Source organism: Dipodomys spectabilis, unplaced genomic scaffold (assembly GCF_019054845.1).
Source record: "Dipodomys spectabilis isolate Male_0828 unplaced genomic scaffold, ASM1905484v1 ptg000063l, whole genome shotgun sequence".
NCBI classification, from domain to species: domain Eukaryota; kingdom Metazoa; phylum Chordata; class Mammalia; order Rodentia; family Heteromyidae; genus Dipodomys; species Dipodomys spectabilis.
Window position 1 is genome coordinate 900699 of NW_024870740.1, and position 72089 is coordinate 972787.

Here is a 72089-nt window from a genome sequence, read left to right on the forward strand (position 1 = left end):
ATAAAGCAATAAAACCCCTTAGAGTGGTTTGACTGAGCTACCATATCATAGAATTCATTAATAGACAACCTAAAAACAAAAAAGATAAACTTCGAGGAATTCAAAGGTTGTTCTTAAACAGATTCTGTCAAACTTGTCAACTACAGTACCCCAACAATGACAATAACTATTGTTTTCCATATTTAATCTATCTATGTCTTGACTAGAGGAGAATCCTCATTCATGTTCCTAGTCTTTGTTCATGATTTATGAACAAATCCTGAAATATGCAGCTAGAATTATTATGTTTCTTCAATATTTGTTCAGGTCAGTTCTAGAAAAGGAGAGAATTAGGGTCTATTTAGATTTTTTTGTTTTGATTTGATCTCAGAAGATAGACAACTATGATACATGAAAACATTGTATTTCTCATACAGTTTTATAGAAAAGTTACCCCATAATTGTATTCCATGAAAATAACTGAAATATATCTGAAAACCTTCTCCCTAGATAGAGTAATTGAGTGGAATTCATGGATTCATGTTATAATCACACAGTTCACACATTCATCTGACCAAAAGCTATGTTTTCCTCATGGTGATTCTCTTGCTTCTCATGTTTTGCTATGAACAACAGCTTCGGTGGCGGTCACTTTGTCATCATTCTGTCCAAATAGGCTTGAGATCCTCATCAGACATAGTCTCAAGAACTAATCTCTGATTTGATGTGAAAGGTGGAAAACAGTTTCTCAAAAAGCCCAATCAAATAAATGAGAGTCTTTGATTAGAATTGTCAACATGTCAACATATAGTGTCTACTTTTAGACCCAAACAATATGAATAGCTTCTATTTTGTTTGTAAACTCTTTAAAAGTAGGAGGAATGTCTACAGAAATGTAAGAAAGGGCACAGAACTGTCCATGTGCACTGAGTGACCCATTCTTTTGAAATCAAGTTGAACTATAATTGTATCAACCTTGAGTCTAAAAGTTATTTCTTGCATTAGAAATCTAGAAATAGAAATGAACTGAAAAGAAAATAGTAGAGTTGGCAAAATAGGTGGAAACATTTTCTCAGAATATGGAACCAAATGCTGTTAGTTGTCCTTAGCATGAACGATGGCCTTTGAGTGTACCATACATAATTAAATGAATATAGCAATGAAATTTATATCTTAAACACATTTTGATTGTTAAGATACTATCTACACTGGTTAAACCTCAAGTCCCAACTGACATTTGGCTTTCACTCTCCTCTCGGAGTCATGAAAATCATGATTTTACGTTTGACAACATACCAAGTCAAACCAAGTCATGACATTTTCCTGGCCACAAGAAAAACCTCTTAACATTAGTGCAGTTTTGACCTAAAAAATGAAAAATATTTGCAATAATTTAGCCTAAGATGCATATACATAGACACAGTAGCTCATGGTCATTTCTTTTACCTGAATTTTTAAATAAACATATATAGAAAGAGAAGTTTTCCTTTTAATATGTCTTTTCGATTTAGGATTATGTCAATAGTAATTTGGAGGTGCTCATTTTTATAATCACTCAAAGATATTTACCATGTTATTATAAAATGGACGAGTAAGTGAAAACTAAATGATGAATAAAATACATTTCCAGAGGTTTGCTGAAACTTTCCCCAGGTATTTTTCATGAGTTTGATTACCAATGGAAGTCAACCAAAGTCCTGAGGACTTATGAATCAGGAAGTCATAATTACTGAGTAGTCATGAAATGCCAACACAGTGCTACTTCTGTCTAAGGTTATTATATTCTCTTTTAGGTGGCCAAAAGTAGTACAGTGATGCCAGGGTTATGCCACCACAAACTGAAGATCAATTGCAAGGCCTATTTTACCAGATTAAATAACTTTTTTAAAAAGCTCAGAAAACAATCCTTAGTTAAATGAATGTTTAAGATATAATCTTGCTAATATTAAAACTCACATGGGCATCAAAACAAGAAGTTGTGTTTTGAGAGATAGGAGAAAACAGGAATCATGAATAGAATACTAAAATGAAAATGAATAGGAAGGGGACATTGTCTAACTTTAAACTATTTGTCCTTATGATTTTATTCCTTGAACACTCTTCTTATCTCTTGGTTTAACAAACTCAGCCAAGGCTTTAAACAAGTTGGGAGAAGCCAGAATAGGAAGTGGAATAGGAAACTTAGGCTGATAAAGTAAAGGCAATTTGCTCAATATGTAAGACCAGTGCTTCATCTTTTTAATAGATGGTCTGGGACCTGAATTGTTACTAACAGATAAGCTATTAATTTAAAATAGAAATTGAATCCGTCTCATGGGATTTGTACAGATAATGATTTTTCTCATATGCTCTTCTCCACATGTTCTTTTGCGTAACTGCAGGCCATCTTAATTGTCACATATTCCAAATGCGTAATTAAAAGAACAGTTTTCCCTTCTTTTACAACATTTAATCTTGAGTAAACTTGGAGAGACCATTGCTTTGGCAAATGGAGAAACGTGTCTTGAATTCTTCTGATTCCTCATTCGGCTGTTCGGTCTGCCATCTGGAGATCAGCCGTTCTTCACTGCTCAAAACACACACCTACTTCTTCCTTCCTGGCACAAGTTTGACCTCACTTTTCAGAACATTACTTCCTTTATGTAATATTGTTGAGGGCAGAAAGCCCTTTGTACTTTATTTTTTTTTCCACACCAAGAAACAGGTCTCACTTTGACATTTCCTGTTGTTCATTTCTTCAGTCAGGTGCTTTCACACAATTAGCTCCTTCTAAAGTGAAGAATCCCACTCAGTTTAAACGATTTGTTCAAGATTATATTCTCATGTACTGCATAGAAATAGCTTCATAGTGACTAAACCATTCTAATATTGAATTCAAGAAATTCTTAGAAAAGTAATATAATTCTTCAAAGGAGAAGCATATACAGAAAAGAAATAAAAGAAAAGAAGCCTAGAAGGAAAGAAAAGAGAAGGAAAAGCTTTTCTGTTCAAATAGTATGCCCTTATTATCACAGCTATTATAGGAAGCCCAAAACATGCCAGGCAGAATGCGAGACCTTATCTCAGTAATAGCCATTCACAAAATGACTAGAGGTATGGATCACTAGTAGACACATGCTTAGTAAGTATGAGAACCTGAGTTCAAACCCTACCACCATCTTTTCTTTTTACTTGTATCTTTAAAAAACAAAATAATAGAATCATTGAGGATTCTGATAAGTACGTTAGTGCTAAGAAAAAGGTATACCATTAAATTTTGTTCAGTTAACATCTTTGCTGTTAGTACTTATTCCATAGTGTTGGTATAGGAAATATAATATTTATCAGTTAGCCTTTTGCTATCATAGCTTTGTACAGTACATAACATTAAAGTCCTAGATGCCCAGAGAAACATTTACTGGGTAGTTTGGAACTTAATTAACTAGATTGGCTGTGGTCTTGATGGGCCTGAATTAGAATAGGCTAGTCTCTAACATTTAGGCTAATCCATAGAAATCCAAAGTAAAACAGCTACCTGGACATGCTCTTTTTGTGACAAAAGGAAGAAATTCCCCGAAGATGGGCAAAAAGTACTGCGTCCCTAAAGGTGTAAATTCTATATAAATAGTCTATCATTTCCATCTACATTCTGTTGAGCAAAACAAGTCACATAATCAAGCCCAAAGTCAATAATGAGGCAAAGAAGACTTGTAAACAAATAACTTCATCTTTATCAACACCTGGGATAGGTTGAGTTGGTAATGAATGATTTAAAATAAAAAAGGAAGAGGCAACAATGCTTGATAAGAAATGTGCTCATTATCTTGCCCATGTAATTGTAACCCCTCTATATGGTGTTTTCACAATTAAATAAAAGGAAAAGAAAAGTTAATTCCTTAAAATGTCACATTTTCACACCTTTAAATTCTAGCAAATACGTATTAATCTGTGTGTATTATGAGTTTAATCTTTTCTGTTATTTTTCTGTGTAGACTTTTTTGTACAAAATTGTTTCCTGTTGTATTTCTATATATTCATATAGTGCACTGCCCTTTCATTAACTCTCTTCCATTTCTCCTTTTCTAACAGATTTTCGTAGGCTTTACTAAATATTTTTAAATGATTGTCTATATTTTAAATTTTCTGATATCTGTATCACTAGTGCAATTAAACTTTCCACTTAAGTCTTCTTAAATCTAAAGAACTTCTTTTTACTGTTAACCTTCATTTTTATTCAGTGTCTTAAGGTACATGTGAAGTTTTGAACATTGGTAGGAACTACTTCTATATTTAGACAATTAGGAAGTATTCTTTGGAAGAATTTAGATTTAAGATGAAAAGAAAGCAGAGGGCACAGGACCCTATGCCCAACTGGCAGGGATGTTCAATTTGAGCAAGAATTTGGGCAAATGGAAAAATGAGAAGATTATTAGAAGGCAGTGAAATGAAAGAATGGGTACCAGAATTAAGACTATAGCACAAAGCAAGATAGACACAGACAAGGCATCTAGAACCAATGCTAGTACATAATATTTCAGATGCATTTGGGTATATGAGTTATTTAAGCACATTTTCTATTTGTTCATGTGCTTTTGTTTATAATGTCACAAGTTACCAAATCTTCTATTTTCTATTAATTACATTTTTTTAAATCAAAAGTGTTTCTAAAATCTGTGTTCATTCTTGGGCTTGATCTTAGGAGGATAGTTAGAAGTAATATTGCAAATGAAATGTTCCCTATTTACTTCCATTTTTCCGTTGCTTGCCCCTCAATTTTTCTGATTAAATTTTCTTAATTTCTCTTCCTGATATTTATTGCAATAGTGTGCTCCATTCAAACCCTACATGCACATCAACTTGTGAATAATTTCTTCATTTTAGAAGATATATAGGTATTTACCAGATGCTAGGTGTTTTATTTCACTTTTTCTGAATATGATTCTTTGGAATTACCATTTAAAGTTGACTTCAACTTTTTTTTTTGCAACCTTGTTTTCATGAGCTAACTAATGATAGCTAGAAAAGCTTTCATCTCCCTTCTGTTGGAATGAAAAGTCTGTCTCTGACATTAATTCTGCAGATGAAAGAGTGGATACTTTTCCTGTTACAATGCACTTCTTTCAACATTCCTTCCAGGCAAACCTGAAAGGCAACCTCTTTAACCTAAGTACATTGTGAAGCACTTCGGCAGATCTAGAAGCAAAATGATCAGCAAAACATAAAGCAGTAGCTAGATTTCTTATACTACCCTAAATGTATTTTGGGATTATGTCCCTAATATTAGAAATTTCTAGCATCATCACTTTGCTGGATTGGTTTCAGCCCAGATGGGTAGGATTCTATCAATGAAAAACTTCAACCTCCTATGATTCTTGCTGTCATTTAAAATCTGCAAAGGTAAACACTATGTATATAAGAGTTTGTAGTATAGGCTGAAAAGAGATGTAAGAAATATAAGTCATAGATGAATAAAAATACATAGCATGCATAGTAAAACATTATTGAAATAGAGTATCATTGTGAAATAAGCTTTTTCTCTTCCTTCATTAGAAAACATTTTCCTATATATGTTTAGGCAGGATATATTTAAAAAGATGAATAGTTAGAAATACATTGCATTCTGGTTTTTTTTTGATTGACTGTTTGTTTGTTTTCTGGTGCCAGAACTCATGCTTGAACTCAAGATGTCATGCTCTTGTTTGGCTTTTTGCTCAAGATGGAGCCATAGCTCCACTTCCAGGTATTTTGCTAGTTAGTTAGAAATAAGTATCTCATGGACATTCCTGTCCAGTTTGGCTTTGAAGCACGATCCTCAGATCTCAGACTCTTGAGCAGTAGCTAGGATTACATGTGCAAGCCAGAAGCTTCTGAATGTACTGTTTTTTGTTTTTTTTTTTTTAAAGAAAAGTTTATATACACCAATTTTAGTCTCGGTGAGTGGCCTGGGACAGTACTTCTTAAACTAATAAGTATTAAAAACCTGCTACAGGCAACGGGTACAGAACTACTGTGGAGGTGATTAATACTATACCCAGTTTTTACTTCTAAAGTATTCTGAATTATCTATTTACTCCAGATCACATTTATGTCATAAATGTTTACTTCAGTATAAGGTGCTTTCTTCAGAGGAAGTATCTCTAGGTAATGATCATTTCTAGCATGGCATGTTTTCTTTCTTTTGTATAATTGTATTTATATGTCCTTTTTTGAGAAATGTACAATAATCTCCATCTCAAAGTCATTTTTTCATTTAACATGCATTGTAACTAATACAGAGGTCACATAAACATGATTATTTCCCTCAAGGAGCATGTAGCATTGCTGAAGAAATATGACAAATATGTGAATAGCTATCATTTGTAAAAGAAGATTTTGAGGAAAATGAATTAGCAGTGAAAAGCTGTTTAGAGCAGGAAAAGTCTTTATGGAGAGAGATGATTTGGATCAAGACACCCAGAAAGGAATGAATGTAATAGATCTCAAGCAGTGTAAATAATACCAAGAAATTCAAAGAAGCACATTTAGAAATGATTGAACTTTTTACCTCCCTCAATGGGAGTCATATGGCTGGTGCAATGAGATAGCAAAATGAATAATTGAATTTGATGAGCTTAGTGAGTGACGAACAAACATTAAAAGTATGAGGAAGCAAATCTGTGACAAATCTAAACATAAGCTTAAAAGTAATTGCCTTATGTCCCATCAAGAAGTAGCATAATGAGTTTCTGCATTATAATATCAATATTATATTTTAAAAAATAATCTGAATCATCACAGTCATATTAAATTCAAAGAATTGTGATAGTTTTCTAACACTTAATGCAGAAATTTGAAATTTACATAGAAAAAATTCATGAAGAATTCCACAGTGATGCCTATCAGAACTGCAGACTTTTTATATAGTCATTGTAATTGTAAGGCTTGTTTTTCTTTTTTATGCTCTTACACCAAATTCATTCCAGATGGATAAAAGAAACCTGATTGGAAAATGCATAATAAAAAATCTAGAAGATAGCACAACAGACTTTTCCTTCATGATCTTGGGATAGGCATACACTTTTCTGATAGGTTCCACACATCAGTAACCAAAAAGATGATAAAATGCACTTCATTTTTTAATGAAAACAAATGAATCTTGGATATAAGAATCTTGGCCAGATGAATCTTGGATGTATGCAACAAAATAATTCCAAAGCCAAGGACAGACAATGGAATAACTACTCTATTCTTCCATTTGTGTAAAGATAAAAAACAAGGAAAATTAATATTAAAAATTAACTATCTTTGGAAATAAAGGAGCCATATCTTAATTTATCTGAATGGTCTTAGGTATAGGCAAGTTGGTAAATTTCACTGAGCTATCTATTCAAAAATTTAAATTTAATAAATTTAAATAAAATAAATTTAAATTTATGTTATATTTCAATAATAAAGCCTTAAAATTAGTTACACACTTGCATTAGAATAGAAAGACCATATTTGCTACTCACTAAAGTTGTATCACATAGCATAGACTTATATTACCAACAGTACAATATTTAGACATACTATGTATTACATAAATTCATATATTTATAAATGTCTTTTAGTTAAGAATGAAAACTATGTCCTGTGATAAGCAGAGATGAATACTATTTCAGTTATGAGGAGAAATTCAGTTCTCATTCCCAGAAATACTAGAGATTGTTACTTTAAAAAAAAAATTGTGTTGGCTATAGGGCTTGAACTCTGGGTCTGGACTCTGTTCTTGAGATTCTTTTGCTCAAGGCTAGCATTTGGTCTCTTAAGCCACAGTTCCACTTCTGGCTTTTTATTTTTTGGTAGTTTATTGATTGGAGATAAGAGTCTCACAGGCTTTCCTGCTCCAGCTGGCTTCGAACCATAACCCTCAGATCTCAGCCTCCTGAGTAGCTAGAATGACAGGCATGAGCCAGCAGCACCAGACAAGAAATTATTTTTATAGCCAGTTACTTATAGCCAGTTACTTCTATGTAGAAGTTTAATAATGAAACTATATTATCCTTTGATTAAAGCCCTATAACTTTATAAAATAGCAAATATAAAGCCTCTGAGTAGTGCTTGTAGAATTGTATCTAAAAATTATTGAGTACTTTTACGCACATGTACATGTGATTATAAATGCATTCATATATTAACTTACTCTAACATACAAATGACCAAATGAAAAGACTAGTTACAGCTAATTTTTTTTAATTTAAATTTTATTATAAGGGTGATTACAGAGGGCTTACAGTTACATAAGTAAAGTGATGAGTACAGTTCTTTTGAACAGTGTTACCCCCCTCCTAGCTCATTCTTAAAAGCAAGAGTTTCAGGCTCTTAGATACCAAGTTGTAGCTCAATATCTAATTTTAAAAATCTGACTTAAGCATCTAAAATTTCTATGTTTTAAAAGTCTGCCCTACACTGATTTCACCTTCTAAAATGCCAACCACAGAAATTTTGTTCTCATATGTTCTCATATGGAGGATAGACTTACCAACAACATGGCCATAGCTAAGACATGAGATCAGAAGGCTAACATATTTAGTGGGTGAATTTGTAGTGATGCATGTATACTTCCTTCTGCAAGTTTAGGAGTAGAAAAACACATGCAAGTACATTTAAAGATAATTCCTAACGATGCACACAAATAGAATATATTCGATTAGCAGAAAAATGCATCTTTGTAGAAATAGTTGTAGAAATAGTTGTTAAAATGCTATGTGCTGCAAGTAGCTAAATATTCAAGTCAATGTGACTTACATGGACATTGATTATCTCTCCTAGAAAGAAAAATAGATGTAGTTTCTCCAACAACTAGTCAACAGCAGGGAGTCTGGGACACTGTGCTTTTTGTTCTACCAAGGAACTTATTCAAATGTGTTCAGATTTGCTTCACTTTGCCCCATGACACATGGATGTTTAAACTTTCACAAATAATCATTTTAGGACATATTCTTTCTTTTGTTAATTTTTTTGCATCTCTTTTCTCACAAGAGAAAATTATGGGACCCCTTGTCCTCTTCCCCAAGAAGGTATCTTCCTTTCAGTAGCAAGGCTTGTCTGGCATGTTTACGCCCAGTCACTCACTGGTAGGGTTAGTTTGTGATGCCTGGATTGCACGAATCAGCATCCACTCCTGGAGGGGGCCAGCTCCTCAGGAGTAAATTGGAGGCTATAGGCTTGGAAGGAATAGGGATGGAAGGCTGGTTGTTGGTCAGGACAACCAACAGCGTTTGCCACAAGAAAGTAGTAATGCTAAAAACAACCATGGCTTTACAAGTAACAGCCTCCACCACAAACCAGAGGGCCACTCTGACACGAAGTTTGTGTGGAGAAGATGCTGCATTCTGTCTGAACACAGATTTCTTAACAACAAATTAAAATTCTGAACAGTATCTTCTTTGAGTATTCAAGAACATTGTATTTGAGTTTACTCTTCAAAATGATATGTATAGCAATCTGCAAAAGACACATGCATTATTGAAATATTAATGATCATCATGTGACTATGTCATTCAATGATCAGAAGCCAATAAAAACATTAAGTCAAAAGAGATAGACATTTCTTTCTTGCTGGGAGAAAGGTTTAGGATTAAAACTTTATTTTCTTTAATGTTGGGTTTAATATGTTAGATTTGTATGTTGTCTAGAAAGGTTTGGAATTAAGTTAACAAAATTTCCTTATTATCTTAATTCACTTCTTTCTGGTTTCAGTTCCCCTTGAAAATGCTTCAAAATAATGTGATCACTGTTGACATTTTTAATTCAATACTTGGAATACTTTTTAATGCCACATAACAGTTAACAGTATAGAAGCATGCATTTCATTCATACTAGCACATGATTATTGTTTTAATATGAATTTTGGTGGTGGTGGGGACTTCTATCAATTTCAAAATGTGTACTTTGGAAAATACAGATTTACTTGTCTTGTTCTAAAAGTACAAAGAAATTGTGAAATGACATGTAAGAAAGTTTCATGTGCACCAAAACTACACGTGGTCCTATGTATCAGGAAAAGTGAGTGCAAATCAATGCCGAAAAGGATGGTAGCTGAAATAGTTAGTTGTGAGGATTTGAGAATGCTACCAGAATTTGGCACCTGCTACATTATTCCAGCGGTCAGACTTAAAGAAAACTTCGATTATGATTTACGACAGAAGGGAAGCAAAGGTAAATTCTTGTCTTCTTTAACAACAACAACAACAACAAACATAATAACGTGCCTGTGAAAGCAACATTACACTCAGTAGAATCCAAATTTAAAATTAATCGTTTTTCTAGTCTAGATTACAGCATGGACAACAGAACAAAGTACCTTCTGTATGCAAGATTTATGTCCATGGGGTTGAGGTTTGGATTCTTATCACTCTGGCTCTGCTAAGTTGAGGGTAGTTTTTAGATTAATTCGGTACATACATACATCAATGGACAAAAGAGTACTGAAGTGGTTTTGAAAAGACAGTGCTCCATGTGGGTTTTTTGTGGGTTTTGTGAGCTTTTTTTTTTCGGTCCTGGGGCTTGAACTCATAGCCTGGGCACCATTCTTGAGCCTTTCTGTGCTTTCAAGGTTAGCTCTCAACCACTTGGGCCACAGCTCCACTGAATAATTTATTGGAGTAATTCTGAGTAATGTCTGAGTAATTTATTGGAAATAGGAATCTCACAGAACTTTCTGCCCAGGCTGGCTTCGAACCTTGATCCTCAGATCTCAGCCTCTTGAGTAGGATTACAGGCTTGAAGTGGGGTCCTCATCTATCAGGCAATCTCAAATCCAATCTTGTCATTCTAGGAAACCCCTTTCTTGGTTGTCATCAAAGTTTAATGAGCCAAAGGAGCAACTTCTAGATACTACATCCTGGAAACCAATGGAGACTTCTGGAGAAAATAAAAAGAAAGGTCTTTCTTCATCCAGGCCCCAGTCGCCTTTTGTCTTTCCAAGACTAGGAATGAGGTGGTGCGCACCCCCCCCCCCCCCCCCCCCCCCGCCCCATTCCTCACCCCGAGCTCCCTAGCCGGCTCCTTTTCTGCAATAGTTTAACCCATTTAGCCCCATCCAATCGGGCTAGAAGGAACTTTGAAAACTCGAGGCCGAACGGGGAGAGAGGAGTTTGAGGGAACTCTCTCCGCACACCTCTCCCAGGTCTGCGAAGCTCCAAAGCCCGCCCACAAAGCCCAGCGCCCAGCCTAGGAGAAGCCGGGAAGGGGGAAGCGGGGAAGCGGGGCGGGCTGCTCCAGGACTCGGGCTGGCTTCGGGCCAGTACTGGGTGGAGGTGGAGGTGGGGTGGGCGAGGAGGGGCGCTCGGGTCACGTGCGCCCAGGGACCGCAATAAATGGCAGCGCGCGCCGGGGAGCCGGGGAGGAAGCGCCCGGCGCCTGGCTCTGCGCGCGGAGACGGTACCCAGCAGGAGCGCGAGGTCGCCGCCGTGTCCAGCACGCGTCTCCGCCCCTCGCTCCAGCTCGTTCGGCTTGGAGACGTCCCGGCGCCCACCCCGGCAAACTAGCGAGGCAGGCCCCCTTTCCGCGCCTCCTCCACGATCGAAGTTGCCTGCCACTTCTGGCCGGTTTGAAAGGAGCCGAGGAGGCAGAGGATCGCCATCCTCTGCGATCTGCGTCCTCTTCGCTCAGGGACCACCGCGTGCCGAAAGCCTTCCGGATCCCGGCTGTGTGCGAGGGGTGTGTGTGTGTGTGTGGAGGCTGCGGGAGGCCGCAGGCGAGGCCGGCGGTCCCGCTGCGCAGCGCTCTCCGGGCGGAGCCCACGCTGGAGGAGGTAAGAGCATGCCTGGAACGCAGCGCCCGGTCAGGCTGCCACCCTCCCACGAGCTGGCTCACTTCTTTTCACAATTCTACTTAAAGGGGAGGTGTGGGGGGGAATGCCGAGAATGGCTGGGATCTGGAGAGTGGGTGGGCTCCTAAAAGCTGCAGCCAGAGTTCGTGGCTTTGGTCTCCGCCCTAGGGCGCGAGCTCCTTCTCGTTTAGGGTAGCTGGAAGGCGGTGCGCTGCGTCCGTCTGCGCGCAGGCAGGATGGGGGGGGGGAGAGGGGGACCTCTGCTGTGACCTGGGGCCGAGGGTTGCCGGGGGGCGGGGGGAGCGGGGGAGGAGAGCTACTGGCCTTCTTGCGTGCTGGCCACAGGTTAGACACAAACTCTCAGAAAACCGTTAGTTTTTGACCCAGACCTGGCAAGAGGCGCTTCTACTAGGGATCCAAAGGTTGACCTTTGCAGGATGCCTGGGCCCTCTTCCCGGTCCCCGGGGATACCTGTGTGAAGAGAGTTTTGTACTTGGCAACATTCAACGCTTCCCCCTCCCCCCCAAAACCACACACACACACACACACACACACACACACACACACACTTTCAGAATGTTATGGACATTTTGAGTGTCTGTGAACCAGAAGTGAGACTCGAGGAAGAAATAAATGCTTGCAACAACAACAGCAACAACAATACTTTTCAAACATTGTAGAGAACCAGAGACCTCTGGACGGAAACAAAATATCAGAGGGGGACGAGATCCCTGGAGCAAACTGTAATTTATGGGTAGCCATTTACAATTTTTGTAATTCGACAGTTCAACTCTCTGGCTACTTTCGCCATTTATTTTTGACCTCAGGGGTATCTTGGAAAGTAGAGTTGTCTGTTTTGTGGGAAATGCATTATGAATCCTCTGAAATTATTATTTTTTTAAAGTTCATGGGTTAGGGATCAGTTACTTGGAAACGTGGATTTTCATTTATTGGCGTTATGGGGAGTAATGCGGGCAAGCTTGTTTTGTAAAGCTCCCGTTTTGCTTCTGTTATTAGAGAATTCTGTCTGCTAATAGTTTCATCCTAATCACGTGACATGTCGTTGTAGCCAAAAAGAGTGGAAGAGGCTGTACTGGAGATTGTCGCAGGGAAATCCTGAGGTCATTCATTATGAAGTGTACCGCGCGGGAGTGGCTCAGAGTAACCACAGTGCTATTCATGGCTCGAGCAATTCCAGCCATGGTGCTTCCTAATGCCACTTTGTTGGAGCAACTTTTGGAAAAATACATGAATGAGGATGGTGAGTGGTGGACGGCCAAGCAAAGAGGGAAAAGGGCCATCACAGACAATGACATGCAGAGCATCTTGGATCTTCATAATAAGTTACGGAGTCAGGTGTATCCAACAGCTTCTAATATGGAGTATATGGTAAGGATGGTTATCGAGTGGTATATACAAAAACAATTGTGTATGCTTTCAGCCGCCGTGATTACATTTCTGCATGCTGTTCTTTAATCCTTTACCATTTATCCTGTATGAAATTTAAAACAAAACGAAGATTTTCTTCCAGGGTATCTTTCTCCACACCTTCTTTTGTGTTCCTTTTGTTTCTAAGAGCTCTTGTTCCTCGAAAGTATTCTACACCCTGTCTTTATTGGCCTGGATATATACTTCTGATTAGCTAGAGTGTTGGTTTTATTCTAAAAAAAAAAATTACTTAGAACACTTACATCCTAACACTTAAGTGACAAATGGTGGCTCTGGAAAATTCAGTGAATAAGAGTTTGGAGAAGCTTTTTGGATTTCTCTACTGAGCCTTTCTTACGAAGACATAAATGACATTGTGAAACATACGTTTCTGTGGTTGCTTTATATTATGTCTTGACAATGGATCCCTTTCACCCATATTTATTACTTGTGAGTTTTAAAGTATAATGCTGGTCCTAGGGAAAAGATTGTATTTACAAAGCATTTGATTTATTCTTATTAATCTTCCATTTACTCAGCATAAATTAGTAAGTCTGAGAAGCCATATTACTTCCACTAATTAGGATTGCACTAGCTGACCCTAATAATAAATAGTAGCTGATGAAAGGAAAACTTTTTTAATGAACATTACAAATAATATTTCTCCTCTGGATATGTTGCCAGGTACAATTTCTTTTAATGCATTTTACTTTTTTTTCCTTTCTGGCATTCACATTTATAAATATGTTTCTATTTGTAAATGCAAAAATATAATCATGCATTTAAGTAACTTTCAAGGAACATGGGATCATTCTAATTTTCTGTCGCTATTATAAAATACTTCATTTTGTGAATTTTACCTCTAAAAAGATAGTAGCCAAGTGAACTCTTCAGAGAATTGGGGCCCCAGATTGTCTGGATTAAGATCTAGCACTTATTCCATCTATCTGTGTGAGACTGGGCACTGATCTAGTTCTATGTATTTCACATCCTTGCATCCAGAGAGTTGTGAGGGTTAGACAAAGATGAAATAATCTGTATGAAGGTTAGCTTCTCAGCAGACAAATTCCAAGCCTCAATAAATGGTAGCAATATATATATATATATATACATATATATATATATATATATACATATACATATGTATATATGTATATATATAACATAACTATTTTGTCTCTTCATACTGTTTAATATTTAAAGAAATCACTAGTTCTTTTCAAAATCCTATGCACATATCATCGTATATTTCTCCTTATGTATCTTAAATGTTTGTCTAAAGTAAAAACAGCAATAACTTCTTCATTTATGAATACACAGAGCTATTTTTGTCAATTTTACAAGCTAGTCTCATCCTAAGCTTAATCCATGTGGATAAGGCATTCAGTTGCTTTTTATTTAAAATAGGAAGGGCTTGAGAGGTCAAACCCATGAAAGGAAATCTGAGGATATTTGTGTGTGAGTTAAGTAACATGTGATCTCTTTGCACATTTGACTTCCAAAAAATAAAATAAAATAATAACTGCCTATTGTATGATGTCTGGCCCAGGATGTTTATATGGGTTTCTTTTTAGTTTTATTGGCTTCTTTCTCTCCTTGAAATGTAGATTCAGAAACTAGCCAGAGTTTGTGTTGTGTTGCCCTTAGATACTATTAGCACTGGAACTTGGTCTTGGCTCCTAACAAGGCTTCAGATCAGCTTAGTAGCTCACTGTAATATTGGAAGACATTTTTTTAGAACACACATATGAAAAAGAAGTTTCTTTTAATGTTATTGTGTTTTATTGTGAGGGTAATGTACAGAGGGGTTACAGTTAAGTAATGAGAACATTTCTTGTTGAACATTGTCATCCTCTTCTCATTTTCTCCCAGTTTCCCTCCCTTCCATTCCCTTCCCCTTCCCCAAGTTGTAAAGTTCGTTCCAACGTAGTGTCTTGTGAGTATCACTGCTACATTGGTTCACTTTTTGTCCTTTGTCTCACCATTCATTATTCCCTTTCCCCAAGATATGCAAACAAAAGTTTTGTTTTTGTTTTTTCCTTTGGTTTATCCCCTGTTGTCACTGTTTTTGATTTTGGTACTCTGTGTCTTGTATATATGTTTATCTGATTTGGGGAAGAGAAGTTTCTTTCTTAATGCTATCTATTGGAAATACTGTTGAGCTGTGTAATTTACAGCAATGTAGGTACAGACAATCTACATGTTTTAAAATACAATTGAATTGGGGCTGGGAGGGTGGCTCAGTGGTAGAGTGCTTGCCTTGCATGCATGAGGCCCTGGGTTAGATTCCTCAGCACCACATAAGCAGAAAAAGCTAGAAATAGTGCTGTGGCTCAAGTGGTATAGTGCTAGCCTTGAACTGAAGAGCTCAGGGACAGCGCTTAGACCCAGAGTTCAGACACCACGACTGAAAAAAACAAAACAAAGCAAAACAAAAAACAACAATTGAATGGAAGTTATTTAGCCTATATATATTCTGAGAAAATAGAATTAAAAATGGGGTCAAGCTGATTTTTGTTTTTTTTTTTTTGGTCCGGTCATGGGGCCTGAACTCTGGGCCTGGGACCTGTAGCCACAGCGCCACTTCTGGCTTTTTTTCCCCTGCTTATGTGGTGCTAAGGAAGCAAACCCAGGGCCTCATGCATGCTAGGCAAGCACTCTACCACTGAGCCACCTTCCCAGCCCATTTTTTTTTTTTGTTGTTGTTCTTGATATATATTTTTTATTGTAAGAATACTGTACAGATGGGTTACAGTTACATGAACAAAGTAATAAGTCCATTTCTTATCGAGAATTGTTACCCCATCCTTTATTTTTTCCCTACCATCCCTTTCCTCCCCACCTCCCCAAATCTTCTCTGCCCCACCCCAAAAAAGTTGTAAAGTTCATTTTCAACATAGTGTCTTGTACATCTCATTGTTACAATGGGTCATCCTGTATCCTTATTTCAGCACTTTATTATTTCCCTTCCCCTCCTCAAATTAGAAAAATGTATATGCAAGATACAGGACACCAGAATCAAATACAGTGACAACAAGGGTTGTATAAGTACATTAAAAAGAACAGCAACAAAGATAAAACCTCTTGTGTCCTTATCTTGGGGTTCATTTTTATATTTTTAAATTTGCAAGGTTCCTTGAAAAATGTCACCACTTGTAGCCACATATAGCTTATATGTCATTCCATGTGACACATTTCAATAACTAATTACCTTATTTGCAATTGGTGCTCATTCCAGTTCAAAGACAGCCACATTACATTCACATTTATTCTTGCCACATCTCCATTCCTGCTTATTTGTAACTTGTAGGGTTAAAATTTGACTCTAGGTAGTTGTGTGTTTTCTTGAAGAGCTATGTCTATTCTTACTGAGAAGAATAGATGTCCTTGAAGATTTTCTAGTAAGCAAGGACACTTTTTTTTTTTTTTTTTTTTTTTTTTTGCGTATGTCTCTGCCTAATGCCAAGGGAGTGGAGCCTAGTGGAGTTTTCCTGATTGTGAGAGTTCATTACTGAGGACATGGAGGTGTGTGCTGCTTTTCCAAGGTGCTCAGGGCCATGCACCGCAGGAAGGAGGAGGGCACACATCAGTTGGAGCAAGAGGAGCAGATGTGCGTGGTAGACATGACAAGAATCATTACAGAGAACTAGAGATGTAGCAGGGTAATGAAAACCTACAATTGTGGCAGAATCAGAAAAGAAAAAAGTGAGTTGTTGATGAGAGGACCCACTCATCTTAAGAAGACAGACTACCTCCTTTTAACTTGAGGTAAATTGAAACACTAGAACCTTTGGGCCATACAGGAAGCTGTTGCTGAAAGGGTGGTGGAGTTTAGAGGAAAACACAGACTTCACATCTAGGTAGCAGCGACTTCCTATCTTATCTCTACTGCTTACTGGAATGTGAACTCTTTATATTGTGCAGATATTGGGAATTGAACTCAGGTCCTCACACTTTTGCTTAGGGTTTTCTCTCTAGGCCTGCACACGACCACTTGAGTCCCATCTCTACTTCCCATGTTTTTGCTAGTTAGTTGGAGATAAGTTTCTTGGATTTGTCTGCCCAGACTGCTTCAAACAGTGATTCTCAGATCTGATCCTCCTGAGTAGCTAGGATTATAGGCATGAGTCAAACATACCCTGTTCGGAGTGTGAACTCTTGACAGTTTGCTATTATTCTGAATATTGTTTCTTTCATTGGTAAAATTGGTGGAAAAATATAAACCCAGGAGTGAAGATGAGATAAGACATTAAATATTGTTGGATAAGTCTGCTTTCTTTGAGACCCATTGTTGGTTTTTTTTCATCCATATGTCTTTGTTTTCAGAACACTTCTTGAAGTTTTTTCCCTTTTGCTTTTGGCTTTCTTCCTCCCTCCAGGGCTTTATCAGTTTTTTACTTTAAATATGATGCATTCATGACACTCTGACCTGTATGTCCATTGAGCAACTCTTTCTCTTATTCTTTCTCTGATTTCCTCCTGTCTGTGGGATCATCTCCATGTGTTTTCATTGGACAATAACATCAAGCAGAAGATGTCTATAAAGAAAACTATAACTGCTTTATTCTTTTTCTCCTTCCTCACCTGCCTGCCTACCTGCTTTACTTCCTGGATTTTTTTTTTTTTATCAGCAACTCTCATTGACATCTAATCAATTCTCTCCAAGAAAAAAACCGGTAGGTGGGTACATCCTCAGGTACTGCCACAGTTTTCTTTTATTTTGGATCCAGTCATGGGGTCTGAACTCTGGGCCTGGGCGCTGTCCCTCAGCTCTTCAGCTCAAGGCTAGCACTCTACCACTTGAGCCACAGATCCACTTTCAGCTTTTTTTTCTGCTTATGTGGTGCTGAGGAATCGAACCCAGGGCCTCAGGCATGCAAGGCAAGCACTCTACCACTGAGCCACCTTCCCAGCCCCGTGCCACAGATTTCTACACTCACAAACATAAATGTTACCACTTGACCAATTCTGTAGAGTTTGTCTCAGGAAAGGCTTCAGGATTGATCTCTATTTCACCCTCATCTTTGCTTTTTGTCTCACACTTCCCACTGAGCAGACTGTAATAATCTCTTCTTTCTATTGTATTTCTAATTTAGCCCACCTTCTTCATGCTGTTTGTGAAGCTAAATTTTTTCCTTAAACATAGCTATACTGTCAGTCAACTGCATAAAATTCTCTGAACTCCAAGTTAAATAAAGCCCTCCATAATTAACTGATAAAGGAAGCTACATAGCTTGCAACTTCCTTTCACGTTGAACTATTCCTTGATCTTAATGATCAATGAGTTTTATATGCCTTTACACCGCTGCTCATTCAGTATCCTCTATGCCTGGATACTGAATGCCTATATTCTATCTCTTCCTTAAAAACTCCTATTGTTCCCTTAAAACTGAACACAAATGTTATCTTTTCCTGTAAAGCTTTCTCTGAACTGCTCATTTTCCTACCACACTCCTAAGGTACTTCATTGTAACCTATTCATTGCATTATACCTGTCTTTCATAGAAATATTTAAATGATTCTGCAACTTTGAATCCCTAGGAAGGTGAGGCTATACCTCATCTATTTTTATAGTCTAAGTGTCTAGTACATAGAAGTAGTTCTCAGTAAGTGTTTATTGATTGAATATTGTTGAATGTGCAGTAGTGTGTTGAATGAAAGGATGGGTAGAAGGAGCAGGTAAAATCATACATGAGACAATTATGGAGTACATGAAAGAGAAATTGAAATAATGAAAATTTGAATATAAGATATCATCAAAACCAGAGATATTGTTGTGGGAATTGAAAATGCTTGAGAAACAGCATAAATGCATAAATGCATCAAATAATTACAAAGTTTTTCTGTTTATGTAAAATATTCATAGGATGCTAAAATATGTTCTATATGAAATAGTTCATACACTCACATGTTCTGGAATTTAAATAATGAACTAAATTAATGGGTATTTACTTCTTATTATAACTATTTTGGGGGTATGGTGCTTGAACTCAAGACTTGTGCTTGCTATGCAGGTGTTGTACTACTAAATCATGCCTCTCATTTTGTACACTGGTTATTTTAAGGTAGGTATTCCTTTTTGCTTGGGCTCTAAGTGAACTACAATCTTCTCACTATATCTCTGAAGACAGGCTCCCACCATCATGTCCAGTTCTTCCATCAAGATGGGGTCATACAAACTTTTTTGTCCTGGCTGGCTTAGAAACATGATCTTCCCTATCAGACTTCCAGATAGCTTGAGTGGCAAGTACACCCAACTGCACACAGCTGTACTTATAAAATTTTACTGTAGAATCTCTTTTTTTTGTAGACTCTCTTATAACATGATAAATTGACTTAAATTCAAAATGGTTTGCTTCCATGCAGAATGTACCCATGTCTAGAATGTTCTGTAACAACCAAGGCACTTTACTTAAAAAGAGCACCAAGGCCAATTATGTAAAACACTTCCTACTATTACTACTATTTCTATGTCTCTAGGGATTGTTGGCAGAGAGCTGGAGGATTGAACATGGTGCTTGCTAATTCTCAATCTGCATATGAGAGATGCTGTAGGAAAGTATTGGCACAACACATTTCTAGATGTAAAACAAAACACATTTGAATACCAGGGGGTGGTGTGCCAGCGAAAGGCTCAGAGAGACTGGTGGTGATACTAGTGTTTGTGGTTCATGTTGAGGCGAATGATGGCTTGGCTCCAGTGTGTCACCTCTTTCTGTAGCTGTGCTTGAAATTGGAAAACGGGTGTTTTAGGTTTATTTCCTCTGTTTCAGTATTACACATCATTCCAGAAACTGGACATGAGAAACTTAGATTCTTCAACAGAGTGATGCCAGTTCAGGTTTGCAAAAAGTGATCTTTAGCTTGTGAGTTGTTCCAATTTCCTAGCTGGAGTCTATAAGTATCCATCATTCCCCCTCCCCTTTGTCTTCAACAGCATATATCCAAATTGCAGATGATCTTGGCTCCATCGTGTTTGCACATACCTTAGTGTTTACACATTATTGAATCAAAATGTCCCAGAAATTTATGGCAATTAAGGTTTTATTACAGCTCTTGAGTAGCAGTAGTTTTCTCTGTATATTGGTACTTGTCTAGTAATTGTCAAAAATCACATATTTTAGCTTGTAAGTACAGTATCTATATGCACTTAAAGATATATGACATTTCTCTATTTATGAAATACCATCATCTAAACTTGTTACAATTTTTTAATTCTAAAGTTAAATGGCTTATTTAATAATCTTTTTATTGGTAATATTTTTATTGGTAATCTATTTTTATCTTCATGAGTTTTGTTTATTACTTAGATTTTTTCAGTTTCTTACAATTATGTTACTTTAATAATGTTTAGACATAATGAATTTACAAATTGTTATATATAAATATCTTTATCTACAAAACATTTAAGATTATCAAAACTTGTTTTTGTTTTTTTTTTTTTGCCAGTCCTGGGCTTGAACACTGGTCCTGGGTGCTATGCCTTAGATCCTTTTGCTCAAGGCTAGTGCTGTACCATTTGAGCTATAGCTCTACTTCAGGCTTTTTCTGTGATTAGTTGGAGTAAGAGTCTCATGAACTTTCCTGCCCAGCCTGCCTTTGAACAGTGATCCTCAGATCTTAGTAGCTAGGGTCCTGATTAGCTAGGATTACTGGTGTGAGCCAAGGGCTCTTGGCTGAATTTTTTAATAGTAAAGACATTGTTGACACTTTCCTGCATTTTCCCTTTTGGAAATTCCATTGTGAATGGTAGTATGGTAGGAAGAAAATGACACTGCAGTCCAGTTCTGTTGAATTTAGTAATTACCCTGGAATAACTACCTGGAATTCTTAGAGATTAAGAATCCCTCCTTAAATGTAGGCAATTTATCTAGGACTTTACAGAGTCCTGGAAAGAGATGTCAACACAGCTGTCATTCACTCTATCATTAAGACATACCTTGGGAGGTTATATGCCAGGCATTGGCTGGGGCTCATCAGAGACCATTACACACATTCTATGTTGCACTGAAAATATGATGACTAGAAATGCAAATCAGCAAATTAACCCAGATGGGTGACTGAAAACCTGCCAAGAAGTGTAGAAATTGAGGTCACAGATTTAATTAGAAAGAGAAGATTTAAGTAATTGTAAGACTTTCATTTTTACTTAGTGATAAAAAATTTACTTGAGCAGTTGAACAGAGGAGGAGATGAGGTTCTGCTAACTCAGGATTATTGTTGCTTTGTTGAAATGGACTTTGGCTGGTGAAAATCAAGGCATGTGTGTGGGAAGAGAGACCAAAATTGCAAGTATCCAATCGGTGGTGGATAGACTAGCAGCAGCCGTGAAGGTGAGAAGAAGTGGCAAGAGTTTTGAATGACCTATTTATAATCATGAAATTAACTTGCAAATTTCAAGGAAGTTTTGTGGCACGACTATGACATTGACTTGACTAGCCAGTCCACTTGTAGATTTGGATTTCCTGAAGCTGCTGCAAGATCTAAATCTAGCAAGCCTTAACGACAAGGTGGCAGTTTCATTCTAGTTAAAGTATCAGTGGAGAAAATTCTAAGTCTTTTTTTACCTTCCAGAATGGTTGCAGAGATGCCAGAATTGACCAGTTACTTAATATTTAGTGAAATCCCAGGAGATTAAAGTTCAAACCCACACCTCACATATCAGGGTGGAAATACCTAGTTTGCCCCCCTGGATCTGTCCTCTGCTCTCCAAACCTATGTCACTCCCTTCTTCAATAGAAGCTGAGAGAGAACTTTAACAGAAGCTATAGAGCACAACATCTAGTTTTTGTCAAGGTGATTATTGTATTATCATGTAATGTATTATTTATTTTATTTTGAGGTAGTACAGATTTTGGATGCAAGATATGTCTGTATAATTTTTTTACCCCGAGGAACCCATTTTTTTAAGATAGCAAAGGACACGAACAGACAAGTTTTTGATAGGGAAAGATAGAGCTCATATTGGGCATATTAAACTTTCATACATATCCTAGTGATTTGTCAGGTATGTATGTGGCAATTAGATTTCTGTTGTTAGCTGGGAATATAAATTTAGGATTCATCTAAATTTTAATGGTGAAATCTTGAGGAGATATGAGATCTTCACAGGAATGAGTATAAATAGAGATGGTTAAGGAGTATGCCCTAGGTTTTTTTGTTTTTTTTTTTGTTGGTCGTGGGGCTTGAACTCTGGGCCTGGGCGTTGTCCCTCAGCTCTTCAGCTCAAAGCGAGCACTCTACCACTTGAGCTACAACATCACTTCCGGTTTTCTAGTGGTTTATTGGAGATAGGAGTCTCACGGTTTTTCCTGCCCAGGCTAGCTTTGAACCGCAATCCTCAGATCTTAGCCTCCTGAGTAGCTAGGATTACAGGCATGAGCCATCAGCACCCGGCTAGGTTTTTTTTTTTTTTAAATGAGAAATGGGATGGAGAATTAGGAAGAAATTCAGGAGAGAATGGAGTTCAAGAGGCCAAATCAAGGAAAAATAATTAACTCCATTTAAAAAACTGCTTATAAAACGAGTGAAATAAGACTGTGACAGTTAAATTACATATTTAAAAATAATGAAGTTAGTGGAGATTTGACAAAAAAAGTTTGGACATAATTAAAGTAGTCTAAAACAGATTAAAAGAAGGAAAAGATTGGAGATCACTGATTTATTCATTAAACATGCAACATCTTCTTGGGTGGGGCGGGTAGTATTCATGTTAAAAAGTTAGAAGCTAGCTTTTAAAGTTAGCTTTAAATGAGGGAGGAGATAACAATGATGGACAAGAAATGTTCTCACTACTTTACATATGTAACTGTAACCCCTCTGACAATAAAATTAAAATTTAAAAAGTTTAAGGAGTTTCATGGAGGCCAGGATGACTAAGTGTCCTTCAATGGTAAAAGAAGTAAAAATATAACTGACATATAAGCACAGGCTAGAACCTTACAGTGAAAAGAAATTTGGATTCTTTTGAGTGAACTAAAAAGCCGTTAGACAACTTTTGTGTGCACTGATATGCCCTTGTTTCTGGTGCCTTTGAATTAGTTTGAGGCTGTGGCTGACAGCAGGTTGCTGAGTTAGAAAGTCTTCACAATATTTTTTCTGAGAAATAATGTGAGAGATAATGGTAGTTTGGGACTAAGGGACTGGTAAAAATGAAGAGGTATGGGTAGTTTGGGTGACTTCCTTGATAATATTGCTGAATCCTTTTGTTGACAACGCTGAAGAATATGGTGAAGACTTAGGAAGAATCTAGAATGTCCTTGGGTGTTTATAATCCTCTTAGCAGAGAACCATATGCTAAGTCAGGAAGAGGAGTAGGAGAAAGGAAGGATGAAATCAGTGCTGTCTTTTGAGGCAGTCTTAGTTTGAAGTGGCTTCCAATCCTCAGTTGCATTTACTGGCCATTGAAGAGGTTGGACTTCAAATAAAAGTGTAGAAACCATATAGCTATTAATAGGAGCTCTGCTAAATAAACTGATGAACATCATTCAAGGAGAAGATTTTTATGGACAGAGGTTAAATATCTTAGATTGAGTGCAGCTCTGTGTAGAGAGGCTGGGCAGAAAGGAGTAGCCAGAGCAAGAGGTATTTGAGGTTGGAAGAGAAGATAGAAGTCTTGTGTCCCAAAGCAGGGAGAAGAAAGATCAACAAAGAACTCTTACTTTTATAGTATTGCTAAACAGCTGAGAGAGGAAGAAAAGTCAACAATGGTAACCCTCATAAGAGAAATATCAGTAGTGAGGTATGCCCAGACAGGAGGGGATGAACAAATGGAGAAGCAACCTTAATCCTTTACAGTGTTTCTGTGAAGAGATCAAGAAATGAGAGACTGGTTAGAGGGGAATATGGACATTTTTTTATTTTTGAGATATATTTATATGTTAATGGGAATCAATTGGTTGAGAAAGCACTTGGATATAGGAGGGAGAAAGTCAGCTCATTTATCCTAGCAGGAAATCTCAGGCTATTGGTATGGAAGAGAAGTATATTTGATAAAGAAAAGAAACCTTTTATGTGAATGTTTCTACATTTTTGAGTGAGCTATGATGAAAAAGCCTCAGCTGAGACTGGATGAGCAAGAAAGAAGAGGGTATGAGGATAAGACATTATGAAGATGATTTTGGTGATTATGTAAGGCTTTTTGCACTCAGATGTATGGGAATTTTAGGGTACTTCAGATTTATTTGCTATCAGTTTAGATATGTAATATATGGGAAATCTTTAGTATATATTTTATACTATGTCAAATAATTGCCAGAGCCTCTGATTAAAAGAAACGATTCCTCCTTTAATTGGCCATTGATTGGTCTGACCACTCTATCCAACCATTTCAGAAGGTATGAGTTATTTGATAATTAGAGACTTTGAACTAGGCAACTTCTGGAGGTAAGAGTGAGGCTCAGCTTTTAAAGTATTGAGATAATAGCTAACAGAGATCAGGCAGCAAACAAAATACAATATTTAAGGTTTACACTGTAAACTGAATGCTACATATATGTTGTGTAGGAACACTACATATGATTTCATAGGAGCACTAAAAATTAAATTATGGAAGTATTGATCCCAATATGTAACTTGGAACAGTGCACTTCTGAACTGGCCAAAGAACCTAAATGTCTTATTTCAACTAGTTAACAAAATTAATAAAGTGAATTACTTACAGATGTCTTATTGAGGAGATGAGAATAGAATCACCTAATTGTTTCAAATTGCATGTAAGTCATGAAGAATTTCTGAACAAAGTGCGTAAACATATTAAAATGCATTTGAATATTACTTATATCCATCTTTGGTTTAAGGAAAAGGTCTGATTTTAAATTGTAGGTGGCAGTTTCTCCATGTTGGATAAACTTTCTCTTTTACTAATTTGTTTGAGAGGTATTTTTAAAAATTTGTTAATCCATCTTTTTAGTTGTAAGACTAGAAATAACCAAAATGAGTATATTTTGGTGACTTGTTCTAAGGAGAAGCTAAATTGTGTATCTGTTATGAATACAATGGGACCAGAGATATGAATAGACAGTGTTAGAACTTGCTAATGGAAGTGTGGTCAATTAGGGAAGACACTCCTACCTTGGTTAGTCATGTCATTAAGATGTATTTCTCTCCTGAACAACTGAATAAAAATCTAAATCTTAACAGGATTTGCTATTAGAAGAATAACAAAGTTTGCTAGTGGACCATGTTGAAAGGGTAGGATATAAATGCCTTAAGGTGAGAATGTAATATTAATTAGAAATCTTGTAGAAAAAGTGGTTATGTCAAAAACGAACTTTACAACTTTCGTGCGGGGGCGGGGGGGGTGGCGGGGAGGATATGGTGGGGGGGGGGGGAGGATGTGAAGGGGAAACAAAGGAGGAGGCTATAATGCTTGATAAGAAATGTACTCAGCTACAATGCTTGATAAGAAATGTACTCATTACCTTGCCCATGTAATTGTAACACCTCTGTACAGTATTTTCACAATAAAAAAGAAAAAAAAAGAAATCTTGTAGAAAATGTAAAGGTTGTGCCATTAATGATTACTACCTTAAAATGACAATCTTCATAGATCATGCTTCAGTTATCATTTTGCATAATACTACTTATGTAATATTGAAACAATGCGTTTAGTTGAAATCATCTTATGAGTGCATTTGCATATTAAATTTCTATTTCAGAAATTAATTTAGGTCTAAGCAGCATTTCTCTACATGGTTAGGATACTGGCAGATTGTACAGCTCAGTTTGAAAGTAGATGTTAAGTGAAGCTTGCCTTACAGGCTTCACTTCTATGATTTCCAGAAGACCTTAATATGTGCATTGCCTTGAGGTACTGCTGCTTTCTTAGAAGTTGCCAGGGCCTGTGTGTCTGGTAACATAAAGTATTTCCTTTGAAATTTGAGCCTTATGCCTTTTCCCTCTAACTAAAAAGTCTTTTTTAGCATAGGTGAAGCACAGTGGTTAAATACCCCCAAAGTAATCCCCAGGCATTCAGGAATGCTTTACAAGTCTTTTCCACAGTGCCTTTTCATACCTGGAGACTTAGTCACCAGAAGAGCAGACATCCTTTTACAATTTGCTTATTTAGTTCATTGGTGTTTGTTTGGGTGACAAGAAAGTGGCTTAAATGATTGGAAAATGAGGAATTATATTTGGAATCGAGATTGGATATCTTCTCAACTGTCCAAGAGTGTTATTTACAGAGATTAATAAATTATTGGGATGTTTTAGGGAGAAAAATCACTTGAATGACTCACTTCATCAGATTTGTGATTACAGTTTTTTATTTAAATAGGAGGCCACAAGTGATTGGGAGGGATTTAAACTTGAAATAAGATGCACAATTAATAAACCTGTCTTTTCTAAAGTTGTAGCCTACCAAGAATAAATTTATAAAGAAATTTCTCAAGAAAAAATAACTGCAAGGATTTGGCTTCTATAACCCCTGCTGTGTTCATGAGCTAGCTGAAAGATGCTGGTGTTTCTGTTATCTGTTCAGAGGAGTTACATGTAGAAATCTCTGCCTTCATGTTTCCATGACTAATCTGAATCTGGTTTGATTTAACGTTTTTAAGCTCTTCTTCCTTTTAATTAAACTGGGAAGTTTTAGTGCTTTATGTTGTATTTATTAATGTTGTAGAACATTAAAACTGATTAATCTTTAATGTAATAATTAGACTTAAAACCAGAACAAACGTACTTGAATATGTGATCTTGTACATCACAAAATAGCTTTTGTTTCCTAGTTAACTCGTGTGTGTGTGTGTGTGTGTGTGTGTGTGTGTGTGTGTGTGTGTGTGTGTGTGTGTGTGTGTGTGTGTGTGTGGTGTTTGCTTGCGCGTGTGTTCATTTGGTGGTACTGGAACTTGAAGTCAGAGCCTGTCTCTGTCCCTTAGCTTTTTTGCTGAAAGCTGATGTGCTGCCATTTGAGTCACAGCTCCACCTCTAGCTTTCTGCTTGGTAAATGGATATAAGAGTCTCTGAGATTTTTCTGCCTGGCTTTGAACCATGGTCCTCAGATCTCAGCCTCCTGAATACTTAGGAAATGCTTATTTCCATATTCTTTGTGACTAACACTGGACTTTTATTCTTGTTTAATATATTATAGTAATGATCTTGAATTCATAAAGAGTAACAATATGAATTTGGGAATCATGAAAAATATAGAAAGGGTATAAATTTAGTAAAGTGAAAAAGACAGGCCTGAAAATATTTAATCCTCTTTAAGATACAAAATGATTTTTAGCATCCAAATATAGACAAAATGATATTACTAAAAAATACTCCTTTTCGTGACAAATAGAAGTTGCTGATAGAAGTTACTGATGATCTAGCATTATTAACTCTCCTAAAAACTACATTTTTGGAATGACTTCCAATTGTTTATTTTACTTAACTAGGACAACAGTTATTCTGATAGGATAGAAATTATATATTAATGCATTCACATTTCACAGCCAGTTACATTTTCATGGATGTTTTGAACTCTAGAAATACAGTGTTTTAGTACTGGAAAACTCATGGCTTTCAAGCCTATTTTTGCCCTTTGTCAACATTTAAATACATACATGCATACACCCACATACAGGAAATGAGAAAGGCTTTATGTTGGATGGCTTAAGATAAGATAATCTTTGGAAACAAAGATTGTTGATAGTTTTTCCAGCGTTTGTTTCAGTCATCTAACTTTGCTGAGGACAGTATTGTGCTCTAAGGAAAACCAACTTACAGATGTAGTTGAAAGTAGAGATGCTTTCATTTCTGTGTACTCCAACTATTCATTTTTATGAAGAAATGGTAATTTTACTGTAGGTTGTCTTTAAATTAGCTCTGGCTGAATAGTTCAGAGTGGAGGAGGAAAGCCTCTAAGACCATCTTGATTTAATTTACAAACCTGAATTTAAGAAGAAATGTATAGAAACCAACCAGCATTTAAATAGGTAGTGCTTGAATTCTTGATGGTCCTGAAATATCATGGTTTAGAATAAAAATATACCCAGGCTATGCTGTTTTCAGATTTTAATATTTCTTACAGGACAGTTATACTTTCAGTACTTTTTATTTTATTGTGTATGTGATGTGTATGTGTGTGTGTGTGTGTGTGTGTGTGTGTGTGAGAGAGAGAGAGACACACACACACACACACACACACACAGAGTGAGTGTGAGTTGGAACCATAATTTGAATGTAAGCCCTTTAATTCTTGGCTTGCTTTCTTCCTCACTTTTTGAGTCATGCCTCTGACCCTGCTTTCTTTTTATTATTTGGTGATTGCATAAGAGCTTGAATTCAGGGTCTGGGTGCTGTTTCTAAGCTTTCTTGCTCAAGGCTGGCATTCTACCACTTGAGCCACACTTCTACTTGTGGTGTTTTGCTGATTAATTAGAGATGAGAGACTCATGGACTTTCTTGCCTGTGCTGACTTTGAACTGAGATCTTCAGATTTAGCCTCTTAAGTTACTAGGAGTACACGCATGAACCACCGGTGCTCTGCTTTCCAGCATGCTTTTTACTGATTAATTGGAGATGCAGTCTCACTGACTTCTCTGCCCTGACTGGTTTTTAACCATGATCATCCACGTCTTAGCCTCCTGAGAAGCTAGGATTCTAAGTTATTATACCACTGCCTGGCTGTATGTTTTAAACAATCTTTTTAATCTATGTTATTGATCAACTTAAACACTGATGCTTGATTGGATTCCTTAATTATTTTAAATTGTCACAGATTAATATTAGATATTGATAGAGATTTGGATTTAATTTCATAATACTCCATTACTTCAGTTCTTATATTAAAATAATATATGCTCTTAGACTATCATTTTTATAGTTTAACCATGCTTTCTTTTCTGTTTAAAATAGCGTACACAAAAATATTTGTCATATCTTAAGAGCAGTTTACCTATAGTATGTACTAAATAAATTCTAGTTCTCAAAGTGATCTTTCTGAGTTACCTTGTATCCAACTCACAAATGCCAAGGCATTTGAATATATTTTATGTTTTATTTCAATTTCTGTATGGCAGAAACATGCATATTTGTGAGTTTGGAGCTAGTTACATATCCTCTTTTTTAAAAAGGCCCAGCTTCAATTTGTATGGAAAACTGACATCTAAAATTAAAGACTCATATGAAAACAAGAATGAGTTGACCTTCAGCAGGGTCTTCAGGACTTCTCTCTGGGTTCCTCTGGGTGGTCTTAACTCAAGATCCCTTACATGTTTTGGGACCTGAACTGTGGCCACTTGGGGGTTTATCCATAAACAGGTCTTCTTGACTTGGAGATTCTCACACATCTGGAGCAGTTCCTGATCATCTGTGTGGTCTCTCTGCGTAGTCTGTCCCTCCATCTCTGTGATTGGACAGTTGGTTCAGGTTAGTCAAGATCTGTCTTTAGGAGAATCAAAGAGCCTAACCTAGCCTGAGGAGTCTGCCTCCTGTTTATTAGAGCTGAGAAGCTATCACTTCAGAGTGAAAGGCAAATTCACCTACCCCTTGTGTAGGAAACCTATTTGAAAGCAAATATAATGTTTTCAAGCCATTCTTTTTTCAGCCATCTAGGATCAGTATGTAATTTTCCTCCGTTTTGAGGCTTCCTTTTGAACCTGAGCTTATAGATTGGAAGCCTGTGGATAAGGATAGTTTTGATGTATGACTTAAAACGCCACACACACACACACACACAGACACACACACACACACACACACACACACACACACACACACACACAAAACCTAACTTCCAGGAATGAAGACAGAATTTTGTTTGTCTCTTAAGAACACCTACTTTCCAGGCAATCTGCCTGAAAACTTGTTTACTTTGGAGGAATGATTATTTCTTTTGCTTCCTGGAAACAAAAGAAAAATCAGCCCCTTGCCTATTTTCTGGGACAAGAGCCAACTCATTATTACCTAACTAAATTTGTTGGAAAAATGACAACAACTTAAAGTATATATCTGTATAATAAGTATATATCTGTATAATAAGTAAAAGGCATAATTATAAAATAACATAAAAACAGTAAAATTAATTAATGGAAGGCTCATGTTGATGAATAGAGTGCTTGCCTGGTGATTATTTGTTTATGTTAACGGTATGCGTGTCATGAAAAAACTGGTCTGAATACTGGACATGACTGCAAAATAAAAATAAAAGATGAGTTTTTGCTAGATAATAGATCCATTATCCTAAGAGTATGCTTTACATTTTTGCATAAATTTTACTCTGTAACTTTGAAAATCTTTTGTACCCTGCAAGGGAAAGAAGTGTTCATTTATGAATAATTGTGTAGGTAAAGAAACTTCTTCACCCATGTTCATGTAGATGCATGCATGATTCTCTATTCATTTCTTCCTGGTATTTTTCCTTCCAGTCTATGATCATGATTAAGTTCTTCTAAAATTTAAAATCAAAACAAGCAAACAAGTTTTCTATAAACTCTGACTCAACCTTTCTTAACTTCTGTCCCATCTCTTTTCTCCAAAACTATTAAAAAGTGGCCCATACTGTGTTCTCTGCTTTTCTAGCTCTGTGTTCAGATTTGCCTCTCTATTGTTGATCTGAATTTACATGTAATAATAAATCATTACTTAACAAGTCTATATTTTGACTGCTCAGCTGCAAAATTTGACCTTATTGCCTATTTCTATTCCTGAATCTCTAGTCTCATCATTTCTATATAATTAAATATCTTTTCTTTAAAATTTTTATCTTTCTGCTCTCATTCTTTGGTCATTTTTCATTTTTTCCCATTCACAGTTGGTAATTTTAGAACTCCTTCCCCCATTACTCTTCTTATTCTCTATTACTTTCTGTAACAATTAATCTCGGGGCAAATAATTGTAGAATTAACAATTTCAGAGTACATATTTTTTTCTTCTAAATTATATATTCTCACTCATTTGCATGTCTATCAGTTATATACCTCCCTGAAATTCTGCCAGAGAAACACACAGATACACTTCCATTATAAGTCTCTTCCCTATGTTCTTTGACTCCATTTGATCAACAAAGCAGTCTTCACCTTTCTTTTCCCCTCATCATTTGCCTTCAGTCATTCATCAACCTAGAGGAAGTGTATAAATATCATTTATCTTCTGTCTCATAACTTTATTTGCTAACTCTTGTCTTCAAACTGTTTCTTATTGTCTTAACATGCCCAGAGTTCTGTAACAGATGTGCCAAGACTGAGCCTAGTTCTACCTGAATCTGTGATTTCATTACCACACTTAGTATACTGCCTATTGTTTCAAATTAATAAGAACTACTAGACACAGGACTTATGAGTAACTGTTAACTATTTTGTATATTTTTTCCTTTAAACCCCTGCTTTCATTGTATTTGATGTTGGTATAATTTTTGTAGGGGAAGGGCAAAAACAAACTGTTAAAATTGGGATACAGGTGGACCTGTATCCACCTGTACAAGTTGTTATGTCAAAATACGAACTTTACAACTTTGGCGGGGGTGGGGGTGTGGGAGGGGTGGGGAGGGGAAAAGATGGGAAAGGATGGGAAGGGAAAACAAAGAGGAGGCAATGCTTGATAAGAAATGTACTCATTACTTTGCCCATGTAATTGTAACCCCTCTGTACGGTATTTTCATTAATCTCCTTATTTATATGATGAACACAGAACATTAGTCAAAGATACTAGCATGAGTTACATGACTACCACAGTCTAGTCAAAGTAGACATGCAAATAAATCTTGACCCATCTGTGAGACTGGCGGGTGTTAAGAGTACAACAAACTTTTGAGAGGATGTAAAGAGACTGGACTATGTAAAAGTGGATTTTGAAGAAAGAGTTCGAGTCTGCATGATAATTAGCTGGACAGGGATGTTCATGCAAAGGAAATAATCTCAGCAAGGAATAGCATGTTTAATAATAAGCAACAAACACTTTGTGTATAGGGATTTACTGGATTCCTTAGAGGAACAACAAAAATATATTAGTGATAATTTTGGTAATTTTTTTGTTTGTTTTTACTTCTTTCTTTCTTTTCTTTTTTCTTCTTCTTTTTTCTTCGTGCTGGTCCTGGGGCTTGAACTCAGGGTTTGGGTTCTGTCCTTGAGCTTTTTTTGCTCAGGGCTTGTGTTTTATCACTTCAGCCATAACTCTACTTCCAGTTCTTTTGGTGATTTATTGCAGACAAGTGTCTCAAGTCTTTTTTGCCCTGGCTAGTTTCAAACCATGATCCTCAGATCTCAACCTCCTGAGTAGCTAGGATAATAGGCATGAGCAACCAGCTCCCAGATCACTTTGGTACTTCTAAACACCTGTACGCATACAGTTGGGAAAAAGATGTGAAGGAGATAAATCAGGAGGATTAAAATTTAAAAGTTGAGATAATAGTTAATAAGAACCCAGATCATCTTGTTGACTATGCAAAGAAGAGAGAAACTCCAGTAAATCATATTCTGAAGACATGTCCAGATTCTTCATTTGCACATAAAATGTTTATACTTTGCTTCGTTTTGCCCTGTAGACATGGGATGTAGAGCTGGAAAGATCTGCAGAATCCTGGGCAGAGACTTGTTTGTGGGAACATGGACCCTCAAGCCTGCTGCCATCCATTGGACAGAATTTAGGAGCACACTGGGGAAGGTAGCTAAAAATATATCTTTTTCTTCCTGCTGAAAATAAAGTTTGCAACTAAGTGCTTATCAGTTCATTATTGCAAGTATTTGATGACTTGGTTTATATATGAAAAACAACTAATCACAAAACAACGCAATCTCAAATATTGTATAGAATAATCACTTATTTGACTTATTTTTAAGTCAGTGATATATTAACAATAGTAATATAGTGCACCTAGATATTCAAAATTTGTCAATATGTTTCTCTCAAATTTCTTCATTTTTGGGGGGGTTTGGTTTTAGATTTTTCTCCAAATTGTTTCTGTGTTTATCTTCCTCTTATAGATATAGGCCCCCAACATTTCATGTGCAAGCATGGTATGATGAAGTGAGAGACTTTAGCTACCCTTATGAACATGAATGCAACCCATACTGTCCATTCAGATGCTCTGGTCCTGTATGTACTCACTATACACAGGTATGTGTTGTGCAGATTTCATTTCATTTCTTTGTCCTGTGTTAGTGTAACTACAGAACAATGTAGTTCCTGAATGTAGGTCATTCTTATGTGTTAAGTGTAACTACAGAACAATGTAGTTCCTGAATGTAGGCTTTTTTTATGTGTTATTTAATATGCTTATTAGAAGAAACTGTAAAAGTATTGATCACTTGCAATAGGTTTGTCCATTTTTATAAATAACGTAAGCAGTTAACACAAACATACGTGAAAAGATAATATTGGAATAATTTCATGAAATATGTTTTAATATGACCCCTGTACATGTATTTGAAAGAGTTCATCTTCAAAATTTCATTTTAATATTATAAATATATCCTGATTTTCCAATTACTCAATATTTACATGTTTTTATGTTTAGTATTCACATTTGTATGCATTAGATATGTTCTGAATTTCCAAGCAAACAATGGAAGGAGGATTTAATTTAATTTAAGCTCATCAATGATGAGTTTTTGGAGCTTCTATGGCTTTTATTAGTGAGTTTGTGGAAGATGATGGTTCTGTACTCCTTTACCTGTGACAAGATTAAAGTTAGCTTCAAATGACAATGTGAAAAAAATTCACAAACTTAAAAAATTGTTCCAGTGTCTTCTTTTAAGATGCAAAATTATCTTTGTTAATTTATTCTTCATAGATATAAGACATAGAACTTTTGAATTTTTGTAGTAAGTTTGTAATTTGAAATTTTCAATTGTGTGTGTGTGTGTGTGTGTGTGTGTGTGTGTGTGTGTGCGTGCGCGTGATGGTCCTGAGGCTTGAACTTGGGGCCTGTTCACTGTCCTTGACTTTTTTGCTCAAGCCTAGTTCTTAGCTACTTGAGCTACAGCTCCACTTCCAGCTTTTTGGTGGTCTATTAGGGATAGGAGTCTCAAGGACTTTCCTGCTTCGGCTGGCTTTGAAATATGATCCTCAGATCTCAACCTTCTGAGTAGTTAGGATTACACGTGTGAGCCACTCGCACCCAGCTGAAAATGTTGATATTTTTATTTCAGATTAAGCTATTTGCCTGCAGATTTTTTAGAAAAAAATTGAATTAAGTACAATTCAAAAATCTCAGAAAAAAGTGCCCCCTTTAAATATTGCCTTTTTTCATTTTGAATGGTAAGTATTGGTCTCTCAGTTTTGGTATTTTATTCATTTTCTTCCCAGATATGTTGTTCTCTTATTTCAACTCAGCCTGTTTTCTCTGATTCTTTCTTTTCTGTAATGTAGGTGGTATGGGCAACAAGTAGCAGAATAGGATGTGCCATTAATTTGTGCCACAACATGAATATCTGGGGACAGATATGGCCCAAAGCTGTCTACCTGGTGTGCAATTATTCCCCAAAGTGAGTAGACCATGAGATGTAAATTTACCCTCACAACATGTACTTACATCATTTTCAGTGTATGTTGAATAATACTTTTACTTAATGTATCTAATATAGCAGTGCCTAATTGCCTAGTGCATAAAATCAGTGAGTACTTAGAAGAAATATAAAAACTGGCACAATCTTTGTGAAGAATCTGTTTTCAGTTTAACTCATTGAGATATTCTATCCTATAAATAGTAATTTTGATGAGAGATGGCCCAGTATAAATTAATTGAGAACTTTACTTTCATCTGTGCAAAGCCCATTAGAGTAAAATATTCTATATTCATCTGGGTTTTAGTGGCTCATACTTTCAATCCTTGCTGCTCAGGAGAATGAGATCTGGAGGATCCCAGTTCAAAGCCAGCCTGAGCAGGAAAGTACACCAAAATAACTATCAAAAAGCAGGGCTGGGAAGGTGGCTCAGTGGTAGAGTACTTGCTTTGCATGCCTGAGGCCCTGGGTTCGATTCCTCAGCACCACATAAGCAAAAAGAAAAAAGCCGGAAGTGGCACTGTGGCTCAAGTGATAGAGCCCTAGCTTTGAGCTGAAGAGCTGAGGGACAGTGCCCACGCCCAGAGTTCAGGCCCCATGACCGGACCCAAAAAAAAAGCAGGGCTGGAGGTATGGTTCATATAGTAGAGCTCCAGCTGAGTAAGCAAGCTGAGGAAACAGTAGGCCCTGAGTTCAAACACTGATACATCTAAAAGTTTTTAGGTTCAAATTTAAATTTATGGTCTATTTTTAATAAATTATGGAATATAGGTGAATATCCCATTATTGAATTTAGTTTTCTAGGAAAGTTTGATTTAAAAATTTTCAGCTGTATATATAGCAAATTTTTGGAATATTTTCAAAAGCATAACAATCTGTTTCTGAATGTAATAGTGCAAAATTCTCTGTATTACCCGACATAGTAATACACAAAGAGCTGATTGAGAAAAATCTCATATGGTGATGCTTTTTAACATCTGATAATTAGTGCACTTTATAATAGAGCATACCATCTTTTTAGGGGAAACTGGTGGGGTCATGCCCCTTATAAACATGGAAGACCCTGTTCTGCTTGTCCACCTAGTTTTGGAGGAGGCTGTAGAGAAAACCTGTGCTACAAAGGTGAGTATTGTTCTGTTAGAATATTCACTTTGTTCTGTGTTTTTAATGTAGTTGTGTGCTAATTTTTCTTGGAAAAAAAAAGTAAAAGCAGGCTTCGGGGATACAGCTCAGATATAGATTGCTAATCCTGCTTGAAGCCCTCATTCTATCCACTTGGCACTACAAAAGAGATGAACAGGTGAAAAACCAAAGCATATTTGATTATTGAATGGTTCCTCAAGCTGTATTTCACATATTTTGAAGCTGTCACATGAAAATATATATTATTTTAAAGTTTAAATGATATTGAGTATACTAGCATTTATTATACTAACGTATAAGAAGGAATGTTTCATGATTATTTCAGATAACCATTTTTATCCATTTTCTTCTTTCAATTTCCTCCAAAATGACAACATATTGTCTAAATAACCCTTTTGATATATTGTTGAGTAGTTAGTCCCATAACTTGTTAGTGGCAAATTAGCACAAATCATTTTAAAAGTTAAAAAAAACTTTTCATGTGTCTTTCTGTCCTAGGTGTATTGAATTATGTGTTGAGTCTTAGTTTCTCTCTGCAAACTATATAATTTTTCATGCTATCATGTAACAAAAATATATAATGGTATCATTAAGTCATTGAAATTAGTGCTCTCAACTGCTTTACATTTGCAAAAAGCATATAAGAATATCATTTCCCATTATAGTGAATAAAGATAAAATACAAATGACACAGCTTTGGGAGAAGTCACATGTGGTTGTTCAAGTGAGTCCTCTGTTGCTTTGTACTTTCTGCTTAATGATGACTAAATGAGGATTCATGTGGATCATGCTACCAAGTGTTTGAATCTATGGCAGCCTTTTTGCAGTGCTTGTGAAGAGATATTCATTATCTATAAAGAGCAGGCAAGAAGCACTCATTTATGTCAGCCTGGGCTGTATGTCATTTTTCAACTTTTGCAAGTATTTGTTACATCTTTTCAGTGATAGTGCTTTTCTCTCTATGCCTGAACCAGCCACTTTCCAGCCCTTCATCAGTGATCACTATGTCTTACATTAAGCAGACTTTTCTCTGAATTCACACTTCCTTTTTTTCTCTAGGTTTTGAGTTCTTAGACATGAAAATACACCCTCTTGAAGATGTGCCACTGACAAGCCCTTGATATGGGCCAGTCTGGAAAAAACAAATCTCAAGCTTGAAATTATTCTGTATTTCATATTGTACAGAATTGAGAGAGAGACAGAGAGAGAGGTAGAGAGAGACACAGAGAGATACACAGAGAAAGAGAAAGTGACAGAGAGACAGAGAGACAGAGAGAAGAACTTTTTCATGGAAATAGATATGAATATCCAGAGTAGGGCATGTCAATCCTTCTTTAAACTACATTTCCATTATGCAGAGTTCTAAATATGATTTTTTTCCTGAAGATGCTAGAAATAGAATTCCATTGGAGAAATCAAATTCAAATTTCCTAGGCTCTGACTTTATTAGATCACAGTGTCAATTTCAGTTGAATATCAGCCAGATATATTTCATTTACCTTAGTGCAGTGCAGATAGATCAGCCAGCACCTTGGCTCTCACTCACCCCCAAAAGTACTGGTTTTCTTGTTTTAAATATTAAACAGATAAAGAAAAATCAATCCACTTTTTAATGCTCAGATAAAATGAAATTTGTGTCTTAAATCCTTTCTCTCTAACAGAAGGATCAGATGGGTATTATCCAGCCAGAGAAGAGGAAACAAATGAAATTGAACGGCAGCAGGCACAAGTGCATGACTCCCACGTCCGGACAAGATCAGATGATAGTAACAGGAATGAAGTCATAAGCACCCAGCAAATGTGTAAGACCCCTGCACATTTATATAGAGGGCAAATCCACCTATATTGTTATTGCATGTTTTTAGAATGGAAAGAAGTATGCCAATATAATGTACATAATAAATCATAGGTGAATTTATGGGAGGTAAGAAGAATTTTACCTTATCAAAATTGTTTTTGTTTTTTCCTGTTAGCCCAAATCGTTTCTTGTGAAGTAAGGCTACGAGACCAGTGCAAAGGGACCACCTGCAACAGGTAATAGCTACTATGATTACTATGGTCAGCTGGTGAAATAGAAGACACATTTGAATTAAATCCTAATAGTGGAGCTAAATTTTGTTCTCAATTATTTTCACTTAGATATGAATGCCCTGCTGGCTGTTTGGACAGCAAAGCCAAAGTAATTGGCAGTGTACATTATGAAATGGTAAGCAATACAAGTGTAATTATTTGGGAACAGTAACCCCAGATTTTTATTGTGTATTATTCAACTTATGCCAAATGCATATGTGTATATACACATTATTTTTCTCAGAAATATTTATTTAAGTTAAAAGTTATTTAAATAGTTGTTATCTTTTGTAGAACTTTAATATTCTATTATCTTTGTATCTCTTTCCTTTTTTCAGCAATCCAGCATCTGCAGAGCTGCAATTCACTATGGTATAATAGATAATGAAGGTGGCTGGGTAGATATCACTAGACAAGGAAGGAAACATTATTTCATCAAATCCAATAGAAATGGTGTTCAAACAATTGGGTAAGTGTTAGAATGATCATTTGGGTCAGATGATTTTTAAATGGTAAAACCTAGCTAACTTAATTTTAGAACAAAGTCTAGAATAATTTATATATGAAGAACAGAAGTAACTTCATTTTAGCCACATATTTTCTATGGATAAAAAGAAGAGAAAGGATCTAAATTTAAAATCAAATCCCTTTGCTTATAAAATGCATGGCAAAACTTTGAGTTTTCAAATGTGATAAAGTATCTATGAATTTATAGCTAACTCAATGTAAAACAACACATTTTTCAAATATGTTAGAAGATACCCCAGAAAAGATAATTTGCATATTCTCTACCCTGGTTAGGAAAAATGCTTACTTCATGTCACAGCAATTTTGTTAACAGGATAAATTGTGTAAAAGATCATTTTTTGAAACAGTCTCTAATCTATAGTATTATATGTATGTAGTTTAACATAACATAAAAAAGCATTTACTAATTTTAAAAAATCTTCTCATACAAAGTATATTTTAATTCTAAAACCCCGTGGATTTTTCCTTTTAAAAAGCAGAATAATATAGGCTTTTGTAATATCTTTGTTTATTGTATTTTTTCTCAAAGTTAGGAATTAAACATATTGAACCTCAATACTCCACAATAGGATTAAGTTGGAATTCACAATTAAAAACAAATAATTTTTTAAAGAAATGTACTTATGGGGCTGGGAAGGTGGCTCAGTGGTAGAGCTCTTCCCTTGCATGCCTGAGTCCCTGGGTTTGATTCCTCAGTACCACATAAGCAGAAAGAAAAAAGCCGGAAAGGGTACTGTGGCTCAAGTGGTAGAGCGCTAGCCTTGAGCTGAAGAGCTGAGGGACAGCCCCCAGGCCCAGAGTTCAGGCTCCATGACTGGACCTCCTCCCCCCCAAAAAAAGAAATGTACTTACTTTACTGACTTTACTTTACTTTGACTGTAACTCTGTACACCACCTGTACAACAAAATAAAATATAAAAATTTATTAAAAACCTCAAATTTTGGAATGACCTTTTATTTTATTTTTTAAATTTAATTTTATTATCAAGGTGATATACAGAGAGGTTACAGTTACATGACCTTTTATATATACAATTTTGGTGAAAAGCTTGATGTGTAATTCTACCTGTTAGTAATAATTCTCTTTAATAAAATGTTCATTAGTTTATCCACTCAGAAATTTTTTTTTTCTTTTTTTTTTTTTGTCGGTTGTGGGGCTTGAACTCTGGGCCTGGGCGCTGTCCCTCAGCTCTTCAGCTCAAGGCGAGCGCTCTACCACTTGAGCTACTGCGCCACTTTGTGGTTTTCTAGTGGTTTATTGGAGATAGGAGTCTCACGGTCTTTCCTGCCCGGGCTGGCTTAGAACTGCGATCCTCAGATCTCAGCCTCCTGAGTAGCTAGGATTACAGGCGTGAGCCACAGGCGCCCGGCCCACTCAGAAAATTTTTTATTGCCACTAAGGAATAATAATTATTGGCTCTAGACAACTGAACATTGAGTGCTGTATTAAAATTTTCTTTATTATTTACTATTTTCTCCTCTTAAACTTAATTTTGGATTGTCTCTTGTAAAAATGCTAATGACATGTGGCATGCATTATGTTTAATAAGTCATATATTTTGCACTTCAGATTATTATTTGGAGGGGCCATATTACAGATAATAAATAGTAAATGAATTTGAAGATGCTATAAATAAAAGATTGTTGAGGTTGTAGACTTTGAATCCTATGCAAATGTATTCAGTGAGCATACCATGTTAAGTAACATTCCTTTTCCACCTTACTAACTCTGCCATATGTGTTTTTCTTAAAATTTGGGTGTAAATAAGCCAGTTATAATTTTGATATATGATAATGTACCTAATTTTGCATTCTTGTTTTTTTAATAATGCATGTATTTAGAAGTTCTTTCATTTGCAATAGACCTGTGACAGATAATAGAGTGAGCAAAAAGTATTCCCAAGATGCTTTTGTTTTGTAGTCTTTTAATAATATGACTTCATATTTGCTGTACTAAAGGATTAACTAGCTTGGTTCTATGGAGACAGTTTTAATTTTGGTATAACACAAATATGTACTTATTATGTGCCTTGTTTTATGCTATTGGTCAATAAATTTTTGAGATTGTAGTGAAAATAAACCACTCTTCAATGTGAATAATGATATTGATCTGATGAGAGGAATATGAATTTAGGATGAAATAGATATATTCTTGTATCACTACCTATGTAACTATTTAAATATAAATGAGTAATAGCCAAAGTATACATAGACATGGAAGTTCCAAAAATGGTCCTGATGATGATACTTGTAAGCAAGTGATTGACATTTCTATTTTTTTTATCCTCAGCAAATATCAGTCTGCTAATTCCTTCACAGTCTCTAAAGTAACAGGTTAGCATTTTTCATCATTTTCTAATTGCTATATAATATATTTTTGATTATTCACTTACTGTTCTGTGTTTTAATTCTTTAGTTCAGGCTATAACTTGTGAAACTACTGTGGAACAGCTCTGCCCATTTCATAAGCCTACTTCACACTGCCCAAGGTAGGTATGAATGCATGTGTGTGTGTGCGTGCGTGCATGTGTGCATGCATGCGCTTTTGTGTGATGTTTTGTCTGGTGATACACATTTTTACCTGAAATTCTGGTATTTATAGGATTCAAAGTTCTGAATGTTCTTAAACTGTGATGCAAGATGGAGCAGTGACATCTCTTTGATCATGTATACTCCAGGTGCTCCTACTGTGTCTTCTCCAGATACAGAGGGCTTGCTGCCATCCCATTATAGCAAAGACTAATCATGTGACCTCTATGTTCCAATGTGCTATAAGGAGTTTTTAATTAGCCTGCTTGGGGTATTACAACAAAATGCCACAGATTGGATGACATAGACAACAGAATTTTGTTTCTCACAGTTCTGGACTATGGGAAGTACAAAATTCAGTTGTTAACTGAGATGTTCTTGCTAGAGGCTGTCTTCCTAGCATTCAGATAGTCACCTCCTTCCCTTTGTGTCATCACAGGGGTTGGCACAGAGTGTGCTCCCTTGTATCTTGTACAGAGTGGTTACAGTTACGTAAGTCAGGTAGTGAGTACATTTTCTTTTGAAGTGTCACCCCCCCCTCCCTCATTCTCTCCCAGTTTTTCCCATCTTGTCTGCCCCCATAAAGGTCCTACTTCCAAATCCAGTCACATTCAACCAATGAATTTTGGAGTGATATAAACATGGAATTCCTCCAACAGAAACTAAAATGGTAGAATTCTTACGTTCTAACATTGTTATCCAGTTTCTAAGTTAGATTAATCTAATTGCAGTTGGTAAGTTAAAATACTCATTTATTCATTTTAAAGAATTATAATGAAGTTTACCTACTATAAAATAATGAAAGAAAGGCTACATTTTTTTCGTAGCCAAGCTGACGTGAAACTGTTATGTTATGGTACTGCACCCTAATCTGTACACAGGAAGGGTGTTATGTTCCTAAATATCCAGTCCTAATTCTCTCCCACTGCTTTCATTAATGCAAGCATCCACATGACCTCTAGAAACCATCAATAATATTTATAAGTATAATTGTAGCCTGATGTACTCGCTTTACTTAAAATATTTAAGGATCCTATTTTTGTGGCACTTTATTTACTTTGGAAAGCCTTCATTACTTACCCTTTTAAAATAAAATCAGAGCAGGGCATGAGTGATTCACACTGGTCATCCTAGCTACTCAGTAGGCTGAGATCTGAGGATAGCAGTTTGAACATAACCCATTCAAGAAAGCTCCAATTAACCACCAGGAAGTCAGAAGTGGAGCTTTGGCTCAGGTGGTAGAGCGTTAGCCTTGAGCAAAAAGAAGCTCAGAGACAGTGCCCAGACCCTGAAGTCAAGCCCCAATATCAACATAAAAACACACAAACAAATAAAAAGAATCAGTATTTCATTTAGAAGAATAAGACGGTGTTCACAAGAAAACAGAAGATATTAATATAAAAGTGATTATTTCTTTTTCTGTCAGTAGGAACTTTCTCAGTTATTAAGCACGAAATCAGTTCCTCCATGTAGGAAATACTAACCTGCTTCCTATTAGAAATTCAGTTCTTTTTTGTCTGCATGACAAGTAATGATGTTACTTATGTGACAATTGATAACTAGGGAGCCATCTGTCTCAGCATTTCATCTTTCTTCTATAGCTTAGGCAGTCTATTCGAGACAGAATGACTAGAGCAAATAAACTTTAAAATTTTAATTGTGGGAGAACATGAACTGACTAGATTTACCTGCACAATGACATCCTTGGGATGCTCCATTACTGTCAGGACAACCCAAAACAAACTGCCTCAGTTACTTAGTACCTAACCTTGTAGAAAATGTGGTGTGTATGTGTGTGTGTGTAAGTGTATGTCTATGTGTTCAGTATAATTGTATGGTTTTGCATGCATGTGTGTTTATGTCTATTGTATATGTTAATGGAAATAGTTTACATATATGTATAGGCAATTAAGCCTTTAAAATCTATTGAATGTTTAATGTAAAAATAGTTGTCATTAATACGCCTCAGTATTTTCATTCAAAGCTTATAGGCAAAGTATAGATCAAAGAGTATTTCCTAAATCACTACCTATCTTTTTAATAGTATGTGACAGGTGTTAAAAACAGAGATCAAACATAAACAAAAAGAAGTTCCTCAAGTCTTTCTTTTAAATAAACTCAACTTAGAATTGCTAATGGTGACCATCTGTAAGTTAAATGCCAGGAATGAGTGAGGCTTTAGAAAGAATGATCCCAAGGCAGAACAGGTGGTTTTCTACCATAAGATGGGTGGTGAGTATGGTTCTCACCATGAAATCATTTTCCAATCAAGGGAGGCCTCCCTCCTATGGATACTCTAAGCAGTGTTTTTTTTTTTTTTAATAGCATTAACCCTTTAACTCAGTTATTCTAATTCATATTCACTTACTACACATATTTAAGTGGCTCTGGCTAAACTATACACCCTGGAATATACAGAAATATATGAATTTTTAGAGATTTAGAGCTCTGGCTATTTCTTCAAAACTACTTAAAGAACATTTGACTGCATTGGCAAAGTAATATTTTGGCCTACTTTTAGAGAAAACAACAACAACACTATTCCGTCATGTGCTGTTAGTAATTTTCATGTGGTTAATATTGAGAATCTCATTCAGTATATGAAATAAATTGTTTTCCACTTTACTTCCTTTTAGTGCACAAATGTGTGTGTGTGGGTGTGTGTGTATGCATGAGAAGTGGGGGAAGAGAGAGAGGAGAGAAAGAATTAAGAAGAGGCATTTGATTTTTAACTGGCAAGTTAATATTTCTTGAGCTCTCAGGATGGATTGAATTTTTTTGTTCCACAGTAATAAATTCAGTGTATATTTAAATAAGAAGCCTTTAATAAATGTCTTTAAATGAACTAAGCTAATCAAATATCACTAAGTCAACAAGAGACCTAGAAAAAGTGTATTTCATGTAGGAAGAAGTGCAAAGGGCCAGAAGTAGGAACTTGAGGAATGACCATCAGGCCATGTACTTGAAGCATGGTGAGAAAAGAAAAAGGAATAGGATATAAAGTTAGGTAACAATGGTGCCAAATATGCAGGGCTTATTCTGAATGGCATTGCTAACCACTGGAGTATTTGGACCAGAGAAATGACATGCTTCCACAAGTGTGTGGAAAAAACTGGAGAAGGCCAAATCAAGCAAGGAATATAAGTTTGACATTAGATGATGATTCAGTGTTGATTCAGGAATGCCCTGATCTTAGACATAATACAATTGATTATGGATCAAAGGTACTGCTGGTTGGATGTAAGGTGTGAGATAAAGAGAAGAAACAAGGACAGAAGAAAGCTTTGGGGTGTGGCTCCTGTAATAGTGGTGTTTCCTCTGTATTAGGAATGGGAGCCAACGGATGAAACAGATTTGGGATCAGAAGAAATTAGGAATTTGGTTGTGGACCATTTAAGAATGAGATTTCTATTAGAACTTGGTGCAGGTGCTGGGAAACTGGGAGGGTATACAAGTTTGGAAAAAGAAAAGTCCCTACTGGAGATGCTAACTTGGAATTTAACTCATTATGCCTGATCATGACCACCATGAAATTGGATAAAATACCCCAAAGTGTGAAAGTAGAGAAGAAAAACTGAGGTGAAACAGATTTCACTAGTTGTTTACTAAACTACACACATTGAGTGCTGACGTCTCAGATACATGGAGATACCTCCTTTGAATCCCCAGTTTAGAAGGCTTCTTGGCTAAATCAGAATGAAAGAAAACCAGCCTGGAAATATACAAAGTAAAATGAAGCAATTGTGTCAAGGGCCTACCTTGTATAATTGACCTATTTCAGGAGAGAAAATGTGAGAAAAGGTATAGCAGTGTTGGCTTTGCCTCTCTCTATGAAGGTTTTCAAAGTAAGAATGATTGGTGTTATAACTTTATACATAATTTTTTCAGAGTATATTGTCCTCGAAACTGTATGCAGGCAAACCCGCATTATGCTCGTGTGATAGGATCACGAATCTATTCTGATGTAAGTATCTTACCCTATACAGCTCTCCATATTAATGTAGATAAAAATATATGCAAGGTGATGAATCATGTCTATAATCCTAGCTACTTCGGAGACTGAGATCTGAGCATTGTAGTTCAATGCCAGTCCAGACAAAAAATAAGTCTGTGAGACTTTTATCTCCAACTAAACAGTAAAAGCAGGAAGTAGACATGTGCCAATCAGTAGTGTGCCAATTTTGAGAAAAACAGCCAAGTGACAGTGTGAGGCCTAGCTTTCAAACCCCAGTCCCCCCCCCCCACATACATATGCATACGAATATCTATGTATGTGCCTCTGTATATACAGAACAAGGGAACAATTTCTGAAGTGTCCTATATGGTCTCAGAAGAGCTACTCATCCATTTCTGAGGATGTATATGGGTGTACAAGTATTTATTGTGACTAAACTTTTCTGCTTACCTTCCCTACATATCAGACATTTAAAACAAATAGCTTGGGGACATTTTTTCTCAAAAAGAAGATGTAGTGTGCTTTCCTTTATTCCTTTGTTTCTTCAGTATCTGAAGCATGAATGAGACAATTGCGAATTTCTCAAATATATAAACAATAACGTCACTTCCAAGGGAGCATATGATAAATAGCATAGAATCAAAACCAGATAATTCCGTAAATATATACTAAGGAAATTGTTTGTGGGAATGTTGTTACAGATGACTTTCGTGGGCTTGGATGAGGAATATTAGTGGGAATGGTTTCAGTATGGATGAATGTATTCTGAGCTGGGTTTGACCTGTTGATTGGCAAAGAGCATGAGAGAACATATTCTACGTGGGCCAATGGCATTTGCAAAGAAATGAATGTGAGAGTTGCACAGATTGCTTGATTAGCTGGTTTTCTGCCCATGAAGCAGGCCTCCAGATCTTCTTTTTGCTGGTAATTTTGAAGTGGAGTCTCTGGGTCCTTTCTGTCTGGTCTAGCTTTGAGCCACAATCCTGCCAATCTTAAGCTTTCAGAGTAGCAAGAATTAGAGGAGTGAGCCGCCAGCACCAGGTTAGGTAGGAGTCCACTCCAGACATGAGAGTATTCTGTGTGTGCAAGGCAATGTTTTTACATTTCATGCCACAGACGTGTAGAAACCTTTACCACTCTATAAGCCAGAGAGGTAAAAAAGCAAGCAGGAATATTCTCTTAAATATGATAGGAAATAGATGGAGTTAAGAACATACTCACCTTATTTCTCTTGACAAGTTCATTTGGGTCTGGGGTTGGTTTGTTTGTTTTTTTTTTCAATTCAGCTTCACCTTTGAATTCTTCCTCAGTTATAAGTCTCTTCTGCTGCAGATTTGCTTATTGTCTTCTGCAATTTCCATGTCTTGCTGGTAACTTGAATTTGCTAGTGCTCACATTTGGGCTGGTAGCCTTGTTTCAAACACATCTTTAAAAAAAAAATTCTGTCAAAGTCATAGTCTTTCTTTATATCTTCATTATGGTTACTTCCCTGGGAGGGATATTACTGGCTCTCCTAATGCCAGGATAAAATCATCTTTTCTTTCAAACCTTATTACTTTGTGTTTTCCTCTTTGCACTTAGTGTGTTATTAGGTATTTTGATTGTTGTCTGTCTCTTTTATTATTAGTTTTTAAGGTTCTTGAGGGTAACAGGTGGGCAATTCATTCATCACCTTTCCATTACTTACTTTGTCTGCCAACCTGTGAAGAAGATGGGCTTGTTTCTGCCTTAACAGAACTCGGAACTCAGAATGGCCCCCAAGCCATTATCATCTACACCAATATGTATTAAAATAAAGAAATGGAAATATGCATATCTGGACTCACCCAGGATTTCCAAGGAGTCATTCTTTCCAGGTTTTTCTCTTTTTTATTGTAAAGATGCTGTACAGAGGGGTTACAGTTATATGAGTAAGGTAATGAGTACATTTCTTGTCAAGCATTGTTACCTCTCCTTTGTTGTTTTCCCACTACTCCTTCCCTTTCCCACTACCCCTCCCCTCCCCCACCTCCTTCACTCCTCCCTCCACCCGAAGTTGTAAAGTTCATTTTCAATATAGTGTTCTTGTGGGTATCACTGTTGCAATGGGTCCAGGTTTTCCTTTTACCCACTGGAACTTTTCATCTTAGTCACATCTGGCAAGAGCCTTTCAAAGTATCCTGTACACTTCTTTTCAGTTATCTCTTGCTAGAGTTAGGGGTTTGCTGGAATTTGTTTCCAAAGAGCACTGTATCTTTGCATTTAAATGAAGTGGGTAGGCAATAGAAAGCATTTTGTGGGTCTTTGAGAATTCAGTTGGAAATATGAAGATTCCTGTCACTTGGCAATGCAGACTTAGAGATGAAACCTTTAACAGCCCTTTTTTTGGTGTGTTTTTGCAAAGTAGATTATCTCCTCAGTGACAGTTGATATGGGAAGGTGGGATTGAATCAATTTCCATTCCTCTCTTTTTTCCACTTATGCTGTCTCTTTCATTCCATATACAGAGTTAGAATCAATTGTGTCCATTTTTGCATGTGTCCAAAAAATTCCACTATATTCCCAGGTACATTCTACTTTGTTTGCAATAAAGTATGGGCACAAAAAAAAATTCTGACCTTTGAATTTGGTAGGAATGCAGGCTGACTACATAGCTGTAAGCAAATTCCCAGTGCTCTCAAAACAGTGTAAGTGTTGGGACTTAGTGAATGTTATATCTAAGCACTTTTGTTGTCTAGGGGAGAAATACTGATGATACCTTTTTAACAGAACAGGATAAATACTAAAATGTGTACAAAATGATTTTTTAATTCCATCTGCTAGGAATAATATTGAATATAATTATGAATTCAGTTTGGAACTTTAATAGTGAATTAAATGCCTCCTCCAAGGCTTTAGATAGATGGTATGTTGTAGCAAAGAAACAGAATTGAAAAGGATTAAGCAGCTTGGCCTTCAGGCTCTGTGAGCTAATAAATACTGACTGATGGCATAGAGTTCAGAGCACATTGAGAAAGCAAGGTCATATAAGACACACTCACTTATGCAGACTTTCAAAGCACAGTAAATCCCCACATGAGCATAGAGATAAGAACAGAACTCAGCAAAGGCATCGGGAAAGGCCAGACCAATGCAGGTAGACAGGAGGTGAATTGCTTCTCTGTCATACAGTTCAAGTATTTCCTGTATGGGATTTCCTCAGGCCGTTGTCAGACTTCAGTAGAACACTTAGATTAAAGGCAAAATTAAGGTCTAGGGAAGACTTTGGTAGCCAAAAGAAGTTATTTGACTTTTGGAAGCCAGTGGTTTAAAAAAAATGGAAAGTGTTAGACCTAAACATCAAATTTTATCAACAGAAAGTGATATATATATAACACAGAAGATTTCTATCTAGTATTTCTGTCAGAACTTTCAAATATAGGCTGATAGGTAGAAAATGTTCATTATTCTTTAGAATTTCTTCTTAAAGCTTTTTCTGGCAAGTGCTCAACAATTTGAGACACTTTTTGTATTTTTGAGATAGAGTCTTATATTTACATACAGTTGAGTCTGAACCATGATATTTCTTCTTTGCTTCTCACATACTGCCATAGCTGTGAAAACAGGCACACCCCACCACATGCAGTTTTTGTTTTTGTCTTTTTTTGTTTCCTTATTGAGTGAGATGGCATCTCTCAAATGTTTGCCTGGTCTAGTTTTGAACCTTATCTCTACCTCCCAAGAAGTTGTAAGCATATTTACCACGTTACCCAGCCTTCCTGGGGTTATTGCTTCGCACAAATACCTCTGCATAGATTATATTATTTAAAAGGAAAAAGAAAACTCCCCACTTAAACTATTTTACAATGGAGCCCTAGAAATGTATAGAATTATGGTTGAGTCATATATAATAAGCCAAAACTGAGCATAAATGGGGTACATACCATCTAATCTGTGAACATATCTTCTACACTAACTGAAACACTGTATGTTAAAATTTGAGGGTGACAAACAAGCTCTTGAAGAGTTAAAAGGAGTAAATACGTTTTGTATTGCTTTGACAACAAAAAGTTGGCTGTTGGGATAGAAGACCTATTTTTTAGATTGGATGGTGGAGGAGTCTAACCAGGACAGTCATCCTTAAGATCTGCCTTTAGACTGGCTCAGAAATGACTTTGATTTTGGAAACATTAAATACTGTATGATGCCAGCTGCTCGCTGGCCGTGTAGACAGATGTCAGCAACTTCTGTCTAGAAGAGTAGGCTGGACCAATTCAGCTGGCATTTCCTAATAAGGGTACCTGTTTCCCTTGCCTCCCCAGCTGTCCAGCATCTGCAGAGCAGCCGTTCATGCTGGAGTGGTTCGAAATCATGGTGGTTATGTTGATGTTATGCCTGTGGACAAAAGGAAGATGTACACTGCTTCTTTTCAGAATGGAATCTTCTCAGAAAGGTAAAGCGAAATTATCTGCCATCTGCCTCATTATTTATGATTGCTTTGCAGCATCCCTCCGTAGGGAGGTTGTAAATGAAGTGGCTGAGCCAGTTTGTTGCCTCTGCATTCTTGCCTAATGAGCAACCAGTCTTCCAGGGATGGGAGAAGCTGCAGTACCAGAGGGGACTGTCTCCTGCAGGCTTATAAAAATCAACATGAAAAATCGGATTAGGAGTCAGAACCACTCTTTTGTTAATAGATCTTGTAATTAGGAAATTTCCTTTATCCTCTTGGATTTTCTAGATTAGTTTTGATAGTTAATTCTTTCTAGATGAGTTAGGCTCTGAATATTTCTCTAATCCAGTGATCTGACAAAGAATTCAACAGAAATAATGAGTTTGATTTTGCCTACAACCAGATTTTGTGTGCAATTGGAAGTTCGTATAATGTCAATGAACTCTTTTTAGTCATTCAGTTTGTTCCCTAGTGCTATTTTGGTGATTTGAGAATATTCATATGATTCAATTTATGAACTATTGATAAACACAGATAAATAAACCATTAGTGATTTTTTTTGGCATTGGCATTTATGAAAGCAATACTGTTTCATTTTTCACTTGTATATATTCAAGGAAATAAATGCTTAACTTTTAGATATGGCCAGAGTCCTTCAAAATTGCTATTGGAGAATTCATATGACTAATAGTTTCCCTAAAGAACTGCAATCCCTAAAAACTATGCCATATTAAGTGTCCAGGTTGTCTCCCATATAACTATCTGGATGCTATTTTTACATAATGGTCTGCATTTAACGTCTGCTTTCAGATGGGATTATATAAAAAGTAAGCCATCATGGAGAAGGTGACTTCTCGACAATCTTACTCATTGCCCTGCTCAGCAAATATGACAACAAGGGACTGACAGTTAAAGAATCCAGTATGCCCTTTTATAATCTAAGTGCTGTGGTTTCATTTACCTGTCATACGTTTAAGTGTATTTTAAAACCATAAAGCGATATCCACTAAGATAGAATAATAATTACTTTTATTGTTTTTGAAATAGTTGTACAAAAGGGTTGCAATTTAATATGCTGAGTTGAATGTAAAATACATCTTGATCACAGTTATCCTTTTCCTCATTTCCTCTCCCCCTTCTATCCCACCCCGGTTTCCAAGTTCTATTTTCACACATGTACATTGAGTATTATGGCCGTATTGGCTCACCATTTCATTTCCATTCATCCACCCCCACTTCTTTTAGTCTCTTAATTTTTCCCAAAGTCAATAAATGTTGCAACTTCCTGGTACTTAATGTGTTGAGTTGCTTGTTACATTGTTCATAGAGTTTAAACCATGGGCTCTCACTTCTATGTATTCTTGAGTATCCACTAGACAGTGGCACTACTAGATTCTTTAAGTATATTAAATCAATCCGTGCAAAAGCTTTATAATGTTATTCCTCTAACTAATTCATATGTGTGTTAACTGAGGCCAAAATGGATTAAATCATTAGTGTCTCCAAATAAATCAGAGTCCAGCTTTAGCAGCAGATCAGGGGGCTGAGAGATACACATTTTTTCCAGTATGTCATTTTGTGCAAAAGAAGAAACACACCAGACACAGCTACTACAGATGAACCCCCAGTTTGTCAGTTAACGCTCACTATGTGTGTGCAATGTGTGTGTCATGTATAGACATTGGTGATTTCTTCATCCTCTCCTCACTCGAAAATTTTCTCTCTTCTTTGATTGTTCAAGAAAAGAAAAGGAAACATTAAAAGGAATTACACTTTGTCTTTTTCTTAAGACTCATTGTGTTAATCTTTAAAGGTCATTTTTAATTAAAATAAAATGATACCAAAGTGTAATTAATTGAAAGAAATAATGATAAATGGCATTATCTGTCTGCCTTAACTTTTGAAGATTTAAACAAAATGTTGATCAATAGGCACATAAAAAATGAGCAGTTTAAATAATAAAGTGCATAGCTCTGAATTATTTTTGAAGATGCGTTAAGAATTTATATGAATGGAGCTATAAAATCTTCTAACTGTACAAAGAAACTTAACATATACAAAAAGCTATTATGTTCTGCACAAGAAGATAATATTCTTAGATATCAGTTTTTTCCAAAATTTATAAGTTTAATATGACGCAATGAATGTATCATCAGATTTTTCCTCTTAAAGGTAGAGCAGATTACAAGACTAAGTTGTACAGAGAAAATAAGAAATGCTGCAAGTAAACAATAACTAGGCTCTTCAGCCCGGCTTCTTTTTTCCATTATTATTTGTAAGTAGTTGTACAAAGGAGTTGCCCTTTAACAAAGCAGTTTATTAATACAATCTATCCTGATCAATGTCACCCCTTTCAACATTCTCATACATCCCTCCCTTGCCCACCTCACTATTCTTAATTTTGTGGGATATACATTACATTCTTGTCTGCATTTTCCCTCTCTTCTCTTCATTCATCTACCTCTCTTCCCTTGACCCACCCTACCTTTCCAAGCATCTGCTTTATGGCATTTTATTTTGTGGAACCTTCATTTTGGTTCTCTAAGTAATTACACTATTTGAGAGCTCCCTTGAATCTACTGTATTTCAGTTAAAACATTGTATATACTTGCTTATTATCCAATTCTCTTATATGTGGCAGTGCATTATTTTTAACTTGTTTTAGAAGTACCTCCAAATAGCATTGAGTTGTATTCCTTTTCATCTCCTTCCTCTCTACTCTCCATATTTTTCAATTTTAGTAAATAAATGCTTAGGTACTTCTAGATTTGACAATTAAATTTCCTCATTAACATTTTTCTTGAAAGAAACAGTGTCTATTCAGAATTGTTTTGTATAATAGCAATATAATTTAAGACCTAGAAAAAAACATAATAAGTTACAGCATTGTGTAAATATGAGCCATTTTATTAGTTTCGGTGAACTTTTAAGTATGTAAATCCACTGTTCACCAGTCTTAGAATTCTCTTAGAAAACAACAGCTAACTCTCCTGAAGTATATTTCATTAGAGTCAAAGCAGAAAATGCATGAAAATATGACTAGAATCTGTGAAATACTAGACAGACTTTTCCTTTCATACATTTTAAATTTCTTTAGTAAACTTAGAGTCCAGCGTACACCAACATCTTAAGAATGATGTCATCCGTGCAAGAGCTTTCCAACAACTATAAATTATAGTAGTTTAAGAAAGTTGACCATCTGGATTCACAGAACTGCTTTTTTGACTGTCATAAGAAAGCATGATTTATTAGAAGGATTATATGTACAGATGACATCAATGTATTTTTTTTTTTTGTATTTTTGCAGTTTACAGAATCCTCCAGGAGGAAAAGCATTCAGAGTATTTGCTGTTGTGTGAAATGGAGCACTTGGAAGGGGATCATAATGACTGTTCCAAATGCCATATTTCTCAAGTTTGTATAAAACTGTAACATTACTGTACAAAAGATAGCAACTATGTTCAGCCTCCTACAAGTGCCAAATGCATATAAGTCTTGATAAACAACATCTATAAAATAAAACATGGGACATTAGCTTTGGGAAAAAAATAATGACTATGTAATGGTTTTAGAAATCCTGTGTTAAATATTGCTATATTTTCTTAGCAGTTATTTCTATAGTTAATTACAGTCATGATTGTTCTACATTTCATATATTACATCACATGGTGCTTTGTATATGCCACTAATAAAAATGGATCTAAACAGTGAATGTGAATGTCCTTCAGAAAATTATCTGGTGCACTAAAAGCAATAGTTTTTAAACTGAAATAAGCCTTTTATCACATTTTTCCCAGTCCAATTCCATGGTGTTACCTACTCTAAAATCTCAAGTTGTTTTCTACTTAGTACCTGTACAGTGTTCCTCTTTTGTTTAGTTTAGATATATACAATACTAAGTCCTGATATTGCACTTACTATTTTGTATAAAATAATATTTTAATATTCTAATGAACCTGTTAAAAATTTTGGCTCCTTTGGAATGGTTTTAATTGTAAGCGGAATAAAGTCAAAGTTGTGGTATAGGATATGAATAGTGATTATGTCATAAACATAGGGCTAAGCATGGCAGCCTATGTATTGTTAATGTTGGAGTCACACATTTTGTCTTGTATCCTGGCACATACTCCTGCAGGCCAGGAAGTATAATAGCAAGAATAAAGATGGACCAATGTCTTGTCTCACCATTGCCACTGATTTTCATAATGGCAAATGGCCTTGTGTATAAATGTTGCTATATTATGGTATCTAAAGTGGTGATGTATTTGTTTCTATGGAAAATGTATTGTGCTTTGAGACTATAATTCTGTAAAATGTTACCTTGAGTACTTCTTTTCTGTTGGTGAATTTATTCATTTCCTGTAAACTTATTAAAATTAATCATATTTCAAAGGAGTATTCTCAGTTCCTTTTGCATACATGCCTTCCTTTAGAAACCATTTTAAGATTAATGAGCACTATTGATATAAATAAGTCTTCTAAATTTGGATTCTTGACTTTAGCATAAACAACATATTTCATGTCATAAGTCTAGTCAGCTTAGTTATTTAGGTACTCTTACATGGAAGAATAAGTCATATATTTAGAAGATTTTTTTCAGCAAGAGAAATAAAATAAGAAGTGATTTTATAAAGGAAGTGAATCTGATTGTAATTTTAAAAGGATCAACAAGATAATACATACTTGACATATTTTAGAAAGTAAATGAGCAGGTGTTTAGTTAAAGTACATACTGGAATTGGGAAATACAAGAAAGCTCGCTAGCTCAAACTAAAAAGAAAAAAAAATAAAAACCATACATGGTTGAAAGAAAGCAACTTATGAATAAACCAAATATCTCATAATGTTTTGGAAAGAATGGGCAAGGAATTAAAAAGTTATATACTAAAAAGTGCATAGCTGGGCCCTGGTATCTTACTCCTACAATCCTAGCTACTTGGGAGGCTGAGATCAGAGGACTGTGGTTCAAAGCCAGGTTGGGCAGAAAAGTCCATGAGACTCATTTCTCCAAACAATCACCAAAAGAAGTGGAAATGGAGCTGTGGTTCAAGTGGTGGAGCTGTAACCTTAAGCATAAAAGCTTAAGGACAGCACCTAGGCCCTGAGTTCAAGCCCTAGGACTGGCACAATAAAAAGAAAAAGTGCAAATACTGAAGCAGATTTTTCCAAAATACATAGAGTAAGTGACTTTGTTTTTTATTCCTCCCACCATCAGTTCTGACAGTTAAAAGATTTCTCAAATGGGTCGCTACATTGGATCCCCACTGCTAGCCTCCTGTACTATCATAGCATCTCTAGATGGAGCATCTCTATTCCTTGTCCGAGCATCTTTAGTCTTGCCTTTGGTTTTGGTCTCTTCTTTGAGTTTCCATTGCTTAAGAAAACAGGATCCACCATGAAAGCAGTTAAGAACCTCCATAGTCTTGATTATTTTGTTTATTTATTTATATTCTACAAGAGACAACCTTGGGTAAGTTATTTCACTTTCTCTCTTATTGCCTTGCCTGTAAAAGGAGACATGAGATCTTACAGAGATTGCACTAAGACCATATTCTGCACTGATCCTTTCATTATTCACTAAACATAAAGTTCTCCAGGAATTTTACTATAATCCTAATAAGAATTAAATACTGTCTACTCTATGCACATTATGTTAATGATTTTTCCCTATTATATTTAGTTCCCTGAATTTAAGACTAAGTTCTTTGGGAATTGTATCACTTTTACTCACTTCTTTACCTAAAAACATATTTATCTGAGTAATTTTTTTCTCCTAATTGGGTTGGACTATACTATTGAATGGAAATTTTAACAAATGCTATCCTTGAGGATATAGATGAATAATTCTGTACTTAGCATAGTGGAAGATGAACACCGAGATATAATGTTACAAGTAATAAAATGGTGGGCATGCTGTGTGTGGATTTAAAGCTTGTCAAAATTAATCGAATAGTATTAACATCATTATTTTAGTTTTTCAGTTTTATTAGACCACAGATGAATTCCTTTAGTGTTCATCTATTAAAGCAATAAGCTTCACAAAGGAGAGCAACATAAAAATGCATTTCTTTTGTAGTCTTTTGAAAAATTTGCATATTCTCCTGTCCACTTTTCTATTCAATATTGTATTTAAAAACCTTTATTGATTTTTATTATTTATAAATTGTTTTCCAAAGAAACTTCAGTTCTTCTAAATAATGTGGAGAGCTAAACAACAAAGTAAAGCAAGCTGTCATTTTTGCAAGCATACCAAACTTCAGATTTGTAGTTTAAGCGAATTTTGATTCCACAAAGAATTGCATTGTTTAAGCTGTTTTTAAAAGGTATCTGAAGTGATATTTCTACCCTGGTACCATAATATTCATGAACTACAGAAATAATTTAGTGAAATAATCTGATCCTCTTTTACTAATTTATTGGAATTAAGACTAAGTTATATCATTTTTGAGATTTTTTTTTAAAAGCCACACTCTAGAACCCTGCTATTAGAGCTGAACAATTAGATATTCTTTATCCCTCTCTCTCCCCCAGTTCTTAAGTCACATTGCACAAATCAGTCAGTGTGTAAAATAAGTATGATGATTAAGCTTCTTTACACTAGACCATTAAGTTTTGTAAACTAAAACTTCCAATGATACCTAAAAATACTTCCTAATTAAATCCACAATAGTTTTCACATTTAAGATTTCAGTCATGAGGATGGAAAGCAGAAGCCTATATAAGACCAATAGAGAAGTTCAGTCTATATTGAAAGTCTATATAGAAGAAGAAATCAAGAATGTATATTTAACATGACTGAATTGATTTAAAACAACTTCATAAATGCAAATACTTAATCTGGTTTAGTCCTAAAGGTAAAAAATAAATAAATTTTTAAAAATCTATATAAGAACATCATAGCTAGGGACAAAATAAAAAAAATATGAACAAATACTGGCCCCTTCCGTAACTTACAGCTTTAATTCATTCAGAAAATATTGAGTTTCTTCAATGCACTGTGGATTGTGCTAAGCACTGTAGATGTAAGCAAAACTCCCAGCAATTTAGAGAATATTGGGTGACATCCAGACAAATATATGATCACAAGCCATAGTGATAATAGGACTATATAATTACAAAGAGAATGCACTACTTTTAGAATACAGAAAAGTGGGGCTTTACTTGGTTTGGGAGGCGGTCAGAGTGAAGAGAGTTTCCTGATATTAAATTAATTGATATTAAACATTTAATCTTAAGGATAAATAGGAATAATAAGGTAAGGAAAAATCTGTGCAATAAAATAAAAACCAAGAATGTACAAATATTTTATCAAAGTAACATTGTAGGAATAACAGCACAAAGACAAAAAAAAAAATCCAAATATGTGTTGGGGGCAGAGAACAGAACAGAGATATATCTAATGAATCTGGACCCATTGGTGGGGTAGGAACCCAGAAGGCTCCTCAGGATCTCAAAGATACAATGCACACTTGGAGCCCTTGGATGTGCTCATTTGTCATCGGCATAAGGTGACAAGTATTAATCTGCTCAAAAGACAGACATCAGAGTTTGAGCAGAGAAGGAGAAGTATTAAGTAAATACTGTACGACCAGTGCTAGAGTTTAATAGAATTTAATGTCAAGTACTCTAATACTCCAGGTCAATAGAGTCTGACTCTTAAATGATTGATATGAATACAAGAACTAGATGGAGGAGATTGTATGTGAGGGAGGACAGATGGCTCATGTTGAGAAACATGCTTGAAACACCCTACATGTTCCATACGTTATTTGATTTTTCATAGCAAAATCCAAACCCAGATTACTTTTCATTTTTATGTGTTAGAATACAGATTCTAAAAGGTTTAGGAACATTAAGGTCTTGAATTTGAAAACTAAATTTACATCTCTGTTTTACTAAATCTAAAAGCCCTGGCTCTTCCCACTAGGTCTTTCTCCTGTTATTTTTTATAAGGACTTGGAATAACTGCATTAGTTCCCCCCAAAAAAATCTTTTGAAATACTCTTATACAAAATTTTACAATCCTGGCATATGCCATTAATTTGCAAAATGCAGGAAAATTGTAGAAAAATAATAGAGGTTTTACTTTATTTGATTAAAGGAACAATTGTTGTTTAGAGAATATCAGAAAAGGATGAAGTTTGTATGCTGTAGATGTTATTGGACTGTTCTTCAAAAAAAAAAAAAAATAGACTGAGTTACGTTTCCTTCCCCACCTGAAGAAAAAGGAAATAAGAGAAAGACAAACTTTCTCATAAAAGAATGGATGGCTGGAATCATACTGCTGACTAACTCACTGCATATAGAGCTTCTGTTCAGCCCCCACACCCCAAAAGGCAGCAGGAAGGAAGAGGGCTTTATACCTTGTAGAAATGATGGGAACTCTGCTTTCTTACTTCCAGTTAAGTGGACTCCTCATCTTCATTCTTTTTTTTTTTAATTGTGAAAATACCATACAGAGGGGTTACAATTCCATGAGCAAAGTAATGCGTACATTTCTTATCAAGCATTGTTGCCTCCTCCTTTGTTTCCCCTTCCCATCCCTTCCCATCTCCCCCCCCCCCATCTTCATTCTTTACATACCATCTTCCTTTATCCTCCTAGGAGCCAATGATTGACATCTCACCACACCCAACAAAGCCTTTCAGATTTTAAGCTCATCTAGATAAACAATAAGAGATTCCTGAGTTTAAAAACATCCAATTCTTTGAAATACATATGTGAAGGCATGAAGAATCTTCCGACAAAAAGCACATGTAAGTGGACATCCCATCCATCAGCTTGCCAGAAGCAGTAGATGTTTTAGAAAAGAGCACCTGTAAAAATATTTTCATTAGTGTCTTTTAGAGTGATCTGAGGAAGTGGCGCTGTGGCTCAAGTGGTAGAGCGCTAGTCTTGAGCTGAAGAGCTGAGGGACAGCACCCAGGCCCAGAGTTCAAGCCCCACGACCGACAAAAAACACACACACACAAAAACAAACCTTCTGCCCTAGAGGGATCTGAATCGATTTTTTTATGGAGAAGTAATAATCATAGAACAGAGGAAGTGCCAGGTTTGGGAACAGATTAAGAGAGTTAAATTTTAACTATTCCAGTTTAGGAAGTAAAAAGCTGCAATGTGAAAAAAGAAATTATTTGAGAGATATAGAAGATGAAACAGAAAATTCCTTGTTGAAGACAAAAATATGAAATGTCTATAGCTATGTGAACACATAATAATATTGGATATTCACAGAATAACATACTATCCAATTAAGGATCAATGAATACAACATTGAATTGCTAGTGAGAATTTTGTATTTCACATCAACTTTGTCTTTTTCTATGTGGATAATCTGTATAGGATTCATTGAAATTCTCTTAGACTTAGCTAGTATACCTAAAATTCTATATAATAAATTCCTCACAGCATTGAGAGAAAAATTAAAGAATATAGCTGAAATTGCCTAGCACTTGTAAATACTATTCAAGTGAGAGTTATATGCATCTTAGGTATCTATAGGGAGAGAAACAGATTTCATTTCAGATTTTTTATGAACTGTATCTATTTTATTGAAGTAGAATTTAGATTTTAAAAGTGTGCTTTCAGTTGTTTCATGAGTTATATTATTTTCCTAGGGTTTCTGTAATGAAGTACCACTGGCTGAATACCTTCAACAACAGAAATAATATTTATTCTGTGAATCCATAAATATGGGAGTTTTATTCCATCTTCTAGTATGTTCTACAATTTCTTTCTTTAGACCTCTGTAGAGGTGTTAAATATCTTGCCTAGATTAAAAAAAAAATTGAGGCTATTGTGAATGGGGTTGTTTTTCCTGATTATCTTTTTCAGCAAATTCATTGTTGGTGTATAGAAAGACTACTGAATTGTGTATGTGAATTTCGTATCTTGCTACCTTGATGAAAACGTGTTCAGGGTCACATATGACTACCTCACATCAAAATAGGAATAGGTAGCAGCTACATGAAAAGTGTATAGCACAAGAAATACTGCTGTAGTAATCAAGTGAAACAAGAGTAATAAATTTAAAAACCCTTCCTTTTGCATATGTATAGTCATGTGAAGCTTAACAAAAGGGACAGGTATTAAAACATACATCCCTGGGGAATTCCCTCAGGTGAGAATGTCATAAAGTGTACTTGTATAATCCTAGATAGTCCATGTCAGTCAGCATGGCCTTTGGTAAACACTAGAGGTATCATTCTGTTATGGTATGATGCATCATTCTGTTGTATGGTAATAAAAGTTTTTTAAATAAAGTTTTTAAATGGGAGTACACAATAAAATACTGGCAAAAGCACAGCATAAAGAAGTGAATAAGATAGTAACATAAACTTTTCTTCTTACTAACAGTATCAAGGTTTGAACACAAAATAAATATCTAAGACACTTGTTTCCTAGGTGGTGGTACTATTTTGGTTATGGTGGAAATATTAGGAGGTGGGTCCTGCCTGTTAGAAATAGGTCACTGCAATGTATTCTTGCAAGCTATACTTTTCACTACAATTTCCAATATTACCCTCATTAGGAACCTCATCAGCATAAGCCTTCACTATGCACATTCCTACCTATGTTCTGGTCTTAGGAGCACTTTTCCAGAATATATTGTTAAGCAAGCTCCACTTATAATACTGTAGATTTTCTGTAGGCTATTTTTCCAAACTTCTCCAAAATCCTCCTGCAAAGCACTGTCAAAGCCTTCTCCAAATCATTTCAGGTATATGATCAACCATTCCATTTCTTGGTATCTATTTTTTTTCTTTCCTCCTTTCTTTCTTTTTCTTTCTTTCTCTTTCCCTCTTTTCCTCTTTTTCTTTTTCTTCCTTCTTTCCTTCTTTTCTTTCTTGCATTTCTTTTCATATCTCTTCTTTTCTTTCTGTGCCTGTACTGGGGCATTAATCGAAGGCCTTGTGTTCTCATCTAGTTCTTTCCCTTAAGGTTGATGTTCTCACTTGACCCTTACCTCCACTGTCAGCTTTTTAGGCTCTCAGATTTGTCTGCCTGGGCTGGCTTCAAACTTCAATCCTTAGATTTCAATTTCCTAAATAGCTAAGATTACAGAGGCAAGTCATCAGCTGTGGGTCTTGGAGTGAATTTTCTATGTTAACTTTCTATAGCTGTAACAAACACCTTAGATAATAAACCTGTGAAGAGAAGAAAGTTTGCTTAGGCTCATGGTTCCGGAGTGAACAGGCACATCCATTAGGCCTCAGTGGGTTTGCCTGATGGTAACAACAGGGAATGTGTGGCAGAAAAAAAAGCTACTGACCTCTTGGCCAGGAACCAAAAAAGAGGAAGAGAAAGAGGCCAAGGTCTTATAATCCTCTGTGAGGGTTTGCCATGCCTGTAATGCCCTGAAAACAGCTCATTTGGCCCCACCTCTTCAAGGATCAACTACTTTCAGATGGTGCCACTGTGAGGCACAGCTTTTAACACATTGACTGTTAGCAAACACTGAAAAGACCACGGACAACAACGTGTTAAGATTGGATTTGAGATGAAATAAATGAGAGGATTTTATAAAAATTTAAATATATAAATTAAGACATCCTTTACATGCTCCTTTTATACAGGAATCAATAAACATGTATTATTACATCTATTGCATTATCTTTCTTTTTTTAATACAAGTTATCTTGTTTAAGCAGTTACCTATGTCCATGGGAGAAATATAACAATCCTGAAAGGAAAGGAGTATTTTTTCACAGTGAAAAAAAAAATCCAACCCACAGATAATTTCCACTGGTTCTAATGGCTCTTCCCCAGCTCTTTTGGTCAATATGGTGTTCTGCTCAACAGTAGCTTTCAGTGTAGCACTGCCAGAGAAAGCCAGGCTGTGCACGCAGAGCCAAAGACTCCTTCACGTCCTCACACACTGAGTAAATCTTTGCTTACTGGCAGAGGTGCCCACAGGTTGGAGCACTTGACTGGAAAGGAGAAACAGATATAGATGTGAAAACCTGAACTTGGGTGAAAGAGAAATGGAAAAGTCCAGGGGAAAAAAAATAAGAGCAAAGGAATCAAGTATTCTTTTCCTTAGACATAATTTTTAAAGACTTTTAGAATGATAAATTGAAATGAGAAATGTTTATATATAATTTACCATCACTCAGTTATTTCTTCTAAGGATTTTTAGGTCAAGGAAATACAATTTTAAAAGCGTTTAGATAAAAGTATCCATAGTGTTGGTTTTTAAAAAAATATTATTGTAAAGGTGATACACAGAGGAGTTAGAGTTACATAAGTAATGAGTACATTTCTTTTTGAACAGTGTTAACTCCTCTCCTCTTCTCACATTTTCCTCCCTGACTTTCTCTCCACCCCCATTTTCCTCCCTGACTTTCTCTCCACCCCCCCCCAAGTTGTAAAGTTCATTTCCAACATAGTGTCTAGTGAGTATCACTACTGCATTGATTCACCCTTTGTCCCGCCATTTCTGTACTTTACATTCCTTTCCCCAAATCAGATAAACTTATATACATATCCAGGACAAAGGGTACAGAAATAAAAAACAGTGACAACAGAGAATAAAACAGGAAAAAAATGAAAGAAAGAAGAATAACTGCAAATAGTACACTTAGAGAAACCTCTTGTTTCCATTTGTTGGAATTCATTTCAATAAGCATCATTTTATGTGGTCATATGCATATAGCTTTTGAGCTATGTGATCCTCTGCAAAGAAAATCCTAGACATATTCTAGTTATTACAAATGAGGGAAACCATGCAGCCTATGTTTCTTATGAGAGCTTTATTTACACTTAGAAGAAACACAGGAAGCTCTTAATGGAAGAATGGATGAAAATTGACTTTCAAGAAACAATCATACCATAAGATGTAAAAATATGCTATCTGACTTCTCATTGTGACTGGTCAGAGCTTTGAAAATATGGTTTTGTCCTTTTGAGTCTTCCTCAGAGGTCTGCAGTGGAAACTGGCTATCCATTCCCTTTATTCTGTTGTAAGAACCAAGTTAATTGTTTAATTTTGTTAAAAAGTGATTAACAAGACATTATAGTTGAAGAGATGTTGGAGAATATATTTTTCTATTTCTAAAATCCTATTTCAGAAAAATTAAAGAAAAACATATAAATTGAAAACTAAGAATATAAATTTATCTGTTGAGAATAATATGGGTAATAATGTAAAGTATAACTGAATTCCTAAGATTAATACAACTTTGCCTAACATAATAAGATATTTTAATAAAAGTAAAATTTATGGAATATATAGTATGTTCTACATACAATAGCTAATTCTAGACCTTTTATTTTATATATCTGTAAGCTATAGAATGTGACCTCAGAAGAGGATAAGAGTATTAGAAACTTGCAAGTAAACTAATTCCAAGAACATCACAGAAAATAACTAAATTTAAAATTATGCACATGTCTTTTAGAGAAAGTCATTTTAGGGAAACCTATTGCTAAAATGTGTACAGATCATTGAATTTATTTAAGTGTAGAACAACTATTCACAATGTCTTACAATAGTTAAAGATAAATAGTTACAATTAGAGAAATAATTAACATCCAAAATTTTCAATAATGGTGGTAATAAAAAAGAATAAAAAAGTAAATCTTCATAAACATCAGTTGTTAAAAAAGATTTCAATGATTAGAATAGTTGGATTTTTTTTCATGGGAAGGAGTAAGCTAAGGATGATGTAAGAATAATAATTCAAAACAGTAAGGCATAAAATAAAAGGTAGCCATGATTTAGGTGACATAGAAAGCAAATAAGAATAATAGACCAGCCAGGTGCCAGTGGCTCATGCCTGTAATCCTAGCTACTCAGGAGGCTGAGATGTAAGGGTTTTGGTTCAAAGCCAGCCGGGGCAGGAAAGTCCTTGAGACTCTTATCTCCAATAAAATCACCAGAAAACTAGAAGTGGCACTGTGGCTCAAGTGGTAGAGCACTCACCTTGAACTGAAGAGCTGAGGGATAGTGCCCAGGCCCAGAGTTCAAGTCTCATGACCAACCAAAATAATAATAATAGACCAATTATTAGGGAGCTGAGTGTCATAGTTTGAGACAGAGCATCCAAGAAATAAATGTGTCTCTGCATTCGAATTGTAGGAAAAATGGAACTTGACAATAAATAAAGGAACCCAACTAAGGAATTTCCCCAGAAACCAGATAATATAAATGTTCAGAAAGTGTGAAAAAATGCTTAGGTCTTTAAATCTATAAGATTTAGCCCTATATCTATAAGAACCTTCAGAAACAGAAAAAAATAAAAGTAAAGGACAAATTTATAAAATAAAAATAAAATTCCTCACAATTGAAGAAGAGATAACAGGCAATTGCAAGTGTATAGGAAGTAGGAAACAAGAGAGGCAAATTAATACATACTATGGTGAATTTTAAGACTATCAGTCAAAGAGAAATTTTTAAGTATTGCTAGTGGCCCAGAGAAGACTAAAGAAAGAATGAGTTTCTGACGGACAGCAGACATTTCATCAGTACCTCTCAGTGCAAATATCAAAGAAGCCATATATCAAAGGGCACTTCTTAAGTGTTGAAAATAAAGAACTTAGTTTTTTTTAGTATTTTCAATCATGCAATTTAAAACCAAATGTGGGACTATTGTAAAAATATCCTCAAATACTGATGACCTCCATGTTTTTAATTCAGTGAAGCTGATATTGGAAACATCCTTAGTTGTAGTACTTAAATGGGAGGAAAAGTACTGAAGACAATTCTGAAAGAAATAAAGTAAGGTTAGCACATTAGGTTCATATTGCTGGGGTTAGATAATATGTTTACAGGTTCTAGAAATTAAAGATTGCAAGATACATATCTTATGGGGGGATTATTCAATACTAAATGAAAGGAAGTATTGGAATGTTTTGTTAATAAGGTTTGTTCTTAAGGGGAGGAAGGTTCTAGCTCTGCCAAGATGAAATAGACTCATCTTTGGATCCAATGTGACTATGAAGTACACAAAACAAGTAGGTTGTATATGATCTCTACATTCAAGAGAATGAGTTCTTGGGATTCCTTATCATCTCATACAATTTAGACCAGAGGTGCAGAAGCCACTAATCTGAAATCACTCCGTTCCAAGAATATTCTCTTCTCCTAACCAAAAGACCAGCAAAAGAGGAGCATAACAATAGATAATATTTTGGAGGGGACGGGGGGTCAGGGGGAGAAAGCAGGGAGGATTGGGTGGGAGGGCGGGGATAGGATGGGAAGGGGAAACAAAGGAGGAGGCTACAATGGTTGATAAGAAATGTATTTATTATCTTTCCCATGTAATTGTAACCCCTCTGTACAGTATTTTCACAATAAAAAAAAGAAAAAGAAAATATTTTGGAGACTAGCTCCCCTATTCCAGCTACATACCAACAGTTTAACATCTCCCAAAGTTGGTATTCCACCCATCTGTCTTAGAGAAACATGCAAGATTCTGATTTCCTGACTTGAATCTTGTCAAGACAATGGTGGAAACTGACCTCCCATCCTTGGTCTCCACTGGTAGAAATAGGCAATTTTTATATTCCCTTGCTGGGGTAACAGCAACAGAGCTGAACAGGGACCTGATTGCCATTCCCCTCCTACCAAATATGCAGCATTCATTTTCCTCCCTACGACTCCTTCTCTGCCCAAGAAGGTGAGCTTACTCCCTACTTGACCTCAAGGAGACTTCATAATGGAGAGCTGAGCCTTTACACCAACCTGACATCAATGAGATAGAACAAGGTGTCTTCCCCTAGCCTCAGGGGAAACTATTATTTTTATCTAGATGGCCACAGCCCTGACAGAACCTCTCTAATAGTAGATGTGGGAGAGTCTGACTAGCTGGTCAGCAAGTCAATTTTGCAACACTTAGTAATTTACTAGGAAAAAGGAGAAAATGTGGAAGTGGGACTGAGATGCTTCACGTGTGCTATCTCTTGTTGAACTGGAAAAAAGCAAATTGTGTCTGTAAGAAACTCCCTTTACTATCACTACTCAGGAATATCGAGGTCAGAAAATGGAAAATGTCATGGCAAACACTCATTAAAATAGAGCTGTAATGGTCACATTAGTATCAAATAAACGTGTGAACAGTAATATTAGTATTTTTTATTGCAAGAGAGAGAGAGGAAGAGCAAGAGAGATTTTTATATCAATAAAAGGGTCATTTTGTTAGGAAAATATATTAGTTGTAATGTGTATTCACCTAATATAAAGCTTCTGAATACACAAAGCAAAACCTGATTTAATCATAAAGAAAAACATACAAATCCAAAATGGTGTTTGGCAGAGAAATGCATTCTTTCTCCATGGTTAGAAACTAAAGGAATGACATCACTTCTCTGCCCATTAAATATCAGAAGATAGCTTCTAGAATAAGGAATGGAAGAAATCTGGAAGATCTCATATGTAGGAAGGAATAAGTAAAATAAGACTTTTTATTTACAGGAGTAAAGATCTTCTATGTAAAAAAAAAAAAATGAGAATGCTACAAAATGAGTGCATATTACTGAGAGACTTTGAAGACCTAAGTAAACTTAGAGAACCAGCCAGTACCCCACATCGCTGTGGTCCTGGTTCTGGCAGAGTCCCATCTAGAGCACAAGAGGAAAAAGGATGCAGTTACATACTTTGTTTCATCGCAGTTTACCAGACAAATGACTCCTGCTACTTCTGCTCCCATTTCATCAGCCAATTCCACTGGCCAAGCTTGTTTTTAAGAATGTCAGGCAATAGAATTCTTTCTCAGGAAGAGCATTAGGTACTGATCAATATTAACATAGTCTACCTCCCTATTTAAATTATTGATTAAAATTTCTCCATTGTATAAAGAGAAGAAATTGCTCTGGGATTTGAATTGAGAGTTTGGGCACAGGAAGCTAATAAGTCTGATTATTTATTTATTTATTTAGGGCAGGAGAGGGCATACTTTAAGTACAGTATGCTCAAGCAAAGACCTTCTAATTATGTACAGAGAACATTTCACTGATTATATCTAGTAATCATTTTTGACTGGTACTATTATACAAATATCACCGATGGTGGTACTGTGACCTCTTAGAAATATTTCATCCATTTCATGAAATCTAATCTTTATTTGTGAGGTTAATTTAAAATGGTTAGGTCCTTTTAACATTTGTTCACCTATCTTGGGCTTCAATGAAAAAGGAAATTAGGACTTGCTCAAATCTGGCTTCTTACTGGTTTTCAACCAATGTAGAATTCCCTTTCTTGTTTCTTTTACTTCTTAAAATGAGCTTTAAAAAAAATTCTGTAGAGAACATTTAAAAAAATCAATCTTAGTTTTATATACTATTCTAATATTCTAATTTGTTAATCATTTCTTTTGTTTCCATTTTACCAGTGCTTATAAAGATTCTTTTTTCTCTCTCTTGAATATATTAAACCATATTCATTTCCCATTTTATTTTCTGACTTCATTATTAACCTATAACCTTTACTTTTTACAAAGAAAATTCACATCCCCAATTTTAGAAGACTTAAAAGGAGTAATTATTTAAATACTGAATGTGTGGAGTTATGGGGCTCCCCAAAGACTCTCTTTTAAGAAGTGGAGGTGGGGAGAAAACTTTGGCAAGAAACCGCCGTGCAAAGCAATTTTTGCTTCCTGAAAAACTGTGGGTATTTGCAATTTCTGATGTTTTCCCTAGTTAAAAGAAAATACCAAAGTCATCCTCCTGTGGTTTTGTCTTTTCAACTTGAGTCCGAGTTTCCATTTTTCTAGGCAGCAGTTTCTTGTTCTTTGGTACTTGACACTGGCAGGGATGCTAGCTCTACAGAAAGTTTTGAATGAAACTGCTGGAGTATTAGATAACAAGAGGTTGCTAATCCAGTTACTAAATGGATTCATGAGTTGGCGGTTTAACTATTTACCTGACCCCCCCTCATACCTATGCTATCCACAACTGCAAGTGTTTTTCATAAGCCATAAATCTGTTCTACACTTCCTTGTTAAAAAAAAAAAATCTGTGGCTCCTCTTTCTTCTAGAAGATGTGAAACATCTTACTGAAATGGATTCTCCTCTCCATCATATCTCCTCAGGATTTTAGTTATGGCCAAATTCTGGACCTGTACATCTGCTTGAAGTCTCTTCATTTAAAAAAAATTAATCAAAGTCATCCTTTAAAAATTATATGCATCTTCAATAAGCAATTCAAAGTTACAGTTCCAAATTTTGTTTCTTCATGTCTGAAGTATAAAGCAATGTTTTAGAGTTTGGGGCTAAATAAATGCATATTCCAAGAATCTAATTTTTTATGATAACCTGTCTATCAGTTTGGAGTTCTATTGAATGTTCCATCTCTTTTGTTGAGGCCGTGTTTTTCTTGCATCACACCAGGACAGCTATTCAATAAAATCACTTTCCTTGAGTTTCTAACAGGCAATATTCTAACATGATAGGTATTATGCTAACATGCTACGTCTGCTTTATTGAGATGTCTGAGTTTTGTTTTTAAATTGCTCTGGTCAGTGAAGAAATTACCATCAACACAGATGCTGTTTTATAAAACTTCACATAAAGAAAGGATCTTTCCAATGTATATTATAAAAAATTCTTTTTAAATAGTGTTAAAATTTTAGGTGAAAGCCATCTATCTAATTAGAAAGTAGTTATTTCAAAATGAACAGGTCAGTGAGCATCTGTGATTTCAGATGGTGTGTCCTTGTGTGTGTCTTTCTTCTCCTTATAAAAGTGTAGGTTATGCTGTTGACATGTGTTGGGTGTGTTGGAATCCCTGTAAATACATTAGAGTTCCTACCCATTTTATGCTCTTATTCTAATGACAGAAGGTAAATAATAAATAAATTAACAAGGTACCTAAACTAATTAAGAAGAAAACAGTACTTAATATTGTATCCTGTAAGTGTTCAGAAACTCAATCTATCTATCTATCTATCTGTCTATCTATCTATCTATCTATCTATCTATCTATCTATCTATCTATCTATCTATCTATCTATCTGTCTGTCTGTCTGTCTGTCTGTCTGTCTGTCTGTCTGTCTGTCTATCTATCTATCTATCTATTTATCTATCTATCTATGTTTCAGTACTCAGGTCTGAATTCAAGCTTTATGCTTACTAGACAAGTTATGTAGCACTTAAGCCACACTTACAGCCCTTTTTGCATCATGCTACTTTTCAGATAAGGACTTGTAGTTTCTCCCTCCCCCAGCCTGCCTAGACAGGAATCTTATACTTAACGTGGGATGACAGATATGTGCTATCATACCCAGATCTTTGTAGTCTTGTAGGGGGTTTCACTAACTTTTTGTCAGGGCTGGCCTTGACCCAGGTTGTTCTTAATCTTTGTGTCTAAAGAAACTGAGATTACAGGTTTGAGTCATCCCTTTGGCCTTAAAATAATTCTTAACATGAAAATTCAACTGATTACATTTTGAGCGAAAGCTTCAGTTCCAGCAATTCAAGCCAAAGTGTAGATAAGTTGATAGCTAATGACACTTCAACACAACATGGCTTGGGCCTAAATATCTTAATACTGAATTTATACTTAGTGCCCAACTGAGCTTATCAAGAACATGAAGGGAACAGCCTTGATTTTGTGTTTCACAGCAGTGCCTAGAAGTGGAGGACAAGGGAGGGGCATGCACCCAAGGAGAACTGAATCCTCTTTTGTCAGGTTGGGGAGGGAAGCCCAGGAGCCGCCAGGAGTTCCTCAGGGCAGACGTCATCTGGGTTCTCTAATTTAATAGGGTGCAAATAGATCCTAAAATTAAAAACCCAGTCCTCTGTTTATTTCTTCTGTTTAGGAGGCAGTCAATAAGCTAAGTTTCCAATGTCAGCTGCCCCTGTGGCCAGCTTTTGCTGGCTATGAAAGGGTTCTATTGACTTTCACCAACCAAAAACACAGGAGGCTGACTATCCAGGAACCCCACTTTATTTTCAGTTATGGCTTCTTCTGTTTCCATATTTAAAAACAAAAAGTCTTTCTTCCTTCTGGTTTTCCCGTTGAAGGAGGTGTTCAGGTTTGCTAACAATTGTAGGTCTATACAGTGTTTCAATCCAAAAGGAAGCTCCCAACTTCTCAAATGAAAGTAGACATCTTTTCTCTCTTATTCTTACCTTCCCAGCCCCCATTTCTATGCACAGAAATCACGTCATTCCTGAAATATGACCTCTCGAGCATTTACTTAAGTCTGAAATAGCATATAGCAATGGGGAATATGACAGACTTCTTATGGGTTGTTCTAAAACCAGCAGGTGAGGGGGAAACATGAAAAAAAGAGAAAGAGAGACAGCACGTGAGCAAGCAAGCAAAAAGAGAAAGAGTGAGAAAATGAGGATGAGAAATATGTATGTTTCCCATATTAGGATTCAAAGGGAGAAATACTAATCATTGAAAAAATAAGCAAAGAAGCAATCATCTCATTAATTGGTAGCATAAACAGTATAAAATGTTTACTTTTAAATTATGGTGGAGAACATTCACCATAGACATATATATGTATATATATATATATATATATATATATATACACATATATATACATAAAGTAATACATAGAGTAATGCTTTGACAGTGTATCTTGTTGTTATTACAGTAGTTAAATTGAATTCTAATTATTATTTTAATATGAAGCCAGATGCTCATGATTCATGCCTATAATCCTACCCAAGAGTCTCTTAGATCTGAAAAATGAATTTCAAAGCCATCCTAGGAAGACAAATCCACAAGACTCTTATCTGCAAATTTTAATGCTGAAATAGAATTGTACTAGAATCCTAATTATAATACTGATATCAGAAGGTATTAAAATAAGCATGGGCTGTGCTCTCAAGCTTAAGAATAGAAGTTGCTAGGGCTTCATTCAATCCTTTTCTTTTTTAGACAACTGTATTTTCTATATTTTCTCTCACAGTCCATTGTTTTTATTAAATGTTTTTCTATAATATTGGATAAATAGCTAACAAGGATATCCTATTTAGTGATGAAAAGCAATGATTCATTTTACATTTATGTTTGGATTTAGTTTTAAAATATGTGTTCTTGTAGGCCAACAAAAATACAAGAAAGAACCTTTTGCTTTAATATGGAAGAATTTTTTTTTTTTTTGCAAGTTGTGAAGCTTGAACTTAGGGCCTGGTCCCTGAGTCTTTTTTTTTTTTTTTTTGCAAGTTGTGAAGTTTGAACTCAGGGCCTGGTCACTGTTCCTGAGCCTCTTTGTGCTCCAGGCTAGTGCTGTACCACTTGAACCACAGCATTACTTTCAGTTTTTGAGTGGCTAATTGGAGATAAGAGTCTCACAGGGACTTTTCTGCCCAGGCCGGCTTTGAACCGTGAGCTTTAGATCTCAGCCTCCTCAGTAGATATGATTAAAGTTCGAGCCACCAGTGCCTGGCTAAGGAAGAAACTTTATATAGTATAACTTTGACTTCCATCAAAGTGGTCAGGTCTCTATCATAATTTGTACAAGACATTATCAAATTCCCATTTCAACACAGGTGTTGGTTCCTGACCTTGTTTAGGGTAGCAGGTATTCTGAGCTGGGATGATCATATAATTAATGCAGTCCTCATTTCAGACACTATTCCTAGGTTAAAGCAGGACTATTCCTGGGTTAAAGCAGGACCCACAAAGGAGGGGAAATTGAGGAAAGGAAGCCAAATAACATACATCTTAGAAAAGGAAGAGGACAGGAAGAATGACTAATGATGAGGAGATGACTAGTACTTCCCTTCCCCTAACCCAACCTTCCTATCAGCTCCAGTTATAGATGCCAAGCAAACCTACAACTGGAGAGCAGAGACCAGTCCAATGGATCAGAACATGTTGTGAAATATGGGGAAGTGTGTGAAGCTAGAAAAGTTTTGAAGGGAGAGAATGTAGAAGTTACATTCAATTAGGGGCCTCTCACTTAGTTGGTAGAATTCAGCACCAGATGTCATTTGCCTAAGAGCATGAAGGTTGTTCTATAGGTTGGACTGCTCTAGTTATGTCCTAAACAGATCTTTGCCTGTAAGTTGACAATTTTCAACTGTGGTAATCTAACAAAAAAGAAGAGATAGAATTACAGTAATAATGTGATTGTTTCTTCAAATAAAAAGATTATTTTGTTTTTGAGTTAAAATTTGTAATATGATCTCAAATGGGCAAAGTGCAAAATTATATTACTTATTTATTTATTTACTTATAGTTACTTATTTATTTATTTACTTATAGTTGTACAAAGAAGTTACAATTCCATGTCAAGTCATCCCTTTTTTTCTTTCCCCTCCTCCCCTGCATTCCTACCCTCAAGTTACATAGTTCATTTCTTTTTACATAATATATAGTGACTACCATGACTGCATTTGCTCACTCTTAAAGATGCTGTTTTAAAGATCTCTAATAAAGTGATCCAGGCTGAAATGATTTGTCCTGATAATGGTGAGGAAGAATGAACACTAACCACTTCTCTTTCTGTCCATAATACCCATAGGCTTTTGCTGAATAGAGAAAAGAACAAATATGCAGCCTTTGTTAGCCAAGATGTTTGAGGGACATCTCAGAACTGTGAGTCTTGGTCTACTGAGGCGTTAAGGACTTATTGTCCTTTCTGACTGATGTCATTTAGCATCGATATACCAAACCTCTGTTTAGGTCCTCATTAACTGGGCAGTGATGCGAGTTGTGAAAGGACAAGGATGAAAAGCATGGTGCTCATCAACTCAGAGCTTGAGAAAAAGGGCTGAAACAGTGGGGTACCTTGAAATGAGAGATAGGCAAAGATGGAAATAACCTTGCAGTCAGCATTATGTTGATGGCGGTTAAGGATATAGGTAGGCTGTAGCATGCCTTCCAAAGAAGCCAGTGTGCCAAGCGAATGCTAAATGATGATAAACTGTAAACTGGTAAGTCAA

General features: G+C 35.8%; 1 protein-coding gene across 2 annotated transcripts; it reads left to right on the forward strand.

Annotated features, from left to right (window-relative positions):
* Positions 1 to 11688: 11688 nt before the first annotated feature.
* Crispld1 (cysteine rich secretory protein LCCL domain containing 1) lies at positions 11689 to 53588 on the forward strand. 2 transcript variants are annotated; one of them, XM_042680685.1, is made up of 15 exons: positions 11689 to 11734; positions 12822 to 13141; positions 32649 to 32767; positions 33088 to 33220; positions 34475 to 34590; positions 35630 to 35730; positions 37413 to 37553; positions 37725 to 37785; positions 37891 to 37957; positions 38160 to 38290; positions 40640 to 40683; positions 40766 to 40838; positions 44767 to 44842; positions 49114 to 49244; positions 52549 to 53588. In XM_042680685.1, the coding sequence occupies exons 2-15, from the start codon at positions 12884 to 12886 to the stop codon at positions 52598 to 52600; spliced, it is 1503 nt and encodes a 500-aa protein (XP_042536619.1). In that variant the 5' UTR covers positions 11689 to 11734; positions 12822 to 12883; the 3' UTR covers positions 52601 to 53588. The 2 variants fall into 2 exon arrangements, with proteins under 2 accessions (XP_042536619.1, XP_042536620.1); XM_042680686.1 differs by lacking the exons at positions 11689 to 11734; positions 12822 to 13141; positions 32649 to 32767; positions 34475 to 34590 and having other exon boundaries at positions 33153 to 33220.
* The last annotated feature ends 18501 nt before the right edge of the window (positions 53589 to 72089 follow it).

Bases quoted from the DNA above. Each gene is read 5' to 3' on its own strand.
- Crispld1 (XM_042680685.1), top strand. From the start codon at position 12,884: ATGAAGTGTACCGCGCGGGAGTGGCTCAGAGTAACCACAGTGCTATTC. The intron at 44,843-49,113 runs GTAAGTATCTTA...TTGCCTCCCCAG, and splicing joins GATCACGAATCTATTCTGAT to CTGTCCAGCATCTGCAGAGC. The intron at 49,245-52,548 runs GTAAAGCGAAAT...GTATTTTTGCAG, and splicing joins AATGGAATCTTCTCAGAAAG to TTTACAGAATCCTCCAGGAG.